We start from the raw sequence: 66,602 nt of genomic DNA on the forward strand, positions 1-66,602 counted from the left end.
AGGGGAGGGAGGGGGGAGAGGAAAGGACAGGAGAGAGGCTAATGACCACTTGATCCTCTTAAGGCCTTTTCAGTTCCTAAGATGACTGATTCAGGGAACCCCAGGAGCCACAAGAGTGTCTAGACCCTCCCTGACCCTCCTGGTTTCTGGAGTTTTCATTTGCCCTAAGGGCTGCCCTTCGATTTTCAATGACAGGAGGAGAGCGTTTCTGTCGGGGAAGGGCGGTAACATTCCGGTTGGAGAATCTCCTAAAATTCTCATTTCCTGTCGGCCTCAGATGGAAACTTCACCCCAAAAACTGAGGGAAGCCGTTGGCCTTGGGTGTTTCTTCCGTTCCCCGTGTCTCCAAAACACCGCGGCCTCAATGGCAGGTCACTGGGCAAGTTCAGGGCCTTTTCGGTCCCGGCTGAGGATCTGGAGATCTCGGGGCTGCCCGGTCGTACGCCCCACTGCCCAGGAGGCGGGCCGAGCTGCGGGGTGAGACACCAGGAGCGTACTGCAGCCCCGGCCTCGGCCTCCCGGCGCCCTCGCAGCCGCGCGGTGAAGGCGGCATAGAATAGATGTTCACTGCCCGCCCCACGCGCCGGCGGCGCCCGCAAGGCCGTGGAGCGGAGTCCGCGGCATCAGGCGGACGCAGCTGGGAGCTGCCTCCTAGGCTGAGGGGGCAGGGCCGGCGCTGGCGGCCACGGAGCTCGCGCGCCGCTTGGCCCGGGACCCTGGGACAGGAGCCAGGGCAGGGAGCGGGCGTAGGGGCTTCGTTGGCCTCGGACTCAGGCAGGGGCCTCCCGCCCCCTCCCTCGCCCCGCTCCGCTCCGCTCCAGCGCCTACGTGCCGCCTGCCTTAGGGTTCTCCTGAGCGCCGCGTTCTGGAAGCGCCACCTCGACGCGTCTTTGTATGCGGCTGCGCGGACTCCCGGACTCGGTCCGAAGCGCGCGGCCCGGAGGGGGCGGGGCCAAAGCCTAAGATAAGGCGATGCGCATGCGCGGGGCCAGCCGGCGGGTGAGCCGCGCATCTCCGCTGAGCCGCCGAGGGGTCGCTCCCTATCCGCAGGCTCTGGTAATGTCCCGTCAGGGGATAGCGCGTGAGGATCCGGGCGCGAAGGACGAGGGCAGGTTCAGCCAGAGGCCCACTTTCCCCACAGTTACGACCCTGCTCCAGAACTGCCCTGCCCCGGAGGCCTCAGTTTCCCCACCAAGGGGAAGAGGCGCGCCGGGGAACTCTGAGGCCCTCCGAAGCCGCGACGTTTTCCCTCAAACGAGGGAAGAGTGGCCGGACCCAGCAGCGATCACCGAAGCCTCCAGCCCTGTCCCCGAACGGATACCAGGAGTCCGTCCACGCCGCGCAGGGAGTTGGGGTCTGGGCCGTCCTACCGCCTGGGGGCCTTGTTTCCGCGATCTTAATTGATTCCCAGAGGATCCAGAGAAGGGACACTTTGGGACCTGCCTAGGGCGGCCGGGGTTCCCCAGCGGAGACAGGCCGATGGGTGGGCTTTTGCTCATGGCCGCCTGGTGGGGTTCCGGCAACGGATTGGAGCAGGGCAGCATCGGAGAAGACAGAGACCCCCAAGCCCCCACCACGCAGCAGGCCCAGGGGCAGGCGCTCGGCTCCTGCGTGCCGTGCTCCGGTCGCCCCAGCACTGCTGCCCGCTGGATCTTCCCTGCTCAGAAACCTGCAGTGGCCTCAGACTCAGACTCCCTGAGCTTCCCCTTAAGGCCCAGTTTTCCCCAATTCACCTTGTCTCACCTTGACTGCCCCCATTCCCTATCCCCGCCACACACAGCGGTCTTCCTTTGTCTGCGTCCAGCGCCCTCGATCTTCCCTTGTGCCCCATCCACCAATCTGTGATCCGCCAAACCTGCTCATCCCTCAAAGCCTAGCTCAAACTCCACTCCTTCCCCAAGCTCCATAGCCCCTTAGCAAGCCTCAGTATTCTCAAAAGAGCCCTGAGGTGTCAATTGAGTCTTCTCAACAGAAATAATCCATTACGTGTTTAAGTAAATTTAACAATTTATATGCATTGATCAGCCTTGCAAATAATTACAGTGAGAAAGTTCTTTGCTGCACCCATGTATCCTGATTTACAATTGTGCTTTGTATCCCTTACTAGATGGCCACATCCTCTAGGAGAGAGACTATATGCCTTAATATGCAGAATATCTAATTTTTTTGGAATCATGGTGGGAAAAATTCAGAAGTATGGAGAAAATGGAAATATAACAAATATTTTTGCACTTTTCACAATACAAAATCACATCTTTTAGTGTGTCCAAAATATATACAGTGCACAATTTGCTGTCAGCTCCAGATTACCACAAATCAACATGATGCAGTAGAGTAGAAAGAATATTGGGATAGGTAGGAAATTGGCTTGTGGTATGGTTTGTCTTGCATTAGCAGAGTGAACTCAGGCCAAACTCAGGCAAAACTACACCTCTGAAGATGCAGTTTCCCCATGTTAGATTTGGGTTTAAGGATAAGAAATATCCCTGCCACCATCTAGTTTACAAGATCATGGTAAAGATCAAATATGAGATGGAGATGGAGTGAAGATTTTTTTAAAGTATTTTTTGTTCAGGAAATAATCCTCAATGAATTTTATTTGTTCGTTTACTTTTTTTTTTGAGACTGAGTCTCGCTCTGTCGCCCAGGCTGGAGTGCAGTGGTGTGATCTTGGCTCACTGCAACCTCTGCCTCCCAGATTCAAGCAATTATCCTGTCTCAGCCTCCCCAGTAGCTGGGACTACAGGCACACACCACCACACCCAGATAATTTTTGTATTTTTAGTAGAGACGGAGTTCCACCATATTGATCAGGCTGGTCCTGAACTCCTGACCTCAGGTGATCCACCCACCTCAGCCTCCCAAAGTGCTGGCATTACAGGCATGGTAAGCCACCACACCCAGCCAATTTTCTAATGAAAATTACTTTTAAATGTTTTAATTTGTTTTGTTTTGGTTTGAGACAGAATTTCTGTCACCCAGGCTGGAGTGCAGTGGCATGATCTCAGCTCACTGCAACCTCCAGCTTCCAGGCTTAATCGATTCTCATGCCTCAGAGAAGCTGGAACCCCAGGCATGTACCACCACACCCAGCTAATTTTTGTATTTTTGGTAGAGATGGGGTTTCGCCATGTTGGCCAGACTGGTCAGCATTCTTACAGACAACCTCATGTCACATCACACTATTCAGTTTCTATTTGTTTTTTAATTGAGACAGGTTCTTGCTCTGTTGCCCAGGCTGTAGTGCAATAGTGGAATCATGGTTCACTGCAGCCTCTGCCTCCTGGGCTCAAGCAATCCAACGTGGTGGCACATGCCACCACACCCAGCCAATTTTATTGTTGTAGAGAGGAGGTTTCACTCTTTCCCAGGCTGGTCTTGAACTCCTGTCCTCAAACGATCTTTCCATCTTGACTTCCTGAAGTGTTGAGATTACAGGCATGAGCCACCTAGCCCAACCAGTTTCTGTTTTTCTAATGCTTCTTTTTTATTGCCTTTATCTAAAGAAAAATTACCTGAGGTGAGAGGATCACTTGAGCCCAGGAGTTTGAGACTAGCCTGGGCAAAATAACAAGACCCTGTCTCAAAAAAAAAAAAATTGTTTTTGAGACAGGGTCTCACCCTGTCACTCAGCCTGGAGTGTAGTGGCACAATCTTGGCTCACTGCAACCACTGCCTCCTGGGTTCAAGCAATTCCCTCCCTTGGCCTCCCAAAGTAGCTGGGATGACAGGTGCCCTCCACCATGCCTGGCTAATTTTTATATATTTAATAGAGATGGGTTTTCACCATGTTGGCTAGGCTGATCTTGAACTCCTGACCTCAAGTGATAAGGCCCACCTCGGCGTCCCAAAGTGCTGGGATTACAGGCATGAGCCACCACACCCAGCCAAAAAAAAAAATTTTTTTTTTTAATTAGCTGGGTGTGGTGATGTGCCCTTGTAGTCCCAGCCACTTGGGAAGCTGACCTGAGGCAGAAGGGTCATCGGAGGCCAGGCGTTGGAGGCTTTAGTGAGCTGTGATTGCATCACTGCACCCAAACTGGGTGACAAAGGGAGACCCTGTCTCAAAACAAAAAACCACACAGACACCTTCTGTACTCCCCAAAACCCACTTATTCCCTCTGATAGCACATGGGTGATGAGCTCCTGCGTGTCAGGCACTGTGCTAAGTACTTGGGCACCTGTTTCCCCACATGCATGAACTTTCCTTATTGTATTTTCCACACGCCTTACACATATAACCACGTGTAACTCCATGGATTCAGATGATACATCCACTTACCCTTAAAAACACTCCATTCATGCCCCTCACTTAATTTGACTGTTTATTCTGGTCCCTGACTGTGCTTTCTCCATTTTCTGTTTATCAGGTTAATGGAAGAAAACGTGAAGATGATGAGGCTTGTGAAATAGCATAATTTTGAGGCAGATTCTGGCATATTACTATTACTTATGTTTATCTTTTTTTTTTTTTTGAGATGGAATTTCGCTCTTGTTACCCAGGCTGGAGTGCAATGGCACAATCTTGGCTCACCATAACCTCCACCACCCAGGTTCAAGTGATTCTCCTGCCTCAGCCTCCCACGTAGCTGGGATTACAAGCATGCGCCACCACATCTGGCTAATTTTGTATTTTTAGTAGAGATGGGGTTTCTCCATGTTGGTCAGGCTGGTCTCGAACTCCCAACCTCAAGTGATCTGCCTGCCTTTGCCTCCCAAAGTGCTGGGATTACATGTGTCAGCCACGGCCTACTTATATTTATCTTTTAAACAGACTTCCCTCCCTCTTCCAGGGAAGAGCTCTGGATTTCTCCCTGGAACGGGTGGAAGGAGGACACACGGTAGGGTGAGTGAACAGAGTGGCCTTAGTTGGGTCAGGTTGCTTAGTCACTCAAAGACAATGGACTGCAGACTCTCCCTTTCTCCCCAGGGCCCAGCTTTTTCCCTTTCAAAACCTGCTAACTGTGAGATGGCTCTCACCTCTAATCCCAACACTTTGGGAGGCTGAGGCGGGAGGCTGAGGCAGGAGGATGGAATGAGACCAGGAGTTTAAGACCAGCCTGGACAACATAGTGAAACTTCATCTCTATCAAAAAAGAAAAAAATTTTTTAATTAGCCAGACATGGTGACACAGGCCTGTAGTCCCAGCTGCTCGGAAGGCTGAAGCAGGAGGATTGCTTCAGCCCAGGAGGTCAAGGCTGTGGTGAGCTATGATCACACTACTGCACTCCAGGTGACAGAGTGAGACCCTGTGTCAGAAAAAAATTGGGCAGATGTGGTGGCTCACGCCTGTAATCCCAGCACTTTGGGAGGCCGAGGCAGGCCAATCACTTGCCAACATGGTGAAAACCCACGTCTACCAAAAATACAAAAATGAGCCAAGCATGGTGGTGTGTGCTTGTAGTCCCAGCTACTCAGGAGGCTGAGGCAGGAGAATCTCTTGCACCTGGGAAGCAGAGGTTGCAGTCAGCTTAGATGGCAGCACTGCACTCTAGCCTGGGCAACAATGCGAGACTCCATGTCAGATTAAAAAAAAAGCATCAACAACAACAACAAAAAACCTGTTCTCGAACAAGATGTAAAATTTCTTCGAAGACCCCAGAAGTAAAACTTCAAAATTAAAGTACCTCTCCTGTGAAGAGGACACTGGAAACAGGAAAACATGGTGGGAAGGGCTCCGGGAGTCAAGGACATGTTCAGGTTTCTTTAAAGACAGGTCCAGCACACGCCTGTAGTCCCAGCTACTTGGGAGGCTGCGGCAGGAGAATTGCTTGAACCCGGGAGGTGGAAGTTGCAGTGAGCTGAGGTCATGCTGCTGCACTCCAGCCTGGCGCCTGGTGACGGAGTGAGACTCTGTCTCAAAAAAAAAAAAAAGGTCCAAGTGGGAGGCTCAAGTCCATGCTGCGTGGAGGAGATCACCTGATGAAGCCAAGGGGAGGCAGCAGCCTCACCATTCAGGAAACCTTTGTGCCCTCCACTGGAGCCCTTGGGTATCTGAGGCAGCTGCGCGGATGCTTGGGGGAATGAGGCACCCAGGTGCTGGGGAGAGAGTTCTTTTTTTTTTTTTTTTTTTTTTTTTTGAGACGGAGTCTCACTTTGTCACCGGGCTGGAGTGCAATGGCGCAATCTCAGCTCACTGCAATCTCTGCCTCCCGGGTTGAAGTGATTCTCCTGCCTCAGCCTCCCAAGTAGCTGGGACTACAGGCACATACCACCATGCCCGGCTAATTTTTTTGTTTTGTATTTCAGTTTCACCATGTTGGCCAGGAAGGTATCAATCTCCTGACCTTGTGATCCACCTGCCTCGGCCTCCCAAAGTTCTGGGATTATAGGCTTAAGCCTCCGCGCCAGGCCAAGAAAGCGGTTCTTTAAGTTTCAAGGGATACCAGGCAGGCCTGGGCTTCCTGGCCAGCCAAGAGACCAACTCAGCCTCAGCCCTAAAGAAGATCCTGGGGCATTCAACTAACACAAGGGTGAAATTTCTTAATTTCCAGTCTCTCCCCAAGAAACTTACAGTGAGTTCACTCTACCAGGTAAAAGGAGGATGAACAGATTAACCTGGCTGGAGATCATGAGAAAGCACTCAGTGTTAAAGAGAGGTCAGAACTTTATTGAGACTGATGAAATCAGAACTGAAAGAACACTGGAAAGGTTCAGCCACTGTCCAGGCACAGATCCTTCCAGACACTCCTCTTCGGGGAATCTCTGGATCCTTACCTTTCCCCCAGTTCCTAACCCCCGACCCCAGAGAGTCAGAATTCTGCTCAAAGCTCCCTCCACAGAGCTGGCCAGAAACCAGATACTAAATATCTGTGCTGACTGATGGGCAGGCCTGTGAGCAGCAGAGACAAGAAAGTCTGACAGTGAGAAAGGGAAGAGAAGTCAAAGAGAGAAGGAACACAAAAAGGAAAACAGATGACGGAAGGAAAAGCCCAAGGCAGCAATAGCATGCTGATAACGTAGCCTCTGAAAATATAAATATTGCATGAATGTATTAGCTTCATCCCAGCCATTTCCCCCAAAGCAGTGGAGACATCAACAGCTATGACAATGCCCACACAGTTGTGCATTTCTTGTGTGTTTTTTTTTCCCCCTGACTGCACAGAAAAACAGATCTGCCAAAGCAGCTCACAGCATGGAGATGCAGGCAGGGGAGAGGCGGGAGGGCCCATCCCCCAAGAGGGCAGATGGTACAGAGATGAGGCAAGGTGTTCTGGGGTTTGCGGAGGGTGGTTAATAAGAAGAAAAGTCCAGGACAGATTCCATCTCATCAGCCCTATCACAGGCTCCGTGGAGGCCCCTTGCAGAACTCACTTTCTTTCCTGGTTGACTCGTTCCTTGGAAACATTGTCCTGGGTGCTCTGGAACCTTAGGTGTTCTTGTGGAAGGTTCCAGGCCCTCCACAAAGCCAAATGCAATGGCCCCTGTGACAGCACGTACCAGAGTGATTACGATTCTGAGAACCAGGAATTCCTAACTCAAGGTTCTCCATGTAGACCTAACCTGACTGCCAACCGGCTTACCCTGCCTGACCTCAGAGTGCCTCTCCCTCTGCCTGCCTTTCCACCCTCCTTCTGGTCCAGGATGACTTCCTGGTGCTGGTGTATCCTGACTCCTGCCTTGAAGGTAAGGCCCCCAGGACAGCTTGTTCCCAAGAGAAGCGGCTGGCTCTGCACAAAGAAGCCCCTCAAGGCAACCGGGGCTGGGTCTCCTGGGCATGTATAGACTGTGCATCATGCACATTTCACCATCCAAAGGCTGCTGCTTCCCTGCGGGCCCTGCGCCTCTGCTCCCCACCAACTTCTGCGGAGCTGTGCATGCTAGCCTTGTAAGACTCTTACAACAAGTTCTCTGCACCCTCGAGTCTATGTGATCTCCCTCGTCTCTCTCAGACAACATACACATATATTCACACTCACTGGTATTGAAGGCCCTGGCTCTCCTGCAGTGTGTTCAGCGGACATCTGCATCAGGGTCAATGTTAACCCTTGGTTGCCGACAACACAGAGTGGCTGGTGCTGGTTCTGACTCCTTGGAAACTGCTCCAAGTTTTAAGTGCTGATGCATCAGGGAATGGAGAAGAAAGGAAAGGGCAAGCCATGGTGTGGAAACCGCAAAGGAACAACTCTGCTGCTAGGTGTTTCCACAGAGGAGTTGTGGAAACTGCCTCCTCTTAAATTTGGGAGAGACTGACGGCCTAAGGAAAATGAGCAAGGTCTCCACTGTCCTCTCTGAAACCCAATGCTTTTGGGATCTGAGTTTTCCAAGACATGCAATAGACAAAGACACACTGCAAACCAATTAACCCTCTGAGCCCTTCCACGACGTTCACTAAAGTCACTTCCAAGAGGTAAATTACCTGGATACACTGACCACTCCCCCTCTCCTGGGTCCGATAAAGGGATCAAGCTCCCCGAGCCGGCTTTGAGGAACACATCAGAGAATTGGCACTGGGGAAGGCAGATCCTTGTCCTTACCTGGGGATTCCTGTACTTAGTTGTCTCCTGTCCTAAACCACTGTCCCACCTTGAGGAAACCAGGAGCAAGTCTTGGGGATCAGCTCAAAACCCAGGTAGAGGCTGGGTGTGGCAGCTCACACCTGTAATCCCAGCACTTTGGGAGGCCGGGGCAGGTAGATCACTTGAGGTCAGGAGTTCGAGGCCAGCCTGGGCAACATGGTGAAATCCCGTTTCTACTAAAAATGCAAAAATTAGTTGGGCGTGATGGTGCATGCCTGTAATCCCAGCTACTCGGGAGGCTGAGGCAGGAGAATAACTTGAACCTGGAAGGCAGAGGTTACAGTGAACCAAGGTCATACCACTGCACTCCAGCCTGGGCAACAGAGTGAGACTCCATCACAAAAAAAAAACAAAAACAAAAACAAAACAAAACAAAAAACCCAGGTATATTCAGACTCAAGAGATTGTTCACTGTTGAAAGTCAACCCAAAGTTAAGAAGCAGCCAAGGGCTGGGGAACAGACACAAGCCTGTGGGTGTGGAAAGAAGCCAGACGGACCTGACAATCTCTAGGACGCAGGCCTTTGCTGTTTTCCCAGCCCCCAGGGGACAAAGGAACTTCAGCTGCTTTTAGCTTATTTGACCCTCACTGATTTCAGAAAAACTAGAATTTAGCTGCTCTCTGTCCTTCCAAGACAAGACCCAGGAAAAGCAGGTGGAGGCTGACTTGCCTCAATCAGGCCTCCTCATTGAAGCAACAAGACAAGCGCACTAGAATTCACAGTTTCCACTCTCCTCCTGAGACCCACACACCTGCCCCGGCCCCTGGCCTCAATGAACTCCCAAATCTCCACTGTGTAATCATTCCTGCCAGGGTGGCTCAAAGGGTTAATAAACCTCGACTTCTCAGACAGTTAGGACACAAGCTCATTCACCAACAGGAACCCAAGAACCACTACACCACCTAGTGCTTCCTGTAGCGATTTTTGGGGGTTTCGCTACACCCTGTTTTGTCACAGTTGAGAGCACCTGGATTCTTTCCGAGCCCGAGGCTACCCAGGAGGCCCGGAAGCTCCTGTGTGATGGCCCGCTCAATCTTCTCCAGAAAGCAACCTCCCATGTAGGAGCACTGCTGAGAGAGCAGTTTGAAACTGGAAATGGGATTGATGCCAAAGAAGTCCTTGTAGGCCTCACGGTTGGGAAGGTCAAATTTGCTGACATTGGTCTTTGCCAGGATGGTCTTGAAGATGTAGAATTTATCGGGATCTTCCACAATGTCCTTAAAGACCAGTTCTCCATCACTGAAGAAGGTCATTTTGTCCCTGTAAGTCTGCAGGTAGCGGTCAACCAGGAGGGCGTGGATGCGGACCCGGATGGCGTGCTGGCGGATGAAGGCAATCTTGTTCTCCAATCTGTTCTCGATCACCTGATTCAGGTCTTCCAGGAGGGAGATCTCTTCTTGGAGGAATAGTTCCTGGTGGGTGTCTGGCTTATATGCTTGTGGCCAGAAGGAGCTGACGTAAACCCTTGGGGGCTCTGTGACGTTGATGAGAGGGGCCAAGCTCCAGAAGAGGGCCCCATAAACCCGCATGAGCATTTGGGTGGCCAGATTGTCAGCCTTGTTGAGGATGATCCTTATCTGGGATTCACGCCCCTTCAACTGGCGGAAGAGCATCTCCAGCTCCAGACCCACATCCAGCTTGGTTGGGTCGAAGACAACAAAGATAAGGTCTGCCCTGTCGATGAACCACTGGCACACGTCGTTGAAGGGGTAGCCTTTGGAGACAGGAGCGAGAAGTCAAACTGAGTAGGCCTCCCTCAAAGCCCACACGCCTCCTTTCAGAACTAAACTTTTCTGGGGGTTGAAAGAAGGAACAGCACTGGGTTTTCTGGGTTTCTAAGTACTATTAAAAAATCAGTTGCATATCTCCTGCCCCTGCCAACCTTCAACCAAGAACAGCTAATCCTTGTTTTTCTTGTTGATTTGTTTTTTGAGACAGGGTCTCACTCTGTCACCCAGGTCGGAGAGCAGTGGCATGATTATAGCTCACTGTAGCCTCCACCTCCTGGGTTTAAGAACTCTCTCACCTCAGCCTCCCAAAGTGCTGGGATTATAGGCATGAGCCACCACACCCTGCTTGATCGTTGTTCTCATCCACTGTGAAATCCAAGTCTCTAAGAAAGCAAAATACCTGTTCAAAATGGAAATTGTCCTACTGTTTAAAAGGATCTGGGGCAAGGGTAAAGATACTGAGGGAGAGAAATAGGGAATTAGAAAAACATGAAAGAGCGAATGCATTATTTAGGGGGAGGAATGTGGACTTGGCATTAAGATGTAGACTAGAATTTGAGCTTTGCCCCTGGCCAGCTGCATATTAAATGCCTCTAAGCTCTACCTTTTTAGTTCCAAAATGACAAGAAAAACATTATTAACGTCTGAGTTGACATAAAGATTACCATATTACTGTAATATAGGAAAGCACCTAAAATTCCAGTCATACAGCTGATGCCCAGTACATTTTAATTCCTTTAGCTTCTTATTTCCTAGTTTTCTTTGCAAATAAGAAAACTGAGGAGATGAGGACCTCCTGTCTAAAACACATTGAAATCTTTTTTTATATTAATGTATAAAATTATCTAATGTGTCATAAGTGTACAATTTAATTACTAACATTATTAATATTACCAATACAAATATTACTGCTAATATCATTCATGCAGGATCTATTTATAACCAGAATTGGAGTTGTAACCATGAACTGAGATCCACCGTCTGTCTTCCCACAACTGCCCTGCTCAGGACTCGCTGCAGACAGCCTCGCCTCATGGCAGGACTCAGTGGCCTATTCCATAGCCGCGTGCCTGGTGGGCCTCTGGCTTCTAGTCTTGTGGCCTGGTTGTCAGCCTTGTTCATTAAATCCTTTCAAATTGTTGTATAACCATCACCGCCATCCCTCTTTAGAACTTTTTCATCTTCCCAAACTGAAACCTCTGTACCCATTAAACTCCCCATCTCCCCTTCCCCGCAACCTCTGGTTACAACCACTCTGGTTTCTGTCTCTCTGCTTTGGCCTACTCTCATGTAAGTGAAGTCAGACAGACCCTAAGTGGCATTCCCCTGCTACCTGAGGGCAAGTAGGGCTTTGAAGAAGCCTGCTAAAGGCTCATGGGGAAGCATGCCTGGAAAAGCAGAAACCAGGAATAGGAAGAAATGAAGGTCAGGTTCAACCTACAGCAGGCCCAGGAGCCCCAGACCCAATTTAGCCAGAAGTCAAACATACTGGTACTAGGATCCAGTTAGTCCAGGTCCTTGGCTACACAGGAGAAACAGGGCCTCCCAAAGACAACTGAGCCCCAGCTGAACCTCTCAGAGCTTTTCGCAAAGACTAGTCCCCCACTTTGGAAAATATTGGCCGTCTCCAAACCAAATAAGTCCTTGGGGAGGTAGGAGGACTAGGCACTTCAAAACCAGGCAAGACAAGAAGGCGAAGAATGCTTCTTCTGGCCTTGGGCAATGTAGGCCCCGTTTTCTCTCCCCTGCCTACCTACCACCCACTGTCAAAAGGAGTTTTCTTTCTTCTTTTATTTATTTATTTATTTATTTTTTTTTTTATAGAGTCTTGCCGTGTCATTAACGCTGGAGTGAGTAGCATGACCGTGGCTCACTGTCACTGCAGCCTTGACCTCCTGGGCTCAAGCAATCCCCCCAACTCAGTCTCCTGAGTAGCTGGGACTATAGGCATGTGCCACCATGACCACCTAATTTTTGTATTTTTTGTAGAGGTGGGGTTTTGCCATGTTGTCCAAGCTGGTCTCGAACACCTGGGCTCAAGTGATCCACCTGCCTTGGCCTCCCAGAGTGCTAGGATTACAGGCGTCAGCCACTGTGCCTAACCTTACTTACTTATTTATTTATTTATATGAGATAGGGTCTCACTCTTGCCCAGGCTGGAGTGCGGTGGCACGATTAAGGCTCACTGCAGCCTCAACCTCCTGGGCTCAGGCAATCCTCCCACCTCAGCCTCCCGGGTAGCTAGGACCACAGGCACATGTCACCATACCTGGCTAATTTTTTAAATTTTTTTTGTAGAGATGGGATCTCACTATGTTGTTCAGACTAGTCTCAAACCCCTGGCCTCAAAAGATCCTCCTTTCTTGGCCTCCCAAAGAGCTGGGATCACAAGCATGAGCCATCATGCCTGGCCAAAAATAATTTTTTGAAACAGAGCTTACCCTGTTCAGAAATGAGGGCTAAATTACCTCTTTCTTGCTGTTTGCGGTTCTCGATGATGCCTGGTGTATCCACAAAAGTGACCCTCTCCAAAAGTTTGTGGGGAACCTCAATGCCAATCAGCTTCTCCAGGAAATTCTGGCCAAACTTCTCCAGGGGTGAGAAGGAGCGGGCACTGTCAGCAGCCATGACGATGCCCTCGATGGTTTTCAGCTTCGGCCCATGCATTAGGACCGTGAACTCAGAGGTGGTGGGTTCAGCGCCTGGGCACGCGGGGTGAGAGGACAGGGAATACGGGATCTCTGTGAAACAGACCTACTGAGAAGCATATGCATATGCTGGGTATCACAAGGAGACTTTTGCCACAAGAATAGGATACATTTACTAGGCTATTGGGGCTTTCTTTTAATTGTGGTAAAATAAATGTAACACAAAATTTACTTTTTTTTTTTCTTGAGACAGAGTGTTGCTCTGTCATCCAGGCTGGATGCAGAGGCACAATCTCAACTCACTGCAGCCCCCATCTCCTGGGTTCAAGCAATTCTGCCTCAGCCTCCCAAGTAGCTGGGATTACAGGCACATGCCACCACACCTAGCTAATTTTTGTATTTTTAGTAGACGTGGGGTTTCACCGTGTTGGCCAGGCTGGTCTCAAACTTCTGACCTCAAATGATCTGCTCACCTTGGCCTCCCAAAGTGTTGGGACTATAGGCGTGAGCCACTGCGCCCAGCCTAAATTTGCCATTTTAATCATCTGAAAGCATACAGTTCACGGCATTAAGTACATTCACACTGTTATGCACCACCATCCATCTCCAGAACGTTTTTATCTTCCCAAAATGAAAACTCTGTATCCACTGAACAGTAACTCCCCACTCACTCTTCCCCCAGCCCCTGGTTACAACCACTCTGGTGTCTCTCTGATTTTGCCTACTTTTACAGAATTGAAATCAGACAGTATATGTTCTCTTGTCTGTCTTCTTTCCTTTAGCGTAACATCTTCATGGTTCATCCATGTAGCAGATATCAGAATGTCATTCCTTTTTAAGGCTGAAGAATACTTCATTGTCTGTATGAACAGACCACATTTTGCTGATGCCCTCATCCATGGATGAGCACCTGAGTTGTTTCGATGTTTTGGCTATTGTGAATAGTGCTGATATGGACTTTGGTGCAGCTGCAGTTTTTTGGTTTTCTCTTTTTTTTGAATTTTCTTTTCCTTTTTTTTTTTTTTTTTTTTTTTTTTTTTTGTTGAGATGGCACCTCGCTCTGTCACCAGGCTGAGTGCAGTGGTGCAATCTCAGCTCACTGCAACTTCCACCTCCTGGGTTCAAGGAATGTGCTGCCTCAGCCTCCTGAGTAGCTGGGATTACAGGAGCCCACCACCACACCCAGGTAATTGTGTGTGTATGTGTTTTTGTTGTTTGTTTTTTGAGACAGAGTTTTGCTCTTGTTGCCCAGGCTAGAGTGCAATGGCACAATCTCAGCTCACTGCAACCTCTGCCTCTTGGGTTTGAGCAATTCTCCTGCCTCAGTCTCCTGAATAGCTGGGATTACAGGCATGCGCAACCATGCCCAGCTAATTTTTGCATTTTGAGTAGAGACGGGGTTTCTCCATGTTGGTCAGATTGGTCTCCAACTCATGACCTCACGTGATCCATCCGCCTCGGCCTCCCAAAGTGCTGGGATTACAGGTGTGAGCCACTGCACTCAGCCAATTTTTTGTATTTTTAGTAGAGACAGGGTTTCACCGTGTTGCCCAGGCTGGTCTCGAACTCCTGACGTCAGGTGATCCTCCCGCCTCGGCTTCCCAAAGTGCTGGGATTATAGGAATGAGCCACTGCTCCTGGCCTTTTTCATATTTTCTATTTTAACCCCTGCATGTGGCATAACTGCTCTTATTTATTTATTTATTTATTTTATTTTTTGAGACTGAGTCATGCTCTGTCGCCCAGGCCCAAGTGCCATGGCATGATCTCTGCTCACTACAACCTCTGCCTCCTGGGTTCATGCAATTCTCCTGCCTCAGCCTCCCGAGTAGCTGGAGTTACAGGCATACACTACTATGCCCGGCTAATGTTTTGTATTTTTAGTAGATACGGGGTTTTACCATGTTGGCCAGGCTGCTCTTGAACTCTCGACCTCATGATCTGCCCCCCTTGGCCTCCCAAAGTGCTGGGATTACAGGCATGAGCCACCGTACCCAGCACTTCTTTTCTTTTTTTTTTTTTGAGCTGGAGTCTCGCTCTGTCACCCAAGCTGGAGTGCAGTGGCATGATCTCAACTCACTGCAATCTCTGCCTCCCAGGTTCAAGCAGTTCTCATGTCTTAGCCTGCCGAGTAGCTGTGATTACAGGCACCTGTCACCACACCCCACTAATTTTTGTAATTTTTTAGTAGAGTCAGATTTTTGCCATGTTGGCCAGGCTGGTCTTAAACCGATGGCCTCAAGTGATTCACCTGCCTTGGTCTCCCAAAGTTCTGGGATTACAGGCATGAGCCATCGTGCCTGGCCAGTGATTTAACTTTTCATGGTGCTTTTACATATGACATTCAAATCCCAACAATCACACAAGAAAACTGATTACCTGTATAGAGCTGATAGCGAGTATTTTCCAGCCCAAGGAGGTAGTTTATCATGGTAGATTTACCAACACTCCACGGTCCCAGGAACAGCACCATAGGCTTGGAGGTAATCTCTCCATCTGTGGGCAACAGGAATTAGAAATGGAAGGAAACCAACAAAAGTTCACACGAGGGGTATGGCACCGTACTCCAAAGCCTCTGGCTGTCCATCCAACTGAGTTGTGGAATTCTCCGGGGATCAGATGTGTGTAGCCCCCAGTGACACTTCTCTTACTACATAAGTGCGATCACCCAGTAAAAAGACACAGAAGTCACTGTCTGAGCCTTGCCCAGATCCTTGGCACATCAGCCCACACCAGAAGAAGGATCTCAGTGAATTCAACAAACCCTGACTCAGAGCTCACTCTAGGTGAGACCTCCTGGTTAAATCTGGAGGAGAAAAGCTCATAGAAAAAGGAGGACAGAGCTTCCACAGGGAGAGAATCTGGTTGACAGAGGAGGATGGCCATGGACCAGCCTGTATAACCTTGGGTGGCAGACTCAGACCCTGCCTGTCTCCAGCCTTTGCAGCTCTCCTCTCCTCCTACCTGGAGCTCCCAAGACTCCCAGTACAGCCTAATCCTGGGCTCTAGAGACAGTCTCTCTCTCTCTCTCTCTCTCTCTCTCTCTCTCCTCTTTTGTTTAGAATCAGGGTCTACGTCGCCCAGGCTGAAATGCAGTAGTACAGTTATGCTCTACTACAATTACTGGGCTCAAGCAATCCTCCCACTTCAGCCTCCCAAGCAGTAGCTAGGACTACAGGCACGTACCACTATGCCCAGCTAAATTTTAAATTTTTGTGTACAGCCGGGGTCTTGCTACATTGCTCAGGCTGGTCTCAAACTAAAGGGCTGAAGCGATCCTTCCCCCTTGGCCTCCCAGAGTGCTGGGATTACAGGTGTGAGCCATCACACTCACCCTCTTCTAGGGCCACTCTCAAACACTAGCCTGTTAAGTCCATGATAAATTTGCCAGTGCCCAAAACCAAACAATGAACTGGCAATTATTGGGTCCTACATCCAACGTCCTTACGAAGGCCATGTTGGGGAGATGACCCCAGAAGGCCACTCCAGGTGGGTCCCTAAGGGGAAAAGTAGAATGCCCTAGTGCTTTCAAATCCAGGGAACAGGGAGGGAAGGGGAGAGGCTTTCAACATGGGATATAGTCAATCTTATTGCAGATTTTCAGGCCTCAGCTCTTTCAGCTCTTCTCTGGACTACAGCACAGAGGGTTAGCACTGCATAATTCAGCACTGAAGTTCTCCAGATTTGTCTCCCTGAGTCCAGCACATTGCCCTAAGAACACCAGGCCTTCCCCTTTTGTTTCATTTGTTATGATTTCAATTTATGTAATTTCTTGGTTCAAATATCAGGAGTATAAAAACGTAAACAGTGAAAAATCTCCCATCTCCATCCCAATCTGCCTCGGCTCTAATGCCCCTGCATAGGTAACTACTGCTGATTTTTCTTTTAGACATTTTAATGCATATATAAGCAATATTAGTAGCTATCATATTCCCTATCTTTTTTTTTTTTTTTCTGAGACAAGGTCTCACTGTGTCGCCCAGGCCAGATTGCAGTGGTGTGATCATAGTTCATGCAGCCTCGACCTCCCAAGCTCAAGCCATCCTCCCATCTCAGCCTCCTGAGTAGCTGAGACTATAAGCATGTACCACCACACCCAGCTCATTTTTGTATTTTTTTGTAGAGATGGGGTCTTGACATGTTGCCCAGGCTGGTTTCCAACTCCTGGGCTCAAGAATCCACCCACCTCAGTCTCCCAAAGTGCTACTATTACAGGCATGAGCCCAGCACCCAATTTCCCCATCTTTTTTTTGAAATGGAGTCTCACTCTGTTGCCCAGGCTGGAGTGCAGTGGCGCAATCTCAGCTGACTGCAGCCTCTGCCTCCGGGGTTCAAGCCATTCTCCTGCCTCAGCCTCCCAAGCAGCTGGAACTACAGGTGCATGCCACCACGCCTGGCTAATTTTTGTATTTTTAGTACAGACGGGGTTTCACCATGTTGACCAGGCTAATCTTGAACTCCTGACCTCAAGTGATCCACCTGCCTCGGCCTCCCAAAGTGCTGGGATTACAGGCGTGAGCCACCGAGCCCAGCCCCCATCTTTTTTTTTTTTTTTTTTTAAACAGAGAGTGGTACAGTATGCTTCTTCTTCTTCATCTTGCTTTCGATACTCTGGTCTTCCTTCTCTGAGGATAAAGCTCCATCCTACCTGGGTGGTGTCTTATAAATGTCAGGCACACGTACATTGCCTGAAAGCAACACCATGGCCCTGCTCTATCTGTCCCTGCCTGTGAATACACAGGAGACACATCTCTGTGGATGTCAGGCCCTGGCTGGGGGCCAGGAAGGGAGGCTGAGAGTTGGCAGGAATCCACAGTTACAACCACAGAGATGTCACAGTTTCTAAACACTGGCCCAGGAGAGCCCTGGATGTTCCCCATTCTCAGAAGCAAGCCACAAACAGGGCCCATGCAGGGCGCTGCGGTTTCGGCTCCTCACAGCAGAGGGCACCGCTGGCCTATGCAGGAGGTGGGAGGGGAGCCTGGGAGAGGTTACAAGGAAGCTGGCCAGAGACTAGAAGTTAAGAGTCAAACCCAGAAGGTGAGCACAGGGGCCAGGAAATGGGCCCTCCCTGCAGAGCACCATGCCCTGGGGACGTGGGAGCTCCTGGCCCCTGCTGCTGTCCACACAAGTTTCCAAGCCTCTGGGTCTTAGGGCCCAGTGAGAAAGAAAAAGCCACTGGGCTTTCTCTGTAATCTCACACCAAGCTCTGTGTATCCGCTGCAAAGGGGGAGAGGATAACTGGCTCCTAGGCTACAAAAAACTATATAGGTAGCTGTGGGACGGAGTATTCCCTGCTTCCAGCTGTGTAATCCTGGGCAACCCAGCATGTCTCTGGGCCTGAGGTTCTCCTCTGCAGAGCAGGAAGAATACAGACCCTATGATACCCTGGCCATTGACAGCCATCCAGAGCATCAAATGAGATCATACAGAAACAGCAAGATTAACACAGGGAAACATTTGTAATATCATTCACAAAACAGTAAGACACCATGGCTACATTTTTTAAAGATGAGTAACATATTTAAATGGCATTGCTGTTGGGAAACAAGGACTCTCATCTACTGTTACTGTGAGTACAAATTGGTATCACGGAAGGCAATTTAGCAACAACTAGCAAAATGTGTAATTCCAGTGTTCCAATTTATTTATTTACTTATTATATTTGTTTGGAGTGCACTGGTGCAACCTGTTTACTGCAATCTCTGCCTCCCGGGCTCAAATGATCCTCCTGCCTCAGCCTGCTGAGTAGCTGGGGCCACAAGCGCATGCCACCACACCCAGCTATTTTTTCTGAGACGGGGTCTCACTCTGTCATCCAGGCTAGAGTGCAGTGGCACGATCTCAGCTCACTGCAACCTCCACCTCCCTAGTTCAAGCAATTCTCGGGCCTCAGCCTGCCAGCCTATAGCTGGGATCACAGGCATCTACCACCATGCCCAGCTAATTTTTGTATTTTTAGCAGAGATGGCGTTTTACCATGTTGGCCCAGGCTGGTCTCAAACTCCAGACCTCAAGTGCTCTGCTTGCCTCGGCCTCCCAAAGTGCTGAGACTAAAGGTGTGAGCCACCGTGCCCAGTCATAGGATTGTTTTTAAAAGTGCTGTGGATGGAGGATTCCGAAACTATGTATTCTAGTATTGCTTAAATAAGCAAATGCATTATAGATAATGGGAGTCAGGGTCATTACTGTTCTCAGAGAGAGTTACAAATATGGAAAAGGAAAAGCTAAAATTAATCCTGTGGCATTACATTGTAATTGAAGGGTTTTTATATAGATGATGGATAGAGATACTGGTATATGCAGGATATAAATTGGTATATGCATTATATAAATTACAGACATGAGCCACCATGCCCAGCCTAATTTTTGGTTTTTGTTTGTTTTTTGAGATTGAGTCTTACTCTGTTGCCCAAGCTGGAGTGCAGTGGTGTGATCTCAGCTCACTGCAACCTCTGACTCCCAGGTTCAAGTGATTCTCCTGTCGTAGCTTCCTGAGTAGCTGCGATTACAGGCATGTGCCACCATGCCCAGCTAATGTTTTGTATTTTTAGTAGAGACGGGGTTTCATCATGTTGGCCAGGCTGGTCTCAAACTCCTAACCTCGTGATCCACCTGCCTCGGGCTCCAAAGTGCCAGGATTACAGGCCTGAGCCACTGCACCTGGCCCTAATTTCTGTATTTTTTGTAGAGACAGTGTCCTACTATGTGGCCCAGGCTGATCTCAAACTCCTGGGCTCAACCCATCCTCCTGCCTCGGGCTTCCAAAGTGCCAGGATTACAGGCGTGAGCCACCAGGAGGGTGCTGGTTTTCCAGAGCATGACGTGACCATGCAGGAGAAGAGCACACAGCCATCAGAGGGAAGGAGGGAAGTCTCCACACACACAGCTCACGTAACAGGATCCCATGTGCATACAATCAAAAAGGACATCCTTCTATGCACTCACACATGCAGAGGAAAGGCCTGGAAGTCTTCACAAGAAACTATAATGGTGGTTTTCTCTGGGAGTCGAATTAAAGAAGGTGGAGATCAAGAATGGAATTTGTATTTTTTGATGTATGCTATTCTGTACTATTTGAATGTTTTGCAACAAGTGTGTCTTATTTTTATCATTTTGAAAACCAGTTTTGCAAAGAATCCAGGCCCAAGGGAAGCAGATGGGGAAGGGCAATAGGAGGAGTGGAAGGAATGGGCGATCAGAGGGCTTAGGGACCACCGGTGAGTAGATGGTGGGCACCTGCGGGCTCTGGAGCACAGGTGCTCCAGAGGGATCCAAATCAGCATTATCACCCTTGAAGACTCAAATATGCACGACTGAAGTATAAAGCTTAAAACCAAAATGCTATCTGGTAAAGCATTGCACTCTGCTGCTGAAAGGGTAGTTCCTCTGACAGAAGTGACATCCTTTCCAACTCCCGGAGGGAGCCCAGACCCAGAACCATGGGTCCTCGCACACATCACAAACCAGCTCCTGAACCTGTGTGGGCACCAGGGGAGTCCAGTCTGGTGGTACAGCCCCGCTGACAGGCCTGCACCGTACACGTGCTCTCATGCCCTGCCTGTGATCTCATGCCCTACCTGTGATCTCATGCCGTACCTGTGATCTCATGATCTCATGCCCTATCCATGATCTCATGCCATACTTGTGATCTCATGCTGTACCTGTGATCTCATGCCATACCTGTGATCTCATGCCCTACTTGTGATCTCATGCCCTACCCGTGATCTCATGCCATACCTGTGATCTCATGCCATACCTGTGATCTCATGATCTCATGCCCTACCCATGATCTCATGCCCTACCTGTGATCTCATGCCCTACCTGTGATCTCATGCCGTACCTATGATCTCATGATCTCATGCCCTACCCGTGATCTCGTGCCATACCCGTGATCTCGTGCCCTACCCGTCATCTCGTGCCCTACCCGTCATCTCGTGCCCTATCCGAGATCGCGTGCCCTACCCATGATCTCGTGCCCTACCCATGATCTCGTGCCATACCCGAGATCTCGTGCCCTACCCATGATCTCATGCCCTACCCGTGATCTCGTGCCCTACCCGAGATCTCGTGCCCTACCTGAGATCTCCTGCCAGACCTGTGATCTCGTGCCCTACCTGAGATCTCGTGCCCTACCTGTGAATTTGTGCCGTACTTGTGATCTCATTCCCTACCTGTGATCTCATGCCCTATCTGTGATCTCATGCCTTACCTGTGATCTCATGCTGCCGGAGCTCATTATACTTGTAGGACTGCTCCAGGGGCTTGATGGATGAGTGGTAGATCTTCCGAAGCCTCTGCAGCACCGCTGAGACAGAGAGGATGGAGGGAAGAACATCAGGCAGGTACGATCCAGGCAGTCTCTCCACTGTGGAGGGGTCTCACCATCCAGGGCAGCTCCAGCCCTGCCTGGTGGGGAGCAGGTGCCGTCTGCAGCCTGGCAACCATGCAATGTATTTGCAGTTGGAGAGCTGGCCCACATCTCAACCCACAGAAACCTTCAAACCAAAAGGCATTCTCCTACCCACCCCCAAAGCCTTCTGAGCTGTTTGGTTATTTTATTTTATTTTTTTAGAGACAGGGTCTCACTCTGTCACCCAGGGTGGAGTGCAGTGGTGTAATCATAGCACACTGCAGCCTCTAACTCCTGGGCTCAAGCAACCCTCCCACCTCAGCCTCCCAAAGTGTTGGGATTACAGGCGTAAGATATTGCAGCTAGGCATTTTTTTTTTTTTTTTTTTGAGATGGAGTTTCACTCTGTCGTCCAGGCTGGAGTTCAGTGGCACGATCTCAGCTCACTGCTACCTCTACCTCCCAGGTTCAAGCAATTCTCCTGCCTCAGCCTCCTGAGTAGCTGGGATTATAGGCATGCACCACCACTCCCAGCTAATTTTTGTATTTTTAGTAGACAGGGTTTCACCATGTTGGTCAGGCTGATCTCAAACTCCTGACCTCATGATCTGCCTACCTCGGCCTCTCAAAGTGCTGGGAATACAGGCGTGAGCCACCACGTTGGGCAGTGACCTATTTTTTTAAAACCTCTCTCCTCCTTCCTCACCTGAATAGTGTGTCTGAAATCCTGCCTTGCCCTGCAGCCTACTACAAGCCCTTTCTTTGGTGGATGAGAATTCCATCTTTGCGGCCCACCTCTGTGTGTGCTCCCTGAGGCATAGAAGGCAAGGAGGCCCAGCACCGAGTAGGCCTGCAGAACGGCACCCTGGCCCTGGCCTGTCACTGTACTCCCAGACACTCCTGAAGGGGTCACATAACCCAGATGGCCTCTTTCTAGGAGAAGAGGAGGAACCAATAGGAAGGCCCGTGGGGTGGCGAGTCAGGCTAGCAAGACTCTACCCCTCAATCCGCCACCCTCTAGCTGTGTGTCAGGAGCAAATTGCTGCTAGCCTGAGCTCCAGTTACATGGCTCATTAAGAGAAGACAAACCCTGCTGCAATCCTTGGGTTTCAAAGATAAAATGATATACCACATGAAACAGCTTTATAAGCTGTCACAGCAGAAGGAGATGGGTCTGTGTTAAGCATCCTCCCCTGCATGGCAGGGGGCCACACTGGATTCACCCACACTGGCCCTCTGCTTAGACGGCCCTTCCTCCTCTCTGCCCACCTGGAGCCTCCGGCCGTGGACCCTGCTCACAGAGCCTCCTCCAAGAATCCTCCCACCTTCGGGGCTCTCCTCCTCCCCAAGGTCCCCTCTGGCCTCTGGGATAAGGCCCTGGCCCGCCCTGGCTCTCCAAAGCCTCCAGGGGTCTGCCTGGCCCCTGGCAGCCTGGGTGTGTCTCCCTCCCCTGGTTACCAGAGTAGTCGTCAGATGGCTTGTCCTCATTCAGCATGAGGGTCTTCTCGATGTGGGAGCGGTCCCTCAATGGGGCTTCTTCATTCGCATCCTCCGCCTCTTCTGCAGAGAGAAGCAGAAGCCAAGTGAGGGCAAAGCTAATAGCCAGCTGAGCTCTGCGCGCCAGCACCGTGGACGAGGGCTGGGCCTCAAGCAAGGGCTCAGCAGGGTCTTGCCAAGTTACACTGGACTGAGCTCTGCCTTTAGGAAGGAATTTGATAATCCAAACTCTATGAAGCCCCATGGGCAATGTATTCACATTTGGGGAGAGGGGCCACATCTCAACCTGCAGAAACCTTCTTATCTATTCATTTCATATATTCAACCAATAGGCACTGAACACCTTTGCCACGCCAGGCACTGAGTGTCATGCTGGGAATACAGTGGTGCCCACCACAGGCACAGCTCCTGCCCTTAGGCAGTTGCTTAGTCCAGTGGAGTCAGAGATAATCGTCTTCAAAGCAACACTGGGGTGGCTCACACCTGTAATCCTAACACTTTAGGAGGCCGAGATGGGAGGATTACTTGAGCCCAGAAGTTTGAGATCAGCCTAGGCAAGATAGCAAGACCCCATCTCTACAAAAACAAAGTTTAAGTTAGCCAGGCAGTGGCACACACCCACAGTCTCAGCTCAGGAAGCTGAGGCAGGAGGATCCTCTAAGCTCAGGGTGCCAAGCCTCAAAAATCATAAAAAATAATAATAATAAAATGTAATCATTACAGATGATAGGATGGCCACAGGAGGAAACATTCTGGAGGCTAAGTGGGGCTCAGGAGTGTGTCTGTGTGGTCTGAGCAATGGGGTCAGAAAAAACCTCCTCAGGTCTCTGCTGGGGGAATGAGTTAGATGAAGAGTGGAGAGAAGCGTTCTGTGAAAGCCCCAGAGGAGACTTATTTAGCAAGAAGCAGGAGGAGAGGAGTCTGCTGCTGTGGGGGAGACCTGGGTGCTGGGGAGCTACTGAGGTCCTCAGGGCTGACCGGGCAGGACCTTCCACAGAGCTTTGGGTCTCACCCCAAGAGCAATGGGAGCCAGCTGCCACGGCCACATGAGCATTTCATCAGGATCACACTGGCCGTGTAGGAAGGATGGCTGGGAGGGCCACTACAGGGTGTATATGTGTCTGTGTGTGTGTTGTACCTGTCTCGTTGTGTGTCTGTTTTTGTGTGTCTGTGTATATTTCTACGTCTGTGTATGTCTGTGTTGTGTATGTGTGTCTGCTTCTGTGTCTGTATGTTTATCTCTGTATCTGTGTGGGTCTCTGTGTTATCTGTGTGTGCATCTGTTTCTGTGTGTCTCTATCTCTGTATTTGCATCTCTGTGTATATTTCTGTATCTGTGTATCTGTATGTCTTTCTGTTGTATCTGTGTGTGTGTATGTGTGTGTGTTGAGGGGAGCACCTGTTGCTTCTGACCCAGAGAGCAAGTGATATGGGGTGCCTGCCACAGGCTCCCCGGGATAGGAAGCTGTGATATCACAGCTGCTTCTTCCCAGGCTGCCTGCACAGAGGATTTTAGGCGATTACAAGAGGGGTGTACTCAGGCCTATAGGGCAGAAGGAGGCCAGCTCCACTAGGGGAGATGCAAAGAAGAGTCAATATGCCTCATGCAGCATCTCATGATAATGACTCTTTAAAACAGTCCCAGGTAGCCCCAACCCCAGACCCAGAATAGGGAGCTGACTGACTGCAGCACACACCCACCCTTATGGAGAATACAAGTCCTGATAGATAGCATATAAGTAGTATGTAGATATATAAATTGACAGGGCGTGGCAGCTCACGCCTGTAATCCCAGCACTATGGGAGGCAAAGGCGGGAGGATGCTGCTTTAGGTGGGCATTTGAGAGACAATAGCAGCCACAGACTGAGTTCTCATCTCAGGATCCTGACCCCCTCAGTCCTGGTTCTGCAACGCTTCCTATAGCCTAGTCTTCAAGGGAGACCCCGGCACTAGCCTCCCAAGAAATCACCAGGGCAGTTCCCAACCCACCCCCATCCACTCCTTGCACTTCCCTCCACCCACCAGCCACGGGGCACCAGTCACGCCATTAGCTCCTTTAGGCTGAGGCACTGGCATGTGCTACAGCACATCAGGGACCCTAAGGGGAGATTCTAGGGGACCTGACTCAGAAGTACCGGGGCCCCTCTGGCCCCTCCAAACTGGAGGCCAGTGGCCAATGCATAGCCTGAAGGCACCTCCCCAGACCAGGACTCTGGAAAGGGTCTGCCACTCTCTGCCACTTTCTCCTGTCCCTGCCTGTCTCCTACACACAAGACTTGCCAGGAGAATGCAGCTGCCCAAGGGACGGGGTTGCTGTTAGGGAAGTAATTCCTACCCTGGGCAGCAATTATGGGATTCCCCCTCCCCTGATGTCCCTCCTCAGGCTCCTCTGCCTTCGAGTCCGGCATCTCACTGCCTGCGGGCTCTGTATTCAATTCCTTCAAGCCAGGCTGGGCCCCTCTGTCCCCATGGCTTGAGGTTCCTGCGGCTTCCTGGGGCTCCCCAGCTTCCTGGGACTCCTGGGCTTCCTGGGGCGCCCTCGCCTCCTGAGGCTCCGTGGCCTTCTGGGGCTCCCCGGCTTCCTGGGGCTCCCCAGCTTCCTGGAGCTCCTCGGCTTCCTGGGGCTCCCCGGCATCCTTGGAGGTACGCTCTGCTTCTTCTGAGCTAGCTCCACCACCGCTGTCCTCTTCGGACTCCTCTTCGGAGGGAACACCTCCTTCTTCCTCGCTTCCACCTCCATCGCCACTTTCCTCTTCAGAGGAGGCCTCATCTGCGTCCTCCTCGGTCATCACTGTGGCCTGCTTCTCCTCAGTGTCCACTGCCTTGGCGCCCTGGGTGCCCCCAGACTCCGCATTGGCTTCTGCAGCTGGGTCAGGCTCCCCCTGGTCCTCGGTGCCCTCCCTGGCTTGTGTGTCAATAACCAACTCAGACTCTCCCTCCACAGTCACAACATCAGGGGCTGCCTCTGGCACTCCAGACTCCTGGCCAGGCCCAGGGCTGCCCTCGGCCTCTGTGTTCAGTGAATGGACCCCATCACCCTCTGAGCAAGGAGACGCCCCCTCTGCCTCTGGCTCTGCTGTCCCTGCCACTGCTCCCTGCACAGGGCTATCCCCTGGGACCTCCTGGGCTGCATCAGGGAGTTCACAGCCCTCAGCCTGTCCTCCTGACTTTCCAACAACAGCTCCCTCCATGAGGAGCCCAAGCCCAGGCTCCTCTCCTAGCCCCTCTCCAGAACTGGGCTCCGGCAGCTCCTCTTCCACAGGCCCCTCGGGCCCACTTGCTGCTGGTGGGCCGTTCTTTTCCTCCCCAGGCCCCGCAGCATCCCTGTCGTCCCTTTCCCGGGGTAGAGGTGACTCTGTGGCTGAGGCATTGGAGAGGCTGGCTTCAGGATCAGAGCCCGGGCCGGCAGCAGATGCAGGGGTCTTCTCGGGGCTCTCAGCCTCCCTGCCATCTGGGTAGTGAAGGAGCAGATTCTTATCTTGAGGAGTTGTGTCTGCATACAGACCCCTTTCTTTCTCCTCTAGACTTGCATCTCCGGCAGAGAAATGATTCTCCAACAAATTGCCAACATCTTCTGTGCCACCCGATGTGGAGACTTGCAGTTCTAAATGATTAGAACATGATTGGTCAGTTTCACAGGGTTGGCACTGGCTTTTTTTCCTCAAGAGTCTACATCAACCTAGCTCCTGTCTTCTGGGATGTGGTGTTGGCCTGGTGTGCAGTGTTACACCTACCAACCTGGGTCTTCAGGACCACCTCGTGCGTAGCAAGCAGGTGTTATTCTGCCTCCCTCCCAAGATGTGGAAACTGTGGATCAGTGAGTTAAAGGACCAATCTGCTGTCTATCACTAAGGAAGTGAGCAGCTGTGCTAACCCGAGAACCCCTGCGACCCTGGCCCTGACCTTGAAGCTTCCTGGCTTGGTCCTGATGACTGTATATGGAGGGAAACTTGGGTGAGCCCTTCCAGTCCTTCCTCAACCTTGCTCACAGGCATCTGCAGCCGGGTTCAACCTTGGGGATGCTTCCAAGATGGGACAAATGCTTGTGCATCCCACCTCATGTCAGTTCCTACAGTCATTAACTAGCATGCTTTTAATACCGCTATCAGCAAAGGAGTGAAAACAGGTGTTTGCAGGCTGGATAATCTTAGGTTACACAGCACAGTGCTTAGGGGATTACTTGTGGCTCTCAACCTTATTAAGTCACACATCTAACCCTGTCCCAGTAAGGGCAGGCATTTGCTGGCCTCTCTACCTTAGATTAAAGGGTGCATGGCCTGAGGAGGAGATATCCAAAACAGGCCAGGCCTGGGCTTCCCAAAGGCCCCGGCCAACCCCTTCCAAGGGGATCCCTTTGTAAGGGACTGAAGCTTCACCCAGAGAGCGGAGGGCTCAGGAAGAGAGAAAAGCAGGAGCTTCATCTGTGCCAGAGACCTCTGTCAAGGGTCAAGTTTAATGTTTGGAAAATGGGGTCAGAAAAGTCAGAGCATGGTGGCTCATGCCTGTAATCCCAACACTTTGGAAGACCGAGGTGGGTGGACCACCTGAGGTCAGGAGTTTGAGACCAGTGTGGCCAACCTGGTGAAACCCCATCTCTTCTAAAAATACAAAAAATTAGGCCAGGCACAGTGGCTCACGCCTGTAATCCCAGCACTTTGGAAGGCCGAGGCGGGAGGATCACGAGGTCAAGAGATCAAGACTATCCTGGCCAACACGGTGAAACCCCGTCTCTACTAAAAAGACAAAAAAATTAGCCAGGCATGGTGGCACATGCCTGTGGTCCCAGCTACTCGGGGGGGCTGAGGCCAAAGAATCACTTGAACCCAGGAGGTGGAGGTTGCAGTAAGCTGATATTGTACCACTGTACTCCAGCCTGGTGACAGAGCAAGACTCCATCTCAAAAAAAAAACAAAAAAATTAGCCAGGCGTGGTGGCACACACCTGTAATCCCAGCTACTCAGGAGACTGAGGCAGGAGAATTGCTTGTACCCAGGAGGTGGAGGTTGCAGTGAGCCGAGATCGCACCACTGCATTCTAGCCTGGCCAATAGAGCTAGACTCCGTCTCAAAAAAAAGAAAGAAAAGAAAATGGGGCCAGAAGAGAGGGTTAGGCCCACCCCTCTGCTCCCTGCCCCCAGGCTAAGGTCTGTTTAGGGGGGACATTGCAGGCTCATGGAGATAAGGGGACCACAGGCATCCTGCCTTGGGGCAGCTGAGGCAGCCTCCGTTCTCCCTTGACTCTCAAGGCCTCTCTCCAAGGAAGAGCATCCCACCTGTCTGCTGAACACAGACACTCCCTCTCTCAGACCACCACTTGCTACTCCCATCTCTCCCTCCCACAAAGAAAAGCAACTTCTTGGGGTACCTGTTCTCCCTCAGGGTGCCCATCCTTGATCTCCAAAAGCTGGGCAGCCTCCAGGGATCATAAGCAAGTATTTTCTCATAGTTCCGATAGACAGCCAACCTGCTGTCAAACCCAGAAAGATATGAAGCTTCGTACTTTTGATTAGAGAGGAGCCCCGTGGATTGAAATAGACAAGCTTTCCCCCGGCACTTTCATATACATGGCCATTTAACCTTTATGACTATCAGGAAGATTTTACAGCTGAATTGGTGAAAGTCCACAGATCTCTGCTCTGCCTCAGATACGTCACCACTAAGTGGCTAATGGGTGACTGGAACCCAGAACTGCCTAGTCTCTGTCCAGGCTTCCATGCCATGCTGTACTTAGTGGAGCACAGGAGACCCCTTCCTGCCGGTACCTCAGCCCCTACCTGCAAGCACCTTCTCTCCAGACTTATGCTCCATACTACTCTTGGCTCCTGAGCTGCAGGAACCAAATTTAATTCTGTGTTCCCAGGGCCTGACCCACAGAAAGTGCTGGAAGAGATCCACAGTTAGATTTGGGTACCAATAAGAATTCCTGGTCCCTTAGTGAGGGACAGACAAGACAGAGAGCTGAGTGTTGCTCATTTTAATTTTCTTTCATCACCACTTACATACCTTTAAGTCCTGATTCCTTTACCTACATCTCTATCTCTCTGCCTTCCACCTCTGCAGAAAAACCTGTGGTGGGAACTTGGTTTAATTCAAGAAGACTCGCTGTCCTCTGAGCAACAGGATGTGTATAATGTATATGAGACACATCTGTATGTACACATCTGAGAGGCAGCCTGCCAGGCAATGCTTAAGCACTTTATATATAAAACAGTATCTTCATCATACTGAATTATCTTAATCTTACTTGTTTTTATAAAATGAGTACTCTTTTGTTTTTATTTTTTTTCCTTTAGTGACCTTACTCATAAAATGAGTATTATCCATATCTTTTTTTTTTTTTTTTTTGAGACAGGGTTTCACTCTGTCACCCAGGCTGGAGTGCAGTGGTGCGATCTCGGTTCACTGCAACCTCTACCTCCCAGGTTCAAGCAATTCTTCTGCCTCAGCCTCCCAAATAGCTGGATTATAGGCGTGCACCACCACACCTGGCTAATTTTTGTATTTTTAGTAGAGACAGGGTTTCACCATGTTCGCCAGGGTGATCTCGAACTCCTGACCTCAAGTGAACTGCCTGCCTCAGCCTCCCCAAAGTGCTGGGATTATAGACGAGACCCACTGTGCCCAGCCTCATATCCCTGTTTTTACAGATGAGAAGACTGAAACCAGAGACACTGAGGCCCTTGTCGAATGTCACATACCTAATAACTGGCTTGGGTCATGTGACAATGTGACTTCAGAGCCACAGTAACCCCTGGGAGCCTGTTAGAGATGCAGACTTTCAAGCCTCAGCCCAGACCCACTGAATCAGAATCCGAATTTTAACAAAATGGCCGGGTGATTCATGGGCACATTATAGTCTGAGAAGTACTTGTCTACGCTGGTCTCAACCAGTGATTCTCAGCACTGGCTACATATGGAAATCATCTGCTTCTTGGCCCCATATTTCTCTTTCTCTGCAGTTTTGATTTAAATAATCCAAGGTATTGCACCAGCACCAGAATTTAAAAAAAAAAAAAAAGTTCTTAGGTAACACACAAAGTTGCAAGCTGTAACCACCAAATCAAATCATCCTGACTCCAGGCTTCAGCTTCCAGGCCCTCCCCACTGTGGAGATGCCCACTGTGGGCTCCCAAGTTGGGGTGGGTCTCCTAGGGCCTGGCATTTGCCTTTGGAACAGCAGTGGTCAGGGTGTCTCCTCTGGGAATCCAGCCCTTTCCATGGGCCCCTGTTGCCCTTCAATGATGATGGTGTTGACAGTGATGATGAGGATCATAATGATGATGAGGGTGATGATGACTGCGATGATGACAATGGTGGTGATGACAACGGTGGTGATGATACTGAGCGGAATGAACTCTAGGTCTGATGTCCTATAGCATTTCTGACACTCCCAAAAGACCTTTTTCCCTGATAAAGGTGAGAGGGCTACACAGTCCCAAGGCGGATGAAGACTCCAGACGTTGGGGGTTCACCATGACCATGACCTTCACACTGCTGTGTGTTTCCACTCTTGAGTCCTGGGCAGGAAGCGAGGCATGTACAGGTGTATGTACATTTACATTCAGGCTCTTCCCTGGTTTTCACAACTTAGGGCCAAGCTTCCCCTGAACCTCTGCTAAACAATTTAGAGTGAAAAGGACTGAGGATGATGGCTTCTTGCACTGTGGCCTTCCTTCCCAGGCTAAAAATAACTGCTCAAATAGAAAGTCCCTCCATGAAATAAGCTGTCCCACTGGGCCCCCAGAGCTCAGTCCCTGGGCAGCAGTTGTCCCATTGGACCTGGTTCTCCTCTTGGAGGCGCAGACAGAGGTGTGGGAGCCTCCAATTACACTCATTTCAATTCTGTGACATCTCACTTCAATACTGGGAAATCATGGCCTATGTCTTTCCCGCCTCTCCTGCTTCTTGCCGAAGCCCCCTATTGGCCCCGGAGCAGGGAGGCCACAGAGGGCCCAGGACACCCTAGAGAGGTGAATCCCCAGTAAGATGAGTCTTGGTCTATCCCGGGACATGAAGTGCCGCACTGTATGTGCCGCTGCCAGGGCGGCCACCCCGGCTCTGGCCAGGCCAGGCCCAGGACTGACGTCAGGGCACAGGAATAGCAGGCCCCAACTCTGCCCAGAGACCATGCGAAGGCCCCAGCCCCACTCACACCCAGGCCAAGCATGACACACACCAATCCTGCTTCTCCCACCAGCCTGTCTGCCAGCAGCCTTTCTCAGGGGGCCAGCCTTCCAGCGGCTCCCACCAGCCCCACAGCCTCAGGGAAGCCCCAGGGGCTCAGTCCCTCTCTCCTCTTTCCACCACCAACCAAATGCCCTGATTTTGTTTCTTAAGCTCCGGTCCCATTCCAAAGCACTTTTTTCTTTCTTTTCTTTCTTTTTTGAGATGGAGTCTCACTCTGTTGCCCAGGCTGGAGTGCAATGGCGTGATCTTGGCTCACTGCAATCTCCACCTCCCAGGTTCAAGTGATTCTCCTGCCTCAGCCTCCCAAGAAGCTGGGAGTACAGGTGCCCACTACCACACTCAGCTAATTTTTGTATTCTTTTTTTTTTTTTTTTTAGGCGGAGGTTCGCTCTTGTTACCCAGGCTGGAGTGCAATGGCGCGATCTCGGCTCACCGCAACCTCCGCCTCCTGGGTCCAGGCCGTTCCTCCGACTCAGCCTCCTGAGTAGCTGGGATTACAGGCACGCGCCACCATGCCCAGCTAATTTTTTGTATTTTTAGTAGAGACGGGGTTTCACCATGTTGACCAGGATGGTCTCGATCTCTTGACCTCGTGATCCACCCGCCTCGGCCTCCCAAAGTGCTGGGATTACAGGCGTGAGCCACCGCATCTGGCCCAAAGCACTTGCACATGGACTCAGTGGACTGTGGAGTTGCCAAGGGCTCTCGTGAGTCCAACTGTAAAGGAGGAAGCTCTGGCCAGAGGCCTTCAGAGACTTGCCCAAGATCAGGGCAGGGTGGGCACAGCCCAAGTCTATGACCCTTAGTCTGCAGTTCTTTCTGCTCTCATGGGAGTTCACAAACCATGTCCCATGAAGTGCTAAGGTTCCACAGAAGTGACTCGGGGGTAAGGGAAGATCAAACAGCAGGGACAGCCACCCCCTTTGTACTTCCTGCCCTCCTTGAATCTGTCTGCCCCACTGCCTACAGGGGAAAGACTGGAGGGAGATCAACAAGCCCTGCTCCTTTGCTCTCCTTGTTTCTTCCCTCAAAATATTAGTATCTGCCTCGAGCCTTCTCCCCATTATTTTTTCCAACATCCTAAGACATCCTGCTTACAGCATTTTTCTTTTTCTTTTTTTGAGACAGGTCTTGCTGTCGCCAAGCTGGAGTTCAGTGGCATGACAGCTCACTGCAGCCTCCACCTCCTAGGCTCAAGGGATCCTCTCACCTCAGCCCCCCAAATAGCTGGAACTCCAGGAGTGTGCCACCACATCCAGCTGATTTTTTTTTTCATTTTTTTGTAGAGATGGGGTCTTGCTATGTTGCCCAGGCTGGTCTCAAACTCCTGGCCTCAAGTGATCCTCCCACTTCAGCTTCCCAACGCGCTGGAATTACAGGTGTGAGCCACCTTACACTTTCACTCTGCCAGTCCGCATATGCCAGGCTCTGAGCTGGGTCATCTCCTGCCCTCACATAGGACTCCATCTTTCCAAGGTAGTTTCCTGTGCTTATTCTTCTTTGATGCTCCTAGCAGCCCTCCAAGGCAGAAAAAGCAAGGGTTGTTAACCTCTCTTGAAATGAAGAAGTAGACACATGAAAGTCAAGTCGTTTGCCTAACAAGTCATTCCAGGGATGGGCTGGAACTCAGGCCAAGAGATGGAGCAAAGTTCCCTGGGAGTGACCATTGAGCTGTTCAAGCCCAGATACCCAGCTTCTGGGGCTAGGTCAACGTGTATCTGTGTATTTCACAAGGGGATTCTCCAGAACAACAGCATTTCAGACCCTCTGCATTAGCCATCCTTAGTACCAAGGGCCAGGAAGCTCTGTCTTGAAGTTGAGACTACAGATAGAGAGAATAGAGGTCAGGACCTGTTTTTGAGCCACCTCTAGGTGTTGAATGTATTCAATGCCTTCGTGGAATCAAATGTTGATTTTATTCCAGCCCGTCCAAGTCTCCTTAGCACATGTTTCTAACAAGGACCTGCTAAGGTTATTCTTCCACATGACTTCTCATCCATTTAAACTAGAGCTAGCAAGTCTAAAGTCATGCATAAGTAAAATACCTCTGACCATTAGTCATACACAGTTATTCAATTGAGTCATTAGTCATAAAATCCCTGGGGGGGCGGGAGGGGTGAGGACAGGAATCATTCTCCAAATCTCTGCCTGGACACATGTGTCCCAGAGAGGGAGGCGCACTGGCTGGGCGCGGTGGCTCACACCTGTAATCCCAGCACTTTGGGAGGCCAGGGCGAGTGGATCACGAGGTCAGGAGTTCAAGACCAGCCTGGCCAATAAGGTGAAACCCTGTCCCTAATAAAAATACAAAAATTAGCCAGGCATAGTGGAGTGCACCTGTAGTCCCAGCTACTCAGAAAGCTGAGGCAGGAGAATTGCTTGAACCCAGGAGGCGGAGGTTGCAGTGAGCTGAGATCATGCCACTGCACTCCAGTCTGGGCAACAGAGCGAGACTCCATCTCAAAAAAAAAAAAAAAAAAGAGAGAGAGAGGGAGAGGGAGGAGCACCAACCATGGCATAGAAACGAAACCCCACATCTTGCCCCCATCTGTCCATTCTTGCTTCTTCCCTCAAAATATTAGTATCTTCCTCGAGCCTTCTCCTCAAACCCATGTCTTGCTCCCCATGCTTTGGTTCTCATTGGCTGTATCTCAAGTGCAGCAGGAACAATTCAGAAAACAGAGTTCACACTGCAGAGCAGGCAGCCTGCCCACTTCCTTGTTCTAGATCTTGTCTCTGAACACTTGTGGACCAGGCAAACGTGGGCCAGCAGCCTCTTCTGGTGTCCTGTTTTTCCTTATCCTGCTGGTCCTACTGGGTAAACGTTCACTGCTCAGGACCCCTTGTTCTTCCACTTTTTTTTTTTTTTCAACAATATGTTTCTCCATGAAGGCCTACCGCTTTTTTTTTTTTTGAGATGGAGTCTCACTCTGTCGCCAAGGCTGAAGTGCAGTGGTGTGGCCTCAGCTCACTGCAACCTCTGCCTCCCAGGTTCAAGCCATTCTCTTGCCTCGGCCTCCCAAGTAGCTGGGATTACAGGTGCCTGCCACCATGCCTGGCTAATTTTTATACTTTTAGTAGTGATGGGGTTTCGCCATGTTGGCCAGGCTGACCTGAACTCCTGACCTCAGGTGATCCACCCACCTCAGCCTCCCAAAGTGCTGGGATCACAGGCATGAGTTACTGCGCCCAACCTCTTCCACTTCTTAGATAAAGTCTTAGACAACTTTGCAGAAGGCCATTGCCCATAAGAACCTGAGAAGGGAAGTTCTGGCTGGAGGAAGTCTTGTCTGCATCCTCCCCGGACCCCCGAGGTCCTCTTCTGCCATTCCCTCAGCCTTTCCCTCCTCCCCTAGTATGGGCAACCAGAGTGCAGGCCCTGAGGTAGCCATTCTTGGAAGGTTTCTTTGGCTTCCTGGCCATGCTCCTAAAGTCAAGGGCTAATCCCACTGGGACAGCTTGTCCCTGGCTGGACTCTAGCCCTTAAAATGATTCATCCAGGGAATAGGATACAATGACAAAAGTATGCCAGAGTACAACGACAAAGGTAGCAATCAGAGAGGACCTTGGGATTTGGGGGTCCAGAGGGATCCTTTCATAGACCAACTAGCTCGATTTCACTCATGAACAAAACCCTAATACCCTGATAAGTGTTTGCTGCAAGGCCACAGGGCTAGTAAAGGTAGTTGGCAGTGGCCTCCTTCTAGAACTCAGCTATCTATGGACGCTCTCCCAGCAGTGGGCCAGCTGATGAGGAGGGCTAAGTCTGCCCTAAGGCAGTGATTTCTTACCCCACTTTCTTCCACTCTTTAAAAAGAATTGTTTTAGTCCAGGCACAGTGACTCCAAGTGCCGTGGATGACACCTATAATCCCAGCACACTGGGAGGCCGAGGTGAGAGGAGCCCTAGAGCCTAGGAGTTTGAAACCAGCATGGTTAACGAAGCAGGACCTCATCTTTACAAAAAAAATTTAAGATTAGCTTGGCATGGTGGCATGTGCCCGCGCTCCCAGCTACTGGGGAGGCTGTAGTTGGCAGACCCCTTGAGCTCAGGAGTTGGAAGTTGCAGTGAGCTTTGATAACACCACTATACTCCAGCCTAGTCAACAGAGGGAAACTCTGTCTCAAAAAAAAAAAAAAAAAAGAAAAGAAAAGGATTAAGAGTTCAACACAATTGTTTTTAACTGATAAAGTCTAGAGAAATGGCCGGGCGCGGTGGCTCAAGCCTGTAATCCCAGCACTTTGGGAGGCCGAAGCAGGTGGATCACGAGGTCAAGAGATCAAGACCATCCTGGTCAACATGGTGAAACCCCGTCTCTACTAAAACTACAAAAAATTAGCTGGGCATGGTGGCGTGTGCCTGTAGTCCCAGCTACTCAGGAGGCTGAGGCAAGAGAATTGCCTGAACCCAGGAGGCGGAGGTTGCGGTGAGCCGAGATCGCGCCATTGCACTCCAGCCTGGGTAGCAAGAGCGAAACTCCGTCTCAAAAAAAAAAAAAAAGTCTAGAGAATTGACAGAATAACTTCAGTCCCCACCCCACCTCCAATTTCTAGGACTTCTTGGTTTGGAAGATAGAAAGAAATTACCAGATATCACCAGAAATCCCACAACCATCATACATATACATGCTTGTCACTGATGCCTGGAGGACTCATGAGTATAAATGACTATTCACTTTTATTTTATTTATTTATTTTTTTGAGACAGAGTCTCACTCTGCTGCCCAGGCTGGAGTGCAGTGGTGCAGTCTTGGCTCACTGCAACCTCCGACTCACGGGCTCAAGTGATTCTCCTGCCTCGGGTTCCTGAGTAGCAGGGATTACAGGCACGACACCACGCCCAGCTAATTTTGTATTTCTAGTAGAGACAGGTTTTCATCATGTTGGTCAGGCTGCTCTTGAACTCCTGAGCTCGTGATCTGCCCGCCTCAGCCTCCCAAAGTGCTGGGATTATAGCCAGCCCAGACCACTTTTATTTTATGTATTTATTTTTTGAGACAGCATCTCTGTCACCCAGGCTGGAGTACAGTGGTGCAATCTTGGCTCACTGAAACCTTTGCCTCCCACATTCAAGTCACTCTCCAGCCCCAGCCTCCTTAGTAGCTGGGACCACGGGTGTGCGCAACCACACGGCTTATTTTTCTATTTTTTTGTAGAGAGGGGTTTTCACCATGTCAGCCAGGCTGGTCTCAAACTCCTGACCTCAAATGATCCATCCGCCTCAGCCTCCCAAAGTGCTGGGATTACAGGCATGAGCCACGGCGCCCAGCTGCTATTCACTTTTAAAAGAGAAATACCTCAGAAAGAGCAAACATTACATCCTAACCCCTCAGTGTGAGACAATTACTAGCTGGATGCTCTATAGAGCACTCAGTTTTTCCAGAGATCAGCTGTGCCTACAGTGAAGAGAAATCCATGCAGGAGGCCTTGGGCCTACTTCCTCCTTTCAGAGGGGCCAAGCTTAGGAGGGGAGGGAAAGGAAGGAGCAGGGATGCAGGCTGAGTTCTGAGACAGACTGAGGCAGGTGGCTGGCTTTCCCCCACCTCCTAGCCCAAAGAAATTGAATCTCCCTGGGATCTGCGGGGAGGAGGTGCTGGTCTAATTTTTGGGCACCAGATAGGAAGAGACTCACTGAAAGCCAAGGGAGCATGGCTCCCCCAGGTCTCAATCTAACAGGTTCCCTAAAGGGGTCCAGGAGTCCAGGCCCACCCCATTCCCAAACAAGGGAAGCTGGAGGGAATCTGCTTGAGAAATGTGAGAGCTTGGAAAGTAGGTGTGACACCTTCCCCAGCTTGGGCCAGGCCCACAGTTATGCCTTTTCTTTCCTCCTGGTGGACTGAGGCTCCGGCCTCCTGGATAGAGGCTGGTCACTCTGAATGCACCTGGAAGTCAGGAGCGCTGGGTTCTGCCTCTTACTCCTTTTTTCTTTTTTTACAGACCCTTAGAATCAGGGTCTTGTTCTGTCACCCAGACTGCAGTGCAGCAGTGCGATAAAGGCTCACTGCAGCCTCTAATTCCAGGGCTCCAGTGATCGTCCTACTTCAGCCTCCAGAGTAGCCAGGACTACAGGCACACACCACCATGCCCGGCTAATTGTTGCATTTTTTGCAGAGACAGAGTCTCACTATGTTGCCCGGACTGGTCTCAGACTTCTGGGCTCAAGCGATCCTCCAACCTCAGCCTCTCGAAGTGCTGAGATTACAAGCATGAGCCATTGGCCCGGCCCCTGCTGTCTTACTACCCAGCAACATTACCGTGAGTTGCTCCTTACTCCCTCTGCACGCAACTTTATTAGCCCATAAAATGCAGATAACTCAACTATGAGCATCATTCTTTCCTAGAAGAGCAAAGATTCCATGCCAAATCCCAAATTCGCTGAGTGGGCCAAAGCAGAGCCAGCTTCGGACAAGAGCCCAGCCAGCAGGCGCTTCACACGGTTCCTTTTGCCCTCTGGGTCTGGGGGCTCAGTCAGGGTACCCAGAGAGGTTCTTCTGCCTGGGATTCCTCTAGGGCTGCCAGAAGCAGCTGAGGCGAGGAGCTGCAGGGCGCCTCAGGGGTGAGCCCTATGCTCTCCGTGAAGTTCTGGCTGGTCAGGGAACAGGAAAGGGCAAGAGCTGTCAACACTCCCAGGGGCCAGGAGCTAGTACTCCTGATCTCAAAGTTAACCCCTGAGGTACCTGACTCCAGCCTCAGTCAGCCTTGATTCTCCAGCAACATCTGAGGCCACACACGGCCTCTCTCTGCCCTCAACATCCCATCCCTTCTGTACAGTCACTGAAGTGAGGTGACCCTGTACTTCACCCCAATGCAAATGCACACTCAGGGGAAATTGAAACAGACCCATTCTAAGGGCCACGTCTTGATAAGAATGGGAGGGAGGTCCTTTCTGAAGGCAAAGGGCTGGTAAGGGCCCTTCAAAGTTCTCTGAAATGGCAACACTGTCAGAGAGAGGTCATTAGCAGTGCCATGTGGCCTCCTCATCCTCATGGTAAGTGAGCACTGGGAATGAGACAATCAGCCCTTCAGAAACTACTCGGGCCTGGAGAATACAGCCAGGGCTGAGCCGCAGAGATGGGGCAGGAGCAGTTCTGGCCTCCAATACAGCGGTGATTTGCTCCTCCCGCACAAGTGAAATCACAGCTGATGTCTCCATGGCTTTCAAGAGCCTCGCACAGTGGCCCGCTGGACCATGCAGGTCCCTGCTCCTCTGTCACCATCAGCTCTGTCCCCATTAGCAGAGCAGGTGAGAGGAAACGCCACTCAGAGTGCCAGGCAACGGGGTACACAGCCCCTGAACCGGTTCAGCTGGGGAGGTGTCCTCAGCCTGGGCCAGTGGTTCCCAAGTCTACACAGAGTTGCTTAAGGAGGAAGGACAGGCTTTCAGCAGAAATGTACATACACAAATGTCCTGGTCCGTATACCTGAGCTCATAGAGCCTTCTGGAAAAACTGCTGCCCAGACACCAAAAGGCCAGATTTTTCCACCTTCTTTCCCAGAGGGTATCACCCAATCCGTGACAGATGGGTCCCACTGCCGGATCCTAGCATTCATGGCCCCAGGTCTCGTATTATTTATCCTTATGGTTATTTTTGCATTCAAGGCTTCTAAAACTAGAAAGAAACTTAGAAACTAACTGGTTCAACTCTTTAACTAGCCCAACTCTTTCTTTTCACAGATGAGGAAACCAATACCCAGGGAGGAAAAGGGAGCCTGCCAGAAATGACCAAGTGAGCTGGGACAAAGCTAGGACTAAAGACAAGGCCATCACGCCCAGCCTGTATGAAGATTTCAGGAAGGACCCAAGGTGAGGGTTAAGCTCCCTGCGTTCACCATTAAGTCTATGGTATTCCTGGTGTCACCAGAGGAATGCAGGAATGGTTGTCATCACCACCAAGAGACAAAGGACAGTTGGTTCTATGAGGACTGTGAGAGATCAGCTCTTAGCTATCTAAGTTCAAGACAGCAGAGGACAGAAGATGGGACCAGAAGAACATTCCAGAGTCTGGATCATTGGAGAAGGGAAGACCCCTCCCAGCCCACCTTGCTGCTCCATGAACAGTACAAACTCTGGAAGCCTCCCAAGCAAATCTGTCCGTTACCCTAAATTTTCACTCCAGAGCTTGGGATGCCCCAGGTAACAGCATTCAGAACACCCAGCCACTCCAAGGGGAACCATCCTAGAAATCTCATGTCTAGGCCATGTGTAGAGACTCATGCCTATAATCCCAGCACTGTGGGAGGCCAAGGCAGAAGGATTACTTGAGGGCAGCTCGAGACCAGCCTGGCCAACATAGCGAAAACCCATCTGTACTAAAATACAAAAAAATATATAGGTGTGGTGGCACACACCTGTAATCCCAGCTACTCAGGAGGCTGAGGCAAGAGAATTACTTGAACCCAGGAGGCAGAGGCTGCAATGAGCCAAGATCGCACCGCTGCATTCCAGCCTAGGTGACAGAAGGAGACACCATCTCAAAAAAAAGACATCTCATGTCCTCATGTCTTACTTGGGAGTAGCCTTGCTAGAGCCTCTGATTCACAACCCCAGACACATGGGGATGCACTTTCCTGGGTGAGCTGAAGGCTCCATCCCGCCCCCTCAGGCCAGGCCTCTAAGGCCTCCCCATCTCTAGACATCCCGCACCAGGAAGAAATCATCATTCAACTCAACAGCAGCTTTCTCTGGTGAACTTCATGTCACCAAGAGCCTGGGCTCTCTGCATCTGTCTCATTTAGTCAAATACTGAAATCGCTTTGGGAGGTGGAGGCAGGAGGATCGCTTGAGCCCAGCAGTTCGAGGCCAGCCTGGGCAACGTAGTGGGACGCTGGATATACTAAAAAAAAAAAAAAAATTAGCTGGGCCTAGTAGTATGCGCCTGTAGTCCCAGCTACTCAGGAGACTGAGGTAGGTGGATATCTTGAGCCCAGGAGTTCAATGCCGCAGTGAGCTATGGTTGTGCCACTGAACTTCAGCCTGTTCCAAAAAAACACCCACAAATACTGAAACCAGATGAAGCCCTCATCTCCAAGGACCGTGGGCTATTCCATTCTTTTCTTTTCCCTCAGCAGCCTCATGACCACATAGCAAGCCGGGCTGTCTACTCCCTAGTTCCCATGGGACTCCCCTGGAGAGAGGAAGGCTGAAGCCACGGCAGGGCTACAGCAAGTGTACATTTCATGCTTGCTGTCCCTGGGCCAACCCTCCCTGATCAACACTGAGAGCCACATGCAGCCACCTCCAGCTCACATCTAAGGAGCTCACTGGGCCTGCCCAAAGGGTCCTGCTCAGCCCTGGCCAAACAAGGCCCAGATCCCTGCACCGACACCTGAATGTGGTTTTGTATTTGTTCTCTGGAGCTGCCGTGACAAAGCACCACAAACTTACTGGCGTAAAACAATGGAAATGTGCTTGCTCACAGTCCTGGAGGCCGGAAGTCTCAAATCAAGGTGCCAGCAGGGCCACCTCCTTCTGAAATCCACAGCAGAGACTCCTTCATTGCCTCTCTCGCTTCTGGTATTTTCCAGCAACCCTTGGCTTATGGCTGCGTCACTCCAGTCTCTGCTTTGTCACAAGGACTTCTCTGTGTGTCTGCATCTTTTCTCTTCCTATAAGGACACCTTCATATTGGATTTACGGCCAGCCCCACTCCAGCATGACCTCATCTTAAAGAATGACATCTGCAACCACCCAACTTCCAAATAAGTTCACATTCTGAGGTTCTGGGGTTAGGACTTTGCATCCTTTTAGGGGATGCAATCCAACCCATAATGGGTCTCCCCATAGCCCACACCACCACCTGCCTGACACACTGCCACTCCCCTTCCCCTGGCCTGGCCACTGGCTAATCCCGGCTCATACTTCAGATCTCAGCTTTGAGGCCCATCCCCTGGGAGGCCTTCCCTGACCCCTCCTCTGCTCTGTGTCCCTGCAGCACCTGTCGCCTATGTGACATCGCCCTATGTAACGGCTTTTTTAAGACAGGGTCTCACTCTGTCATCCAGGCTAGAGTGCAGTGGCATGATCTTGGCTCTCTACAACCTCTGCCTCCTGGGTTCAAGTGATTCTCCTGCTTCAGCCTCCTGAGTAGCTAGAACTACAGGTGTGCACCACCACGCTCGGCTAATTTTTATATTTTTGGTAGAGATATTTTTGCCATGTTACCCAGGCTGGTCTCAAACTCCTGACCTCAGGTGATCCACCCGCCTCAGCCTCCCAAAGTGCTGGGATTGCAGGCATGAGTCACCACACCCAGCCCTTTTTTAAATTCTTTTAACCTGTGTCCATAGAAGAGCAGCTCCTGGAGGCTGATGCCTGTGGCTTGTACTCAGGACTATTACAGGTGTCCAGCTGGGACCTGGCAGATATGCCCCCACCATAAGTACCTCCCCACCATAAGTGTCCCCCCACCATAAGTGCAGCCCTGTGGTAGGGGGATATCTGCCAGGCTCTTATGGTGGGATGAAAGGATGAATAAAATGGGTGAATGGACAGACAGATAGATGGAAGGAAGGATGAATGGAAGGACAGATGGATTAATGAATATGTGGATAAATGAATGGAAGGATGGATGAAAGGAAATATGGATGAACAGATGAATGGAAGGATGGATGGGTGGATGGATGAATGGAAGATAGATTGATGGGTGGGTGGATGGATGAATGGAAGAATGGATGGATGGATAGATGGATGAATGGAAGGATACATGGATGGATGAATGGATGGATAGATAGATGGGTGGATGGATAGGTGGGTGGATGGATGGGTGGAAGGATGAATGGATAGACAGATGAATAGATGGATGGGTGAATGGGTAGATGGATGGATGAGTAGATAGATGGGTGGGTGAATAGGTGGGTGGGTGTATAAGTGGGTGGACTGATGAATAGAATGATGGGTGAATGGAAGGAAGGATGAATAGTAGATGAATGGAAGGGGAAATAGATGAATGGATGGATGGATGAATAAATGGGTGGATGTGTGGACGGGTGGATGAATGGATGGGTAGATGGGTGGGTGGATGAAGAAATGGATGGATACATGAGGGATGGATGGGTGGATCCATAGATAAATGGGTGGATGGATGAATTGGGCGGATGGCTGGATGGATAGGTGGATGGATGGACAGATAGATGAATGAATGGCTGGATAGAAGGATGGGTGGACAGATAGATGAATGGAGAGATAGATGGATGGATCGGTGGACTGATGGATGAAGGATGGAAGTGTGGGTGGGTGGATGAATGAATGATGGGTGGATGAGTGGATGAACGGACAGATGTGATGAATCGGTGGATAGATGAGTGGATCAATGGATGGGTGAATGATAGATGGATGCAATGGTGGACAGATGGGTGGATGGAAGGATGGATGAATGGATGGATCCATGGTGGTGGTAGCAAAATAGAAGACCTTCCTTCAACCCCACTTGGGTTCCAAGAGACAAGAGACGACCCAGATTCAGAATCAGAGAAGTACTTGCCTAGGAGTAGTGTGTCCTCAGGCCATGTCACCTAATCTCTCCAGGCCTGTTTCTCTTTAAAAGTCCCCAGAGGAGCTGCTTTCCACACCTTTCATCATGTGACAGCCACATGAACTGAACTGCTGAGTTGCAGGACCTCCTCTTAAAGACCTTAAGATCTTATTGGAGGGAAAAGCAAGCAGGCAGAAGATGGAACTAACTTCAGGGCAGCTCCTGAGCAGGAATGTGAACTCGAAGGGCTTAGCAGAGGAGTCCACTAGGAAGTGAGGTCATTTGGGGTGAGATACTGCAGGAGCCCAGCCAGGTGTGTGGGGACAGTGGCTGTGGTTAGGAGAGTGGGACACAGCCAAAGAAGAGCTTAGGATGCTGGTCTAAGAAGGGCAGCCTGGGCTTCCTGGGCTAGGCCTCCCTGACCATTGGTGGCCACTTCTGAAAAGGCCTGAAGACCCCGGGGCTGGGGAGAGGTGGCGACCAGTCTCCTCACCCCGTTCCCCACCAGAACTGGGCTGAGCCACAGCCACCAGCTTCAGGGGCTGCCCAAACACCTCAGACTCTGAGTTTGGGATTCCTACCACCTGCAGTAAGAAGACACAGCCTTCTAGCTGGGAACCCTGTATTCTAGAAGGGAAGAGGTCACAAGAAAGTGAACTTCTCAGCAACATTCAAGAAGGTTCCACACATGCACTCACTTATGTATTCACTGCAGCATTACTCACAACAGCAAAGACACAGAATCAACACAGGTACGTATCAACGGTGGACTGGATCAAGAAAATGTGGTACATTCACACCATGGAATACCACGCAGCCATTAAAAAAAATCATGTTATTTGCAGGAAAATCGATGTAGCTGGAGGCCATTATCCCAAGCAAATTAAGGCAGGAACAGAAAACCAAAGACTGCATATTCTCACTTATAAGTGGGAGCTAAGCACTGGATACACATAGACATAAAGAGGGGAACAGAAGACACTGGGGACTACTAGAGGGGGAACTGAGAGGGGGGCCAAGGGTTGACAAACTACCTACTTACTACTATGTTCACTATTTGGTTGACAGGATCAACAAAAGCCCAAACCTCACCATCATGCACTATAAGTATGTAAAAAACCTACACATGAACTCCCCTGAATCTAAAATAAAGTTCACTCAGAAGTTCTTTCTCTGAGGAGCTTCTGCAGAAGGAGGTGCTTCCACATCCTGCACCATCTCCCACTTGGGGGCTGTGCCCAGGGCCAAGACTGTGAGGGGGCTGCATGCTGGGGGCTTGTGCAGAAGGAGTGCTGGGCCTCAGGTCACAGAGCAAGCTGGTCTAGGGCTTCTGGCTTCTTGGTTCCTTACTCTTTTCATCACAGGGGCAGCCAGGACCCAGACCTCCACCCCTTTGCCCCCTCTACTTCACCCTGCATCAGAGGCACATGCCCTAGGAGCTGGGCAATTCTGGTCAATTCTTCCCACCTGGGCAGCCACCCTCCTCCCTAGCACCACTGCTAGGCTGGGCAGCTGCCTCTTGGGATTCGCTGCCCCGGCCAGTTGTCCATTCGTTCATTCAACACGCTTGCCCGGGTGTGTCTGCAGAGAACAAGATTAGCCAGTGGGACAACACATGGGCTGTGGAACCAAGAGGACCAAGGAAACAAGTACCCCTTCTACCCAGTGGATGACTATCCCCTAGGAGAAAGCCCCCCCAAAATTAGTGTCTCCCTAAAATTCATATCCACCTATAACCTAAGAACATGACCTTCTATGGAAACAGGGTCTTTGCAAATGTAATCAGTTAACATGAGATCATACTGGATTAGGGTGGGTCCTAAACCCAATGTCTTCAATGTCCTTAGATGATGAGGAGAGGACACAGGGACACACAGACAGGGAAGAAGGCCACATGATGACAGAGGCAGAGAGTGCAGCGATGAAGCTACCGCTCAAAGAATGCCAGGAATTGCTGGCAACCACTGGATGCTGGAAGAGGCACGGAAGGATCCCCTGCTTTTGTTTCTTGAGACAGAGTTTAGCTCTTGTTGCCCAGGCTGGAGTGCAATGGCTCGATCTTGGCTCACTGTAACCTCCGCCTCCTTGGTTCAAGCGATTCTCCTCCTTCAGCCTCCTGAGTAGCTGGGATTACAGGCATTCACCACTACACCCAGCTAATTTTGTATTTTTAGCAGAGATGGGGTTTCTCCAAGTTGGTCAGGCTGGTCTCGAACTCCCAACCTCAGGGGATCCGCCCCCTTGGCCTCCCAAGGTGCTGGGATTATAGGTGTGAGCCACCATGCCCGGCCAGGATCCCCCTTAGACCTTTCAAAAGGAATATGGCCCTGCCAACACCTTGATTTCAGACTTTTGGCCTCTAGAATTGAGAGAGAATAAATTTCTGTGGTTTTGGCCAGGCACAGTGGCTCACACCTGTAATCCCAGCACTTTGAGAGGCCGAGGTAGGACTGCTTGAGCCCAAAAGTTCAAGACCAGCCCGGGGAATATGGCAAGAGCCCTGTCTCCACAAAAAATACAAAAATTAGCTGGGCATGGTGGTGCATGCCTATAGTCTCAGCTACTCAAGAGGCTGAGGTAGGATGATCACTTGAGCCTGGGAGGCAGAGATTGCAGTAAGCAGAGCTCACACCACTGCACTCCAGCCTGGACAAAAGAGTAAGACCCTGTATTTAAAAAAAAAAAAAAAAAAAAAAGAACTGCTGTGGTTTTAAGCCACTAAGTTTGTGGCAATCTGTTACTGTAGTCCAGGAAGATCATATAGGAACCAATACCTAAGCCTGGCGCTGTGAAATCTTCCCGACACCATTTAACACCGAGCCGATTGTTTTCACCATCCCCATGGCCCTAGGCCCTGTCGTCACCATCCTGGGGCCCACATGCTCCGAACCCAGCTTGAACCCCCATCCGTGAAGCATCCCCCAACAACGCTTCCCCTTTCTCTGCACTCACAGGCTGCTTATTTTTAGCTGCTGATTACGTCTACCTTATATGGTTCTCTACTCATGTCATGAGCACGGACTGTCTCCCCTCCTAGTCTGTAAGCTCTTTGAGGACAGAGAATCCCAAGGATATTAACAGTCCTGAGCAGGGGCGGCATGTTGACGGACTCCCCTTGTTGGTCAAGTTTCATGATATTTCAGGAAACTGGGGGCAAATGTCAAGTCGTCGCATGCTTACAACAGTGATAACCTGTCATTCTTGTCATAGTTCTTTTAACCTTAAAAAGTATCTGATATCAAAAAATATTTTAAGCATCCGATAGCCATTTTCTTGTTACAGTCATGAAACAGCCCCATGCTGGAAATAGGGCAAATACCGTTATCTCCATTTTATAGGTGAAGAAACAGACGCAGAGACGGTCAGGGGCTTGGTGGCTGATTTGTAACAAAATCAACATTTGCTGTGTTTACAAGTCCTGGTGCTCCTGCTGGGCCCCACCCCAGGCCAGCTGCTCTGCCTCTGTGTGGGCAGTCCCAGGTGAGGAGGGACTTGGTGGAGTGCCCTCCAGATTAACTACCAATTCAGAAAGTAAATAAAGGCAGGAAAAGAGGTGGGCTGGTGTCTTGGGAGCCCGAGGCCAGGATGATCTCCCCAGGGTAGGGTGAGTATTTGACACTTCTCCAGTTCTTTTCCAGATTCTTCCCAGGTCCTAGAAAGCATTCTTGGTCTCACGCCAGGCCCAGTGGCTCACACCTGTAACCCCAACACTTTGGGAAGCCCAGGCGGGCAGATCATGAGGTAAAGAGATCAAGACCATTATGGTGAAAGACCACATGCCAACATGGTGAAACCTCATCCCTCCTAAAAATATAAAAATTAGCCGGACGTGGTGGCACACACCTGTAGTCCCAACTACTCAGGAGGCTGAGGCAGGAGAATCACTTGAACCCAGGAGGCAGAGATTGCAGTGAGCCAAGATCGTGCCACTGCATTCCAGCCTGGGTGACACAGTGAGACTCCATCTGGTCTCAACCACCTTGGGTAAGTGCAGGAAAAATAAATATTCATCTACTCTTGACACTAAGTAATCAACAAATTGGCTAGAGGCCTCTCTGGTGGCCACAGGGGCACAGTTGGTCACATCAGGCCCTAAATGCTGTGTAAACTGGATGGCCATCAGTGACATGTCTTCCAAAGGAATGGCTTGATCAAGTTTTGCTATCTAGGGGAAGAATTTTTTTTTATTATTTGCAACAGAGTCTTGCTCTGTCACCCAGACTGGAGTGCAGTGCCACAATCACAGTTCACTGTAGCTGTGACCTCCTGGCTCAAGAAATCTACCTGCTCCAGCCTCCCAAGCACCTGGGGCCACATGCATGTGCCATTATGCCTCGCTAATTTTTATATTTTTTACAGAGATGAGGTTTCTCCACATTGCCCAAGCTACTCTCACACTCCTGGTGTCAAGAGATCTACCCACCTCAAACTCCCAAAGTGCTAGGATTGCAGAGAAGAGCCACTGTGTCCGGCATAGGGGAAATTCTATAGGAGAAAACTGAGCTGGCCTAGATCCTAACCAAATGATCACCTGAAAGAGGACCAAGGGCTGCAGTTCTGGCAGCTATCCAGTGGTAGGGAGAGGATGGGGGCTTCCAAACCCGGGGGCTCTCCCCTGAGCTCCCAGTACAAGCCACTTCCTACAACCCAGAACTCCAGGCCAGACTTTGCCTGCACCTGTTTGAGCTCAGAGTGCAGTCCCTGCTGTAGAGGCATCCAAAAATATCTGAGGGAGGGGGAAAGGGAGGGCCAGCTGGAAGATAACAGGCTAGAGTCTTCGGAGGGCTGAGCGAAAGAGCCAATTGGCTCAGCATTCAAGGTTCTTCCCAACTGGCCCCAACTCATCAGGGTGGCCTCATCTCCCCTGAACGTGAGCCCCACATTCTAGCCAGAGCTGCGTCATCCTGTCCCAGACAGTGCCGTCCTCTGAGCTTCCTCACCTCCTGGCTTTGGTTACCATCTTCAGATGTCTCTGCCTGCACAAATCATCTGCTCATTCATTAGACATTGTTGACTGCCTTGAATGAGCCAAGTGTCATGCTACACTGTTAGTGATGAAATACAAGCAAATTAAACAAAGGCACAGCTCCCATCCTCCCAAAGCTGACCGTCCAGTGATCATCCCCTCCTTGCAAGTCTGGCTGAAACACTGTCCCTCTGCACAGCCAACCTTCCCAACCATCTCCTTAACTCCAACCAGAGTGAGAGTTGGCTGCCAAGGGTGTTAGTTACATTTTTTTTTCAGTGTGTGTCATCTCCCCAAATAGAAGGTCGGCTCCTGAGGGCAGAGACACAACCCGTTCCCGCCTGCACAGTGCAGCTGGCCAGGACCTCACAGGGCTGACAAGGGGCTGAGAGCTGGGCCTCGCAGGGAGGGACCCACAGCTGCCTCATCTCTCCCTGCTCTCATCAAATGCCCCACTCTCTGCTACCTCCAGCCCCTGAGGCATCTGAGATTGTGCCATGCCCTCATGCTTCTATATGATCCTTTCATGCCCTCATCCCCAACCTCAGTATATCCTGCTTTTCCAACCTAAAGGGGACTCCCAAGGAATGCTGCCTCTCTCGTTTCTTCAGGACTTGGTGCCCGACCCCTCCTCTCCTGCCAGGACTAGTCACAGCCTGCACTCATTCCGTGCCTTTTTTTTTTTTTTTTTTTTTTTTAAAGATGGAGTCTCTTTCTATTGCCCAAGCTAGAGTGCAGGTGGTGCAATCTTGGCTCGCTGCAACCTCAACCTCCCAGACTCAAGCCATCCTTCCACCTCAGCTTCTCGAGTAACTGGGACCACAGGTGCACCCACTACATCTAGCTACTTTTAAAATTTTTTTGTAGAGATGAGATCTCACTGTGTTGCCCAGGCTGGTCTGGAACTCATGGGCTCAAGCAATCCTGCTGCCTTGGCCTCCCAAAGTGCCAGGATTACAGATGTGAGCCATTGTGCCTTGCCTATTAATTAAAACTTTAATAAACTATTGCTTTAATTCTGATTTAATTTGGTGCTTTCATTCTGATTCTGCCCCCCTCCCTGAGATGGGGCAGCTCAGTGATGGCTGCTCTGGGAGCCTTCTGTGAGGGACAGTGAGAAAGTGACAGGCAACAGGCATGTCCCCAAGGTGAGGGGGCAGCTAGGACCTTGACTATGAGTAAAACCACCTTCAGGGCTGCAAAGGGATGAGGGAGGCTGATACCAGATGGAACAGGACTTCTCTGATCATAGAGAAAAAAGACAGCATAGGCCGCTGCCATTGAGGAAATGGATCAATCTCCAGAAATTCAGTTAAATCCATCCCATTTGCTAAACTGCAGCTACCCCTGCCAAGTCCTGCTGAGGATATCCAGCTGGGGAGGAGCACAAGAGACTGGGACCTCTGGAGCACTGGGCAGATCCTGCTTGGCAGCCATGCAGCTATGCTCGCCATGGCTCCAATTCATTCATTCATTCTTTCACCCATTCAGTACCCGGAAGAGAAACCCCTGCTATGTAGTTCAGTCCCTCTGCACTCAGAACTGGTGAACTATTTACCACCTCTGTGTTGAGATTTAGGAACTTTGGGTAAGACCTTGATGGCCAAATGGGAAATTCCATCTTAGGGATGTCTTCCTTGAGCTAAAATTTTCTGAATCTTCTGAAATACAAAGAGATTGGAGCAAAGTGCCTGTCTATGCTGTGAGCCATCTGCCTCCACTGGTCTCTGCAATGTGTTGCAGATCCTCCCCTGACCAGCGTCTTGGTAGCAGGGACAGGGGACAGAGTAGAGACCCAGCATGGGGAGGAAATGAAGGAGCCAAACAGGGTGGAGGTGGAGTCTGAAAATCAACTTTTAGCTCTGAGAAGACAGGTGAGTCCAGGGGCGGGGGTCCCTGAGGAGCCAGAACTCCCAGAGCAAACTCAGGAGAGAATATAAGCCAGTCCACCACCTTGTGCCAAAGTGAGTCCCACCAATGGGCCACAAGAGGGGCACAGGCCTCACAGCCAGAAACGTACCATGAAGGGGACCTGAGGCTGGACTCCCATCCCCAGTCCATCAGGAACAATGAAAACCACAGTTAGCTGTGTGCAGTGGCTCACACCTGGACCTCAGCACTTTGGGAGGCTGAGGCAGGAGAATGACTTGAGCCCAGGAGATTGAGACCAGCCTACGTAGTTCAGTCCCTCTGCACTCAATAACTTGAGCCCAGGAGATTGAGACCAGTGACATAGTAAGACCATGTCTCTACAAAAAATAAAATTAGCTGGGTGCTAGGTGTGGTGACACATGCCTGTAGTCCCAACTACTCTGAAGGCTGAAGTGGGAGAATCACTTGAACCCAGAAAATCAAGGCTGCAATGAGCGATGACTGTGTCACTGCACTCCAGCCTGGGGGATAAAATGAAACCTTATCTCAAATAAATAAATAAATAAATAAATGAGGACTAGGGTCATCATCTGGGTAACTCAGGCCATATGTCCATCGAGCCAATTTCTACTTTAAAAAGCTAACCCTGGCTGGGCACAGTGGCTCCCACCTATAATCCCAGAGCTTTGGGATGCAAGGTGAGCAGATCACTTGAGGTCAGAGGTTGGAGACCAGCCTGGCCAACATGGTGAAACCCCATCTCTACTAAAAACACAAAAATTAGCCAGGTGTAGTGGTGGGTGCCTATAATCCAGCTACTCAGGAGGGCTACAGTAGGAGAATCTCTTGAACCCCATAGGCAGAGGCTGCAGTAAGCCAAGATCTTGCCACTGTACTCCAGCCTGGGTGACAGAGCAAGTCTCCATCTCAAAAAATAAATAAAAAATAAAAAATAGGCCAGGCACGGTGGCTCACGCCTGTAATCCCAGCACTTTGGGAGGCTGAGGCGGGCGCATCACCTAAGGTTGGGAGTTCGAGACCAGCCTGACCAACATGGAGAAACCCTATCTCTACTAAAAATACAAAAATTAGCCAGGCGTGGTTGTACATGCCTGTAATCTCGGGAGGCGGAGGAATTAGAATCATTTGAGGCAGAGACTGTAGTGAGCCAAGATCATGCCATTACACTTTAGCCTAGGCAATGAGAACAAAACTGTCTCAAAAAAATAATAAATAAAAAATTAAAAAGTTAACCCTGACGGAGTCAAAATGCAAACACAGTGCTTTGCCCATCATGGACTCAATAGACATCTGATGAGTAAGCATTTTAGATCGTGGAGCTTGGTGTTGAATTTTGCCCTCTACGATCTCCAGCAGGTGGCTCAAGGCAGCACCTCACCAACATTCACTGTGATGAAAACACTATTCCTTACCTTGACCTCCCGGCTTCCTCTTTCAGGCTTTGCCCAGCTCTCCTCCAGCACTGGAGAAAAGGATCCAGTCTTGCCCTACCACTCAAAACCATAAAACTCGGGGCAACTTGCCTTTCTACCCTACAAGTGAAGATGGGGTGGGGTCCTTCCCGTCTGTGGCCTTCCATGTCCTCCCTCACAAAACCCAGCTCAGATCAGGATCCACTAGCCTTGCTCCCTACTGACTGGCACTGGGGGTACCGAGTCTGCCTGTAATGCATGGTGTCCATCTGAGGTCCCCTCAATTCTCATGAGAGCCACAGTGCATCTCCCAGTAAGGCCTACCCAGACCTTTCTTCCTCTCCTCAAGCGCACCGAGGTCTCAGTCACCACGCCTCCCATCTCTCCCTTGTACTCTTCAATCCTTCCCTCACCACAGGATCCTTCCCCCTTGGCCCAGGAACACACTTACTCTTCTCTAGTAATGAAACAACTTTTCAGCCAGGTGCAGTGGCTCACTCACACCTGTAATCCCGGCACTTTGGGAGTCCGAGGTGGGTGGATCACTTGAGGTCAGGAGTTTGAGACCAGCCTGACCAACATGGTGAAACCCTGTCTCTACTAAAAATACAAAAATTAGCCAGGCATGGTGGTCTGCGCCTGCAATCCTAGCTACTAGGGAGGCTGAGGCATGAGAATTGCTTGAACCCAGGAGGCGGAGATTGCAGTGAGCCGAGATCACGCTACTGCACTCCAGCCGAGGCATAGAGAATTTATATATATATATATATTTAAACAAGAAAAACCTTTTCTCAGCCAGGTGCACTGGGTCACGCCCATTATTCCAGCACTTTGGGAGGCCAAGGCAGGTGGGTCACTTAAGCGCAGGGATTTGAGATCATCCTGGGCAACACAGTGAGTCTTGCCTCTACCAAAAAAAAAAAAAAAAAAAAAAATTAGCCCGGCATAGTGTAGTCCCAGCTCCTCAGGAGGCTGAGGTGGGAGGATTGCTTGAGCCCAGGAGGTGAAGACTGCAGTGAGCCTTGATCATACCACTGCCCTCCAGCCTGCACAACAGAGTGAGACCCTGTCTAAAAAAAGTAAATAAAAAGGTAAAGAAAAAAAATTATCTACCTCTACAAACCCATATGCTTGTAAGTTACTGTTGCTGGCCTTTATTTCTTCCAAACTTAATTTTTAAGAGTTTCTATGTCTAAAGATGTTGCCTCCTCATCCTCACTAAATACCCTCAAACCCTCCTCATTGGTCACTCAACTCCTGTTGTCAGACGCAACACCTCCTCTACCTCGGCATCTCTGTGATAGTTAATCCTGTCTCTTCCTGGATCCCTTCCTATCTTTCCGAAATTCATTTCTCTTCTTCCTCTTCCTACTCCTCAAACTCAGCGTTCATCAAGGACTGGTCCTTAAATTTCTTCTTTGTCTCTCCCTGTTATAGCTACCTGGGTGACCTCAGAGCCTCCCTCTCATCTTTATGTAAATGAATCTCACTCCTAAATGCCCCAATCTGACTTCCCTCCTAAGCTCCAGCCCTGCCTTTCTAACCCCTGCCATCTCCATCCAGATGGCCGACCAGTAGCCAATCTTCATAATGACCCAAACAGAACTTTTTTTTTTTTTTGAGACAGGGTCTCACTCTGTTGCCCAGGTTGAGCTGTGCAATCACAGCTCACTGTAGCCTCAGCCTACTGAGCTCCCGCAATCCTCCTGCCTCAACCTCCCACGTAGCTGGGACTACAAGTACCCACCACCATGCCCAGTTCATTTTTCTCTTTTTTTTTTGGTTTGAGACGGAGTCTTTCTCTGTCGCCCAGGCTGGAGTGCAGTGGCGCAACCTTGGCTCACTGCAACCTCGGCCTCCAGGTTCAAGCAATTCTCTTGCCTCAGCCTCCCAAGTAGCTAGGACTACAGGCGCACGCTGCCACACCCAGCTAATTTTTTGTGTTTTTTTAAGTGGAGACAGGGTTTCACCATGTTTCCCAGGCTGGTCACGAACTCCTGAGCTCAGGCAATCCAACCCTCGGCCTCCCAAAGTGCTGCGATTACAGGCATGAGCCACTGCATCCAGCATTTTTTCAGAGATGGGGTCTCACTATGTTGCCCAGGCTGGTCTCAAACTCTTGGACTCAAGCCATCCTTCTACCTCTGCCTACAAAAGTGCTGGGATTACAAGTGTTACAGGTTTGAGCCACTTCATCCATCCCCAGACTAAACTCTTAAAATCTGTTCCTCTCTCTTATGTTCCCAGTCTACTTTTCTTTTCTTTTTTTAATTTTTTTTTTTTTTTTAAAGACGAGGTTTCACCATGTTGGTCAAGCTGGTCTTGGGACTCCTGACCTCAAGGGATCCGCCCGCCTCGGCCTCCCAGTGCTGGGATTACAGGCGTGAGCCACCGCGCCCGGCCCCCAGTCTACTTTTCTAGCAAGATCATTGTCCCATTGACCTCAACCAAACCTGTAAGGGTTCCCTGCCCTGGCCTGGCTCCCAGGCTGGGAAGCCCAGAGATTCTACACCAGCTACCAACTGGGTTTACCCCTTCTCTCCACTCCTGTCCCCTCGCCCATGTTCACACTCCCTCACCTGCCTCTCTGGCATGGCTCACTAATCAGTCTCCCCTCGCCCTACTCTTCCTACCAACAACTGCCAGATGGATCTTCCCTGAGCCCTCGGTGGTGACCCACTGCCCAGTGAGCAAAGCCCTGCTCCACCTAACAAGGCCCTTCACACTTTCAGCCCTAACCTTGCCTTCCAAACACGTCCCACCACCCCCACTTCATCTGTCTGCCTTCATACAAGACAGAACAATGCTCTCCTTTCCTGGGTCTCACCACAGCCCCATTGCTCTGGCTCCTTAAGTTTCCTCATCCTGTTCCCTCAACTCAGAATTCCCTTCCTGCCATCCTTCTGCTCTGAATCCTGCTTTAAGGCCTAGCTCAAATATTCCCTCATCTGTAAAACCTTTCCTGATCCACTCAGCTCCAGATAATCTCTACCCTGTCTCCACCTTCTCCTGTGCCTCTCCAATGACACTGTGGTATGTCCCATTTGACCAGATTCAGCTACATGCAAGGCAGAGGAGGCCTCCTCTCCCCTGCTGAACTATAAGCGCTGAGGACAAAATGCCTTTCTCAATTCTGTTAGTATCATACCTAAAAAATAGCAGGGACGCAGTAAACTCGGGATAGGTTCAAAAATGATGGAACGCAGTGAGTTGTCTGAACGAGAGGGCTTTGCACACATGAGCAATATTTACAGGTAAGGAGTTGTGCTGTGATGAGGAATGGATTTGGGTTGGAAGCAGGGCATATGCCCAGAGAAAGAGCTAAGCCCGGGCACTCTATCCCACAACCATGGCCCTCCCAGCACCCCACTCCCCCGGCCGCCTGCCTCGTTCCAGCCAGGAAGCACAAGGCCTAGCCCTGTCCTTAGCCCTGGAGGCCAGGACAGAGAGCGGAAGCAGCTGTCCTCTTCCTGTGTCCATAGGCTGACTCTCCCCAGTCCACTACACCCAAGTAGGCACCAGAGGGCCAGCTGGATGCTACCGGCCTCATCTGGACCTCCGTCTGGGGGATAAGTGGGTAGAAGCACTGGCCAAGGAGTGGAGAGGCCTGAATTCCAGCTCTGGCCTGCCATGAACTTACTGTTTGATCTTTACGGTAATACCCGGATGTGGGACAAAACCAGCAGTTCCTAAACAGCAGTTCTATAGGCCACCACATCAGGTGCATTTTTTTTTTTTTTTTTTTTTTGAGACAAGGTCTCATTCTGTCACCAAGGCTGGAGTGCAATGGTGCAATCACGACTCACTGCAGTCTTGACCTCCCGGGTTCATGTGATCCTCCCACCTCAGCCTCTCAAGTAGCTGGGACCACAGGCATGCACCCCTACACTCAGCTCATTTTTTGTTTTTTGGGTTTTTTTTAAAGACACAGTCTCAATCGAGACCATCCTGGCCAACATAGTGAAACCCCATCTCTACTAAAATACAAAAATTAGCTGGGCGTGGTGGCGGGCGCCTGTAGTCCCAGCTACTCAGGAGGCTGAGGCTTTTGCCCAGGAGGCGGAGGTTGTGGTGAGCCGAGATAGCGCCTCTGCACTCCAGCCTGGTGCCTGGCGACAGAGCAAGACTCTGTCTCAAAAAAAAAAAGAGAGGGTCTTACTATGTTGTGCAGACTGGTCTTAAGCTCTTAGCTTCACGCGATCCTTCCACCCTGGCTTCCCAAAGTGCTGGGATTACAGGTGTGAACCACTGTGTCTGGCCAAAGTGTCACTTTTTTGAGAGATTTGTTCATTAGCACAGCCCAGTCTAGTGTGCTCCAGACTCACTGTGGGACCAGATGTCCCCTATGGGCTCACCTGGCCACACCAAATGAGGAGTGAGGGAACCAGTTGTGGGGACACGGCTCCAGGGACTGAAAAGGCTTCTGGGCTCTATTCTCTCCCCAAGACCCCTGAGACTGCTACATTTTCTCAGCAGCCCTCCCACAGTGGATCCTAGCAGCTGGGCTTCTCTGTTGAGGAAACTGGAGCACTGGCCTCTTTCTAGAAATAACCAGCCTGGGGTGGGAGAGAAAGGGGCAGGGAAGGGGCTTCCTGACCATGACTCTGCACCCTTGTCTCACATGGTGGGCACTGAGCCGTGGGTGCTCACAGAGGGGCAGCCCCAGCATGCACCAGCCCCTCCCCATTGGGGTGGCTAGGTGGGGCCAGGGGAGATGGGCATCTGAAACTAGGGCTGGGCTGGACATGAAGGAAGAATGAAGGATGGACAGGAAACCCCAGATCCCCAATCTCCATATCAAGCAACAGGAGGGACAATAGGAAGCAAAAAGGTCTTGAATTCTGCCTTTAGCAATAAACACCAATGGCTTAAACCCAGTGAAATGCTTTGTCAGCAGCCTCCCACTCTCCAGGGAGACCAAAAGCCTTTGCCCTGAAAACTAGGGAAGCTCCCCCAGGACGGCCTTATCCACTGCACTCCTTCACCCTCTTTCACACTCACCCTACAGGCAGAGAGGAGCTCGGGAGTGTAGGCAGGTTGAGGAAAGGAGAGGACCCTGGCCGTGGATATGCCTGTCATTGACTCACTGTCTAACCTCGGAAAAGTCTCCCCATTTCTCTAGGCTTCCTTCCCTTCCCTGGATGGTGGGCAGACTGATTGAACCACTGCTAGGGGCCTTTCCCACTGCTCTTAAGGAGGAGTAACCCCAAGCCAGGACTCCCAAAGAGGAGGTCCCGGTGGGTACAAAGGCCTGTGGGCAGCAGGTGGAGAGGTGGAGACCAGGAAGGCCCCCACCTGGCTGCTCCTTCCCCATCCTGGCATGGACACAGGTGACCAGTGGTCGGTGAGAGGGGAGTGCTTGTCTCCTCACAGGGAACCAAGAAGAAGGGCTGCAGGCCCATCACCCCAGTCCAGAGCAGCATAAGAGCAACAAGGGGGAAAGCACAGAGGAGAAGCTCTGTGGGGTCTCCGTCCTAGGAAGCAGGTGAGGGTGGTGAGGGGGAATATCTGCCGCCACCCAGCTGAGGAGCAAGTAAAACGGGGAGGGAAGTTAGCACACAGCGGACAGGTGAGGGAAGGAGGTCAGGAGCCAAGATGTGACTTTTGGGTGGAGTGGTATTTACAAGAGTGGCACAATTCTCGGGGGGAATCACCCACTAGGAAGGACTGTCATGATGGGGGCGTGAGGAAGCTACCGTGTGGGTGAGAACCTGCTGGTGGATGCGGGAGGAAGCCTCTTCTGGAGTATACAGTGCACAGTGGGGCACAGTCTGATAAAATCCCCACAGCGGATGAAACCCACAGCCTAAGCGCTGAGCAGGGACAGAGGGAAGCTTCTGCACTGGAGGTTGGGCCAGGGGCAGACGCACACAGTGGGACCCAGGAAGGAAAGACAGCAGAGTGGAGACCTTTGCACAAGCACCTGCCTGCCTCCTTTCTCCATGGCAAAAGGCCCCAGCAAGGCCTGCAGAACATTCCAGATGGCCAGTTCCTTCAGTGGGAGGAAAGACAAAGGATGTCCCTAAAAGGCCAAAAATTCTTGGGGCCCAGTGTGTAGAAGCCGGGCAGCTGGGGCTGGGCTGCAGCAGAGGAGAGGCCACGAAGGGAAAGGGTGGCAGAGGCTTGGGGCTCGGGATCCAATTACGCGGTTGTTTCCATACTTAGCTGCCTGACAGCCGCCTGGAATACTCAGCACTCGAGCTGCTGCAGCCCCGCAGAGCCCAAATTAACTCAAGGACAGACAAGGGCAGGGCCCAGCAGCAAATGCAGTGGCCGGAGCCCCCCACCTTACATCTCCAGTCCCTAAGGAATAGCTTTTGTTCCCACCCACCGCCTGCTCTCCTTGCTGGTACTGTGCCCTTGCAATCCCCTATCCAACCTCAAAGACCTGAGAGGCTGGATTCCAGGCCTCCACAGTCCCAGGTACAAACCTAGGCTCAAAGCCCGGCTGGGGGAAGACTGCCGAGTCATGAAAAGACATGGTGGGGAGTCCAGATCCTAGGGGGATCTCCAGAGCACCTCCCTACAAGCATCCCTGAGGGAAACCAGGCCTCAGGAACCTTAGGAACAAAAGAGGTGGCAAAAACGATCTGGCATCCCCTCCACAGCCTATAGATAACCCCCATGCTGCAACCCAAGCCACTACCTCTGCTACCCAAAGTGCTGAGATGTCAAAGGGAAGCCCAGGCATGTAGAGCTGAGCCCCTTTTCTGATGGAAGCCTCCACCAGCAGCAGAGGCTCTACTCCAGGACAGGCCCGTTCCTCTTCTGAATTGCATCCATTTCTGTTTCCAGCCCTACCGCCAACACTATTTCCGATCTTATCCCAAACCAACTCTATCTCACTGCTCCCAAAACGGTCCCCACCTTTGCCCACTGTGTCCCCCATCTATCCTTGATCACGCAAACCCAGGTCTCTTGAAGGAGTGGGGCCTCCGCCTTATCTCCTACCAGGTGGGAGAGTCACCTCAACGACCTCCAGCTCCCAGACTGTGCTATTTTGTCCATCTCAGAGGCTCCTCAGTCTTGACTTTAGGGGCCCCTCTTTCCCACATCTACTGGCCGGACTCCTCTCTGACCCCGGCTCAGGCCTCAGCTGTTTGCTGTTCCCGCTTCCTCTGGACTCCCCAAGAGCCCCACAACGGCACTCCTCCTCTCCAGCACCCAGCTCTTTCTCCGAGACCCCAGGACCAGGGAAAAGAGAAGGGTGAGAACAGACACCAGCCAGGAGCTGGGGTTTGCCGTCAGTCCTGACTCCCTACCCTACCCACGGTAGACAGAAAACCATAGAAGAAGCATGAGGGTGCAATCTGGGCTGGGTCATGCTGGGAGGGCCCTACCTGCTTGTCCTGAGAGCAGGAGCGAGGCCAGGAGGCAGCCGAGCAGGACCAGCGCCCTCATGGTGACTGCCAAGAGAGCCCAGCTGCTCCTCGCCTCTATTTATACAGCTGGCCCTGGCAGCAGCAGGCGGTGCAGGGGGAGAGGGGTCACACAGTCACTAGGGCAACTAGGAGGGCGTGATGGGGAAGAAGCCCAAACCCCGGCAGGCTGTGCGGAGGCTCAGCCTGCGCCGCCACTGTCCCAGCTGCCGGGCCCCAGGACACAGGGCCACAGCTGGATTCTCTCCCCTGAAACCTTGCAGCCCTGGGATCACATGACATTGGTCACAGGACAGGGTGACGGGCAATAAAATGGAGCATCCCTTGGGCTGAGGTCATGAAGTTAAGAATCTGAGTCTTCCCAGAACTTGCAGTAACTTGACCCAAAGTCTGGGCAGGTTAAGGACCTTGACACCTGCACTGGAAGAAGGAAGCTGTAAGGCAGCGCAGAAGAAATCCTATTTGACAGTCACTGATCTAGACGCTAGAGTGCTCAGCGGCTAGGCACAGAGGCTCACGCCTGTAATCCCAGCACTTAAGGAGGCCAAGGAGGGTGGAACACCTGAGGTCTGGAGTTTGAGACCAGCCTGATCAACATGGAGAAACCCTATCTCTACTAAAAATACAAAAAATTAGCTGGGCATGCTGGTGCGTACCTGTAATTCCAGCTACTCAGGAGGCTGAGGCAGGAGAACTGCTTAAACCTGGGAGGTGGAGGTTGCGGTGGGCTAAGATCATGCCATTGCACTCCAGCCTGGGTAAGAAGAGCAAAACTTTGTCTCAAAAAAAAAAAAGAGAGAGAGAGAGAGTAGTCAGCTACGGCAAACCTGCAACACATGACTGCTGAAGTCCAAGGCTACAGCTCTGAACAAACTTCCAGCCTCTGGAAGAGATGGCGTGCAGACCAGAGGGAGAAGGGTATGCTGAGACACAGCTGAGGCTGCAGTGTGAGCTGGAGGATGGAGAAACAGATGTCTATTTCCAATAACCCAGGGGTTCCAGAACATTCAGTCACCTCTGCAAACTGCTTTTTTGTTTTTTTTGATAGAGGATCTTGCTGTCGCCCAGGCTGGAGTGCAGTGGCACAATCATGGCTCACTGCACTCGACCTCCTCGGCTCAATCAGTCCTCCCAACTCAGCCTCCCAAGTAGCTAGGACAATAGTGCCACCACGCTCTACTGATTTTTTTAAATTTTTTGTAGATGGCCCAGAGAGCCAGTTGTAAGAAGCCAAGGGAAAGCAGGCACTTGCTTGTCTGGTCAGGGGAATGGTGTCATTGTGAGGTGAAGAGGTAGAAGCTGGCCTTGGAGGAAAGGAACTAAAAGTAAATTAGGGCCGGGCACGGTGGCTCACACCTGTAATCCCAGCACTTTGGGAGGCCGACGCAGGCAGATCACCTGAGGTCAGGAGTTCAAGACCAACCTGGCCAACATGGTGAAACCCCATGTCTACTAAAAACACAAAATTAGCCAGGCATGGTGGTGCACACCTGTAGTCTCAGCTACCCAAGAGGCTGAGGCAGGAGAATTGCTGGAACCCAGGAGGCAGAGGTTGCAGCGAGCCGAGATCACACCACCCCACTCCAGCCTGGGCAACAGAGCAAGACTCTGTAACAAAAAAAAAAAAAAAAAGAAAGAAAGAAAGAAAGAAAGAAATTACTTAGATAGTGAGGGTACAGAAATCCTCAGTAAGTTTTCCTTTTAATGAAAAGCTGCCCAAAATCACTTTCCTTTCTAACAAAGAGCAGCCTGTAAAATCGAGCTGCAGCCATAGATGCCAGCAGTTGTGCCAATTATGTTCAAAATGGCGTGTCCATCTTTCCTTCTCTGCCAGCCACATGTACAGTAAGGAGCAGACAAGATGGTGACAGCCAAGGGGAAAGTTTATTTGCATAATAAGATTAGAGTGGGGAGACCAGCCTTCCCTTCTGCTATGTAAATGTAATGCCTGATGGAACCAATCTGAGTCCTCTGTCAATCAGACACCGCCTCCTCAAGCCTGGCTATAAAATCCAGTGCCTGCACTGCCACTGGCCTCTCACTGGAGAGAGCTGTTTTCCTCTCTTTCTTTTGCCTATTAACCCTCTACTCCTAAAAAAAGTAAAATTAAAAAAATAAAAATAAAAATGAGGTCTCACTGTGTTGCCCAGGCTCCTTTCAACCTCCCGAGCTCAAGTGATCCTCGCACCTCAGCCTCCTGAGTAGCTGGGACTGCAGGTATGCACCACCGTGCCCAACTCAGCTCAGCTCGGCCTTCAGACAGAAGCTGCCAGAGCCCTCAGCCTAAGGGTCCCCAGCCCCATTTTCAGAAGCTGTGCATTCCTAGGCACACCTGCTCCTGACTGTCTCAGGCTAACATTCCTCAGATGACCAGGGAGGACACGTGTCTGAGAACAAGATGTGGGGCAGGAGAAAAATCATGACGCCCAGCTCCTCCTTTCCAATGGTCCCACTTCTAATGCCCTGGAGCCAGGGTCGGCCGAGTGCTTCTGTAAGGAGCCGGGTGGTAAATAGTTTAGGTCTTGCTGGTTATCTGCAACTCCGACACTGTGCCCGTGTAACTGGAGCAGCTGGCGCATACAGATGAATGGATGTAGACGCATCCTGATAAAACTTTATTATAAAGAAGAGGCAACAGGCTGGTTCTAGGCTGTAGTTTGCAGATTCCTGCTCATACTCTAGAGAAATTGTCTGGTGAAAAATCCTTTGGTAAAGGATCACCCATATCAGTGCTTTATGTATCTGGGTTTTCCTACATCTGGCTGCTTCATGTGGCGGTTAAGAGCTAGAAAGGGGAAGGTGGTGTGATATCTTGGGGCCAGGGATGACAGGTGTGTGACAGGGCTGTTGTGGATTTGAGCCTGGGAACAATATGCTCAAGGGAGAAATAACGTGAGTTTATTTATTCTTTTTTTTTTTTCAGACAAGGTCTCATTCTGTCACACAGGCTGGAGTGCAGTGGCACAATCATAGCTCACTGCAACCTCAACCTCCTAGGCTCAAGCAATCCTCCTACCTCAGCCTCCAAGCAGCTGGAAATACTACACCTGGCTATTTTTTCTTTTTCTTTTTGTAGCAACATGATCTACCTACATTGCCCAGGCTGGTCTAAAACAATCCTCCTGCCTTGGCCTCCCAAAGTGCCAGAATTACAGGCGTGAGCCACCATGCCTGAGAAAAAGTGTTTCTGGGGGGAAACAAGTAGGTTCAACCCTGGAAAACTTTCTACGATCAAATAAGAAGAGGTCCCAGAAGTGGCAAGTCAACGTCACAGTCACAAATGTTTATTTGGAAGACCTGACAGCCAGGTCTCAATTTCTCAAATGATGCCATAAGAAGGAATTATCAGGCTTGTCCTGTGTGGTTCCTGAGGGCAAGGCCAGGTTTGATGGGCGAGGACAACAGGAGACCCATTTTAGCTCAAGGTAAAGGAGCGTGTTCAGGTGAAGCTGCCCAGCAGAGGAACAGGTTTGCTGACAAAGGAGTGAGTGTCCTGTCCCTGCATGGGTTCCAGCAGAGGCCAGGTATGCAGGGAAGGGCACTGCCCAAGTGCTTTTCTTCCGTGCTTGCACAGAAAGTCTGAGTCTAGGGAAGACTCTGTGCTGGTGCCTCCTAGAGGCCCTCCCGCCTCTGTCCCTACATTGTTTCCTCCAGAGGTCCGGCCTCACTGGTTTCTGCAGGAGGCATTTACCTGCATCAAGCCTAGCCTGTGTCCTTGTCTTAGGACTGTGGGTTGTCTCTAGGATGGTGAGGGATTTATCCAGCAAGCAGTGTCCTTGAGAAGAGGTTGCATCTGCCAGTGGGGACCTGGGTGGGCAGGGACTCTTGGGAAGCCAGGGGCTGTGAAGGAAAGGAGGGCTTTTGCACACCGCATTCTAGCCACTTCAGCAAGGGTCTTGGGGGAGGGTCTGGATGGGCCTGCTCGCCTGCCTCCTTTTTTTTCTCACTTCACTTGCAGAGGGCTGCTCCTCCCAAAGCTCAAAGCGCTCCTCTTCTCTGATGGAGAAAACCCCAAGAGTGGGGCTCAGAGCCATATATCTGTGATCCTGGGGAAGACACAGGCCTCAGCTGCCAAACAGGGCAGCCAACCTGATAGAACTGCTGTGAGGGACACAGGAGATGCTAGAGGGGTAGATATTTTAACGTTTCATTGAATTGTAACCCATATGCTGCAGGACACAGTTTGTATGAGCTTACTGAATTATCGCAAAGCATGAAGAGCAGGTCTGGCTCGGTCCCCCTTTGGGAGCTGACTTGCTAGATCCCGCCACACCTCAAATGGTTCCCAAGGGGCTATGAAAATCAGGTTGAACCTGACAACTCAGGCCTCTGAATCCATTCTGTATTCAAGACTGACCCAGCGTAACATGTTACCCTCATTGAAAGTATTTTCTCATTTACCTTGGAAATCATAGGTTATCTGTCTTAGAAGGACCCAAATTCCCACCAAACCAGGTATCCCTTAACAGCCAGCCATCCAGCCACTGAATACTCCCAGCAACAGGGAGTTCACTACCAGAGAGCTACAGCTCTGCTGTTCTGAAGATCCTAGGGCCTAGAACTAGTCACAGTGCTAAGTCTCAACTTCTCACCAACTCATCCCAACTTATAAGACTCAACTTCCCACCAAAAGCCAGAACAGGTCAGGCACAGTGGCTCATGCCTGTAATCCCAGCACTTTGGGCAGCCAAGGTGGGTGGATCACTTAAGGTCAGGAGTTTGAGATCAACCTGCCCAACATGGTGAAACACTGTCTCTACTAAACGTACAAAAGTTAGCCAGTTGTGGTAGCGCACGCCTGCAATCCCAGCTACTCCAGAGGCTGAGGCAGGAGAAATGCATGAACCTGGGAGGCAGAGCCAAGTAAGCAGAGTATCGCACTACATTCCAGCATAGGCGACAGACAGACACTCCACCTCAAAAAAAAGAAAAAACCTTCACAACCTTCACAAATCACTTGCTTATTTATTCTGAGGCGATCCACCAAGACAGCCTGCACCCTGGGGGAAACTTGACTTGGACCCCTAATTCAGGCAACCTTGCAGCTGTCATTCTTAGCTCCTTTTTTGTTGTTATTGTTTTTGTTTGTTTTGAGACGGAGTCTCGCTCTGTTGCCCAGGCTGAAGTATAGTGGCATGACCTCAGCTCACTGCAACCTCCACGTCCCAGGTTCAAGCGATCCTCCTGACTCACCCCACCCCTCAGTAGCTGGGATTATAGGCACATGCCACCATGTCCTGGCTAATTTTTGTATTTTTAGCAAAGACGGGGTTCCACCACATTGGCCAGGCTGGTCTCGAACTCCTGATCTTAGGTGATCCACTCACCTCAGCCTCCAAAGTGCTGGGATTACAATCGTGAGCCACCACACCTGGCCAACTCCTTTTGTTTTTCAATTGGGGGTATGGTGAGGGGAGACTGGTTTGGGGAACTCATTCCTTTCTACAGCTGCTGGATTTAGAGTTGGTCCTGCCGCAGCCCCCAGTCCTATCCCCTCCTCTGTCGGCACAGGTTCTTGTCAATCAACAGGAGAAACTTGCAACTCAGCAGTGCAAGAGGAGAAAGGAGACCAAGGCAGAGGATGATATAACCCCACCCCTGCGCAGGACCTGCAGGGCAACGGAGGCCAAGCCAAAAAATTCAACAAGTGAAAACGACAAATGCTACAAGGCCACAAAGCATCAAGGAAAGCACAGGCAGCTAGTTAAAGAAGGGACAGGAGCATGGAATGGGATGGGGGGAAAAGGGTGGAGCTAGAGACACACAAAAAAATCTGAAGCTAAGAACAGAATGGCCAGCTGGCTCCAAGAGGCTGTTTGAGGATTTGCATGTGCTTTACATACTGGTCTGGGGCCAGTCAGTCAACCAGTAAGAAGGCCAAGGTCATGGGAAGGGCCCCTCTTCCGCTCAGTAGCCCTTCACATATCTAGCAGAGCTGGGCATCGCTCTGCTGCACGGCCAAAGATGCCCCCAAATCATGGCACAAGAGGCATGTTTTTATTACAACCCACCCTGTACCAGAAAGGCATAGAGATGAACTTTCTCTATAAAATATAGCAAAAAAGCATGAACTGGAAGCACTAGTGGAAGAAAAACAGGAAGGCTCACAATATGGAACCATTAGTAAGACTAACGGAAAAAAAATGACATCATATATTTCAGTCCCTCACACATGTGTAACTTGACCACCTGCCCAATTCAGTGTCCTTAAAATAAAAGCAAACCAAATGCTTGGGAGGAGTGAAATTATTTCTACTATTGAGACTCGGCAAGAATTTCTTCCAAGAATCCTCGTAAAGAGAACACAGACACAGTGCAAGGTAACAACCCTTGAGAACATTCTTAGAGCAGACGTACATTTTCCATGAAGTTATCCGTAATAGAGACTCTTTAAAATAGGGCAGGGGACCAGCTGGGCGCAGTGGCTCACCACTATAAGCCCCGTACTTTGGGAGACCAAGGTGGGTGGATCACTTGAGGCTAGAAGTTCAAGACTACCCTGGCCAACATGGCAAAACCCTGTCACTACTAAAAATACAAAAAAAAAATTAGCCAGGCACGGTGGTGCATCCCTGTAATCCCAGTTACTTGGGAGGCTGAGGCAGGAGAATCGCTTGAACCTGGGAGGCGGAGGTTGCAGTGAGCCAAGATCACGCCACTGTACTCCAGCCTGGGTGACACAGCAAGACTCCATCTTGGGGGGAAAAAAAAAGCCGGGTGCAGTGGCTCACACCTATAATCCCAGTACTTTGGGAGGCTGACGTAGGCGGCTCACCTGAGGTCAGGAGTTCGAGACCAGCCTCACCAAAATGGAGAAATCCCATCTCTACTAAAAACACAAAATTTGCAGGGTGTGGTGGCACATGCCTATAATCCCAGCTACACGGGAGGCTGAGGCAGGAGAATCACTTGAACCCAGGAGGCAAGGCTGTGGTGAGCCGAGCTGGCACCACTGCACTCCAGCCAGGCAACAAGAGTGAAACTCTGTCTCAAAAAAAAAAAAAAAAAAAAAATAGGACAAGGGAGGCCGCAGAGAACCAAGAATGCCCAGCCCTGCCTCAAAGAAATCATCGCCCAAAAAGGGCCCATGACACATGCTTAGGGGCGATTCTCCTGAACTGTCACCTTACCACCCTACATGCTGTTGGGAGGAGGGAAAATTGGGTACCATACATTTGGGGGATAGTAGCTACTAAAATCTAGTTATAATAGCCCTAAGTTGGAAACAACATAAATGTCTATCACTATATGAATGTATAAACAAACTGTGGTCTATTCATACAATAAAATAGTACTTAGCAAGAAAAATGAACATTTATAGTTACACAAAAACATAAACGAATCTCAGAGACATTATGTGGAGCAAAAGAAGCTAGACAAAAATAGTTTATGTGTTGGATGACTGATACAAGCTTCCAGAACAGGCAAAATTCCAGCCTGGCCAACATGGTAAAACACTGTCTCTACCAAAAAACTTAAAAATTAGCCAGGCGTGGTGGCGCACACCTGTGGTCCCAGTTACTCGGGAGGCTGTAAAAACAACAAATGCTACAAGGCCACACAGCACTGGGGAAAGCACAGACAGGCAGCTGGTTAAACAAGGGACAGACGCATGGACTGGAATTGGGGGGGAACAGGGTTGGAGCCAGAGACATCGCTTGAACCCAAGAAGTGGAGGTTGCAGTGAGCCGGGATTGCACCATTGCACTCCAGCCTGGACGACAGAATGAGACCCTGTCTCAATCAATCAATCAATACAAAATAAGCAAAACTAATATATTGTGATAGGTATTAAAACCAAGGCCAGGTGTGGTGGTTCGCCCCTGTAATCTCAGAACTTTGGGAGACTGAAGTGGGAGGACTGCCGGAGAACAAGTTTTCAGACCAGCCTGGGTAGCAAAGTGAGACCTTGTTTCTGTTTTTTTAAAAAAGGAGAAGAAATTAAAACTATGGTGCGAGTCCACCATACACCTACCAGAATGCTTAAATAATGATAAATCTGACAATGCTAAGTGCTGGTGAGAATCCAGGGCAACAGGAACTCTCATAAAAATGATAAAGAATAGAGCATTACACGCACATACACATAAAGCATTAAAAAATGGGTAAATCTGAATAACTTCCATGTACAATACCCATGCCAATTACCTGGTTTCTATGCTAATTGTAGTTGCGCAAGATGTTAACAATGGGGGAGGCTGGGTGATCTCCCTATACATCTTGCTTTAAAAAAACAGGCCAGCCGGGCACGGTGGCTCACGCCTGTAATCCCAGCACTTTGGGAGGCCAAAGTGGGTGGATCATGAGGTCAGGAGATCGAGATCATCCTGGCCAACATGGTGAAACCCCGTCTCTACTAAAAATACAAAAAATCAGCTGGGCATGGTGGCGCGTGCCTGTAATCCCAGCTACTCAGGAGGCTGAGGCAGGAGAATTGCCTGAACCGAGGAGGCAGAGGCTGCGGTGAGCCGAGATCGTGCCATTGCACTCCAGCCTGGGTAACAAGAGCAAAAACTCCGTCTCAAAAAAAAAAAAAAAAAAAAAAAA

The 66,602-nt window shown here is 50.5% G+C and overlaps 1 protein-coding gene across 2 annotated transcripts; it reads right to left on the reverse strand.

Annotated features, from left to right (window-relative positions):
- Positions 1 to 6,590: 6,590 nt before the first annotated feature.
- On the reverse strand, positions 6,591 to 58,262 carry SRL (sarcalumenin). Of its 2 annotated transcripts, XM_032257972.1 has the most exons (7): positions 58,017 to 58,262; positions 25,085 to 26,353; positions 22,710 to 22,811; positions 21,112 to 21,207; positions 15,279 to 15,395; positions 12,720 to 12,953; positions 6,591 to 10,235 (listed from the first exon to the last, which is right to left on the reverse strand). In XM_032257972.1, the coding sequence occupies exons 1-7, from the start codon at positions 58,075 to 58,077 to the stop codon at positions 9,424 to 9,426; spliced, it is 2,691 nt and encodes an 896-aa protein (XP_032113863.1). In that variant the 5' UTR covers positions 58,078 to 58,262; the 3' UTR covers positions 6,591 to 9,423. The 2 variants fall into 2 exon arrangements, with proteins under 2 accessions (XP_032113863.1, XP_032113864.1); XM_032257973.1 differs by lacking the exon at positions 25,085 to 26,353 and having other exon boundaries at positions 58,017 to 58,128.
- Positions 58,263 to 66,602: the final 8,340 nt, after the last annotated feature.

Source organism: Sapajus apella, unplaced genomic scaffold (assembly GCF_009761245.1).
Source record: "Sapajus apella isolate SASKATOON/1434 unplaced genomic scaffold, GSC_monkey_1.0 scaffold99, whole genome shotgun sequence".
In the NCBI taxonomy this organism is placed as follows: domain Eukaryota; kingdom Metazoa; phylum Chordata; class Mammalia; order Primates; family Cebidae; genus Sapajus; species Sapajus apella.

Coding starts and splice junctions, on each gene's coding strand:
- SRL (XM_032257972.1), bottom strand. CDS start 58,077: ATGAGGGCGCTGGTCCTGCTCGGCTGCCTCCTGGCCTCGCTCCTGCTC. Junction 26,354..58,016: donor CCTGCTCTCAGGACAAGCAG/GTAGGGCCCTCC, acceptor CTAATCATTTAG/AACTGCAAGTCTCCACATCG. Junction 21,208..22,709: donor GCCATCTGACGACTACTCTG/GTAACCAGGGGA, acceptor TCTCTGTCTCAG/CGGTGCTGCAGAGGCTTCGG.